Genomic DNA, 59,590 nt, shown 5'->3' on the forward strand with positions numbered 1-59,590 from the left:
GCCCAGAATTGGACACAATATTCCTGCTGGGACCTAACCAATTCTTTATTAAATTCTGGCATATCTTCCTTTCTTTTGTACTCTCTGCCTCTATACAGTTATGGACATCTTAATCCTTTTCACAGCTTTTCAATATGACCTGACACCATCAAAGACTTGTGCATGTATACACCCCTCCAGTCTCTCTGCCACCCCCACTTTTAAAATTGTACCATTTTCTTCCTATGTCCCTTGCTCATTTATCAAAATGTATTAGTTTGTGCTTTTACGTTAAATTTAATTAGCCACGTGTCTGCCCAATTTACTAGTTCTAGTGTGTTACTACACAACTCTGCTTCATTCAGAGCTTTGTGTCATCCTCAAACTTTAGTAAGTTTATTTATTGGTGTCACAAGTAGGTTTACTGCAATGAAGAAAACCCCTAGTCGCCACACTCTGGCGCTTGGTCGGGTTCCCTGAGGGAGAATTTAGCATAGCCGATGCACCTAACCAGCACGTCTTTCGGATTGGTTCGGACGGAACACCCGGAGGAAACCATGGGGAGAATGTGAAGACTCCGCATAGACAGTGACCCAAGCCGGGAATCGAACCCAGGTCCCTGGCGCTGAGGCAGCAGTGCTGACCACTGTGCCGTCCATATTTTATGTTGCAAATCACTAATATGCATCAAAAGAGCAACGGTCCCAACACTGACCCCTGCAGGATACCACTGAAAAACAACTATTCACCATGTGCTGCATTCTGTTCCTTCGCCAATCCTGTAACCATACAGCTCCTGCCCCTTCAATCCCAGGGACTACAATTCTGTTTAGAAGGCTATTGTGTGGTATTTTATCAAAACCCTTTCGAAAGTCCATATGCACATCAACCAATCTAATCTGCTCTATCCATTATTCCATCACAAGGCTTACCTTTAGCAAATTCACACTGCTTTCCAGCCATTTTTTTCAAGTACTGGATTGTCCCAGATTGTTGTATCCAAAATTTTGAACGGTGATGTAACATTTAAAATCCCTCGTCCTCTGGCAACAGTCGCCTATCTAAGCAGGATTGGAGTCAAAGCCTCTGCCCCCAGTAACTTAGGATGCAGCCGAGCCAGAACAGGTGACTTTACTACTTTGGGTGCTCTGAACGTTGAAATGTCCCCACTTTTAGCTTTTTTTATCCTATCCAAAATCTCTGTTACTGTGACATTGGCAGTAACTTCTTTTAACAATGACATGTGGAGTACTTATTTAACACCTCCGCAATGTCCTGCTCCCATAGGAAGGTCCCTAATCAGGCCCCAGGAGAAGAGTTCCCTATTCAGGCCCACTCTCTACCCGTATGTAGGATTTGGATTTCATTTTATTGTTACTCAACAATCTTTCTCATACATTCTCTTTGGCCCTCATTTCTTTTCTGCAGGATTTCCCTTTTGTTCTCAGATTGGTTTCGTACTGAATTATGAGCCTAATATTTACCATACACTTTTTCTGTTTCATTTTAATATCTATGGCTTGTCATCAAGATAGCTACAGCTTTGCATGTCCATCTTCTCTCTGGTGAGAATATGGTCTAGGTCTAGTCTCCTCAAACACCTCCCGTTGCTCATTTACTATTTTCATACAAACATGCAGACTCCACACACACTGACCCAAGCCTGGATTCAAACCCAGGTCCTTGGAGCTGTGAGGTAGCAGTGCCACAATTTTGCCTTGCTTAATCCAATCTATGGTCCAGATATCTTTTGAACTCATTGAGGTTATTGCCTTCCTGTTGAGTATTTTCACATTTGGTTTATTCTTGTCCCTTTCTATAACTAATGATTTGTTTCCCAAATGTTCCTCCACTGAAACATGCTCATCTTGATCCCCCCCGAACTAGATCCCCCCCGAACTAGATCCCACACAGCTTCCTTTCTTACCAGGCTGGAAACATTCTAATCAAGAAAGTTCTTCTATTTCAGGAATCCTTCCTCCTCTTTGCCATTACACTGTTTCCCCCCCCTTCAATTGGGATAATTGAAGTTCCCCTTTATCAGTTCTTACATCTTACTGCAGTCTGCCTGCTAATTTGCTCCTCCATCTCACTACTTGTTTATGACATTAGCGTCATAAGTAGGCTTACATTAACGCTGCAGTGAAGCTACTGTGAAAATCCCCTAGTTGCCACACTCCGGCACCTGTTCGGGTACACTGAGGGAGAATTTAGCACGGCCAATGCACTTAACCAGCACGTCTTTCAGACTGTGGGAGGAGCACCCAGAGGAAACCCACGCAGACATAGGGAGAACGTGCAGACTCCACACAGTGACCCAAGCCGGGAATCAAACCCAGGTCCCTGGCGCTGTGAGGCAGCAGTGCTAACCACAGTGCCACCAATGATCAAACACAGAAAGACCCAATCCGATTTGTTCTTCTCTTTCTTCTGCTTCATTCAGGTTAAATTTAATGGGGTTGCAAAGGAGGTTTCACGGTATACACCTATATGGTCCCTGGAGCAAAGATCAAAAAATTCTCCCAACATAGATGACGTGAAGAGTACACCGTACGTAAGAGAGGTTTAAAATCAAAAAATAGATTATGTATGCCCTCCAGTGTGGCTATCAGGCAAAACTGCCTTTGGAGCTTCTTTCCACAAGGGCTGAAGACAGGACTTACTATCAAATAGCCCCTGGGTTTTACCACTGTTCCTTGTTAGGGTTTAAAGGATATATTCTTTTCCATTGATGTAGGATATCTTTATTCCATTGTACAAATAGAGTAAAGGAAGTCAATAACTTACAAATTTACAGAAGTTATTTATCTCTATACACTTCTATTGTCATGTCTGGTGCACAGTTCCATCAACATTCAGAACTGCAATAGGCCAAGTCTGCAGTGAGTGGAAATGAAAGTTAACATGGCAAAGTTCAGTTATGGTATCAATCGTCAGTTTTGTGCTGTTTCCCCACTTCTGATATTTGTTCTTGCTGGGACATGACCCTTAATTCTGTACTTCTCCCAAGGATGTGGTGTTTCTGCTGTGGGCATAAAGTTTAACCAGCGATAATAATAACCACGAAAGCCGTCAATCTTTTCTAGATAGGTATTCTTTGACTTGTACTGGAAGAAAAAGAGAAAACGTTTACATTACTTTGGAAAAGCTTGCAAAATTACACTGTAGAGATAGTATCGCCACAACCAAGTTGGATAAAATCTACATCACAGCTGTAGTTGGATACAGTGGATAATTTAGCTCCTGAAATAATACTGATGCCATCCTGGCTTGGCTCATTACTGTCCCTTGCACTTGATTATAAATTTACTATAGCTAGAATTAAGCATGATAGATAATGATCAAATATAGAAAATGTAAGGTGTCGAAAAGGTAAATTTACATTTTCACATAACGAGCCTGTTATAATCTTGAACATATTCCTCAATATTCCTTTCTTTTCACTATCCGGTATTTGACCGTTCTGAATATTTCCATATCTCAGAGTTTTTTTCCTTCAACGCTACAGATATTCAATGAGATCCTGTCTGCCTGTTCCAATCAGACCGTAAAAACCTATTAGAAAATGGAGTTCTCTATTTTCTGGTTGATATTCCTCTCAGAATCAGTGAGACCATTTGTTCATTATTCTTTGTAGGAAGATGTTTATATGTTGCTAAATACACCAAGGCAAAGGGCTGAAGACAGGACTTACTATTAAATAGCCCCTGGGTTTTGCCACTGTTCCTTGTTAGGGTTTAAAGGATATATTCTTTTCCATTGATGTAGGATATCTTTATTCCATTGTACAAATAGAGTAAAGGAAGTTAATAATTTACAGCTCAAAAGCACTTAATTATGTACGATGCACAGTGAGACAGAGGCTGCTACATAAGACTGCCACTTATACCTTCCAGGTTTGTCCCCAACCCACACTTGTTGCCTGAGGAACTAAAATTAAAACAGCATCGCTGCTATTGAAAATAGCAAACCTCCAAATATTTCAGCATATGCCCCATTACGTCGCTCTGTCTCCTGATAATTTGAACTCTTGTGTTGGCTATGGGACACAGAGCCACAGACAGCCAGTTTCTAGAGTTGGTCATGTCACCAGGGGAATGAAGTAAAGTTTATTAAACCTGGCTGCTGTGCCATCCTTCAGTGACTGCAGAGTGTGTTGTGCCCGGGAAAATAGCTGTGGTGGGCTGATAAACCACTTTGGTTTAGCAATGCGGCGTGCGCCAAAAAAACCCCCCTCTCTTTTACAAAAAAAAATCAATTCTCATCACGTACCCTGTCAAATTTTGGAGGATATTTTGCAGCAAATTCCAATTGTCGAAGGACAACCTCGTTAGGCTGCACTTGATTTTTTGCCATGTTTTGTAGGATGTTTGTGAGATATACGTAGTCCAGCCGCTTTGCTGCATTGTTGATCAGGGTGCTGTACACATTGACATTGGGAAGTACTCCGGACATCTGAAATAATGGGAGAAATTCAGTCATCTCTGCAATATGGTTACTTTTGGAAAGCCGGGATGAAATATTAATCGGGAAAAAGGTAATTGGAGATGATAAGGTTAACAGTTAGTAGTGGCTTAGTGACTCCTTGCAGGGAACTTTTCTTCTAAGACTCCTTGTACCATTTTGCTTCCGTATGGGAAGGGTAACAACTATCAGAAAACTCAGCAGGTCTGGCAACATCTGTAAGGAGAGAAAGCAGAGTTAATGTTTCGAGTCCTTTTGGCTCTTGGTCAGAACTGAAGGGAGGGAGAAGGTGTTAGATATTAAAGTGTAGCTGTGAGAGATTGCAACAAAAATGTAGCAACTTTAACAACAAAAGCCAGATGGCCTGTTTTGGGAGGGGGGTTGCATTGAGGCAATACATGTATGGGATATTTTTAAAGAGAGGGTTTAAGATGGAGGAGAAAGGTCGCAATCTAAAGCTGCTGAACTCAACGTCGAGCCCCGAGGGCTACAATATGCCCAACAGGAAGATGAGGTGCTGCTCCTCCAGCTTGCGCTGGGCTTCACTGGAGCATCGCAGCCGGGCAAGGACGGACATGCGGGCAATGAGAGCAAGGTGCTGAGTTAAAATGGCAAGTGACAGGAAGGTTGGGATCATGCTGGTGGATCGAGCGAAAGTATTCCGCAAAGCGGTCACCCAGTCTGCATTTAGTCTCCCCGGTGTAGAGGAGACCGATGTCTCCAGTTCCCTGATAATCTATATCACAAAAAAGTCCCGCCATCCTCTTTGCTAAACAATGTTAGAAGGAGGGGTTGATAGGAGCAAAATTAATAGGAACTATATATAAATATATCAAACCCAGAATTTCTTTCTCCTTATAATCCCATCTGCTTTTCCAATCTTTATTTCAATCTCTTTCTGTACATGATTTTAATCTCGTTTATATTTTCTGGTTTGAAATGAGGGTCTCAGTGAGGATTCTTTATTCTCATTGGTTGTACGGCCCTGTTGTTGCTTTGTCTACACAGACAGATAGTGCAAGATTCCCTGTGGAGGGCACCTTAGAGGATCTGACACCCAATAAGAGCAAGCATCTGGTCAAATGCCCGTAAAAACTTTGTGGGAAGCTGTCAGCCTAGTGTTGTTCCTTCATTGGGCCAAGAGTTGGTAATACCCCAACTTGAGCTTCATAGAGATATTGAGTATGTAAGCAGAGCTTTATAAAGCGCTGGTTAGGGCACAGCTAGAGTGTTACATCCAGTTCTGCTCATTAGGATGGATGTGAGGGTCCTTGAGAGAGTGCAGAGGAGATGGAGGATTTTTACTGGGGGGGGGGGATTTTGGCTGCAAGGTTAGGTTAGAGAGGTGGGGGTTCTTCTCCTTGGGGTAGAGGGGTTTGGACAGAGGGGGCACAGATTTATGGTTCTGGGCAAAAGATGCAGGGCTGTGTGAGGAAGAACATTTTTACACAAGGAGTGGCAATGACCTGCAACTCTGCCTATGAGAGTGGTAGAAATGGAAAAGGGATCAGTGATTTCAGAAGAAAATTGAATAGGGTCACATGAGTAGGGCAGGAAAATGGGCCTGACTGGATTGCTCTACAGAGAGGCAGCAAGGACTCAGTGGGCCAAATGGCCTCCTTCTGTGCCATAATGACTCTTGTATCTATCAATTCCACTTTTTATTGAGATGATCAAAGTTGTTTAGTTGCAGCAACCTTCTCCATTTTCAAGAAAATGGCATCTCTTTTATATCCCAAATAGGGGCAGTAGATGATAATTTGAATAGAAACAAAATGTGCAGGGGTATAGGGAAAAGGCGGGGGAATGGCACTAAGTCATGACGCTCGTTTGGAGAGCTGGTGCAGACAGGATGGGCCAAATGGCCTCCTTCGGCACTGTAACAATTCTGTGACGTAGCTGGGGTCTACCATTGTTGCGCTAAAACCAGCCACCAGGTGGTGCTCAGGAGCAGCTAGGAGGACTCGGTTTCCAATATCTGGACTCTTCGGGAGAGTTTCCTCTTCCCACCTCTCGCCATCTCCTCGAGATTCATCCTCGAGTCAGACTCACCCAGCTAAGGCCACTGAGAACACGCTCTTTTTTCTGCTCAACTGGCTGCCTAACATTAAAGAATCTAACCCAAACAAGGCCTGGAAGCCACCAAGAATCTTCCCATTGACTGCAAGTGCCTGCGGATACTTTCCCTTTATTTCATGCAACATGTAACCAAGTATCAGAGATTACCTTCATGTCACGGAGAAGTTTCAGCCCGTCACTTTCTTTCCTGCAGGCTATCGCTAGGTTGCAGAAGGTGTGCATGGTTGGTGATAAACCTCGTTCAACGAGTACTGGCAGCAGGGCCTAAGGGGCATAAATGCACCATCATCAGAGGACAGGAAGAAGACAGCAACAGATATAGCCGTGTAGTCAACTTGTAGAACTCTCATCACCGAGTCTAAAGGTTGTGGGTTCACATCCCACTGCAGGAACTTAAGCACAAACATATCTAGGCTGACACTCCCAATGCAGCATCATGGAGTGCACAATATTGGAGGAGGCACCCTTCGATCAGATGTTCTGCTCTCTCAGATTAAAGATCACCTGGCACTTGTCTGAAATCTCACAACACCAGGTTAAAGTCCAACAGGTTTATTTGGTAGCAAATGCCATAAGCTTTCGGAGCACTGCTCCTTCGTCAGATGGAGTGGAAATAGACGAAGGAGCAGTGCTCCGAAAGCTTATGGTATTTGCTACCAAATAAACCTGTTGGACTTTAACCTGGTGTTGTGAGACTTCTTACTGTGTTCACCCCAGTCCAACACCAGCATCTCCACAACTTGTCTGAAATGCAGAGGAGCTAATGGGGCCAATATTTATCCCTTTATCAACCTACCTGGTCAGTGTTGCTGTTTGTGGGAGCTTGCTGTGTGTAAACTGGCTGCTCCATTCAAACAGAGCCTACACTTCCAAAAATAGGTACTTCACTGGCTGTAAAGTGCTTTGGGATGTCCCACGGTTGACAAAGCGTCATCTGGACTCGAAACGTCAGCTCTTTTCTCTCCTTACAGATGCTGCCAGACCCGCTGACATTTTCCAGCATTTTCTCTTTTGGATTTGGAAGGCAGCGGCATAATCAGACAAAGTCAGCATGGATTTACAAAAGGGAAATCATGCTATATAAATGCAATGCCTTTCTTTATTTTATAGCTCTGCTATAGACTTAATGGAGGCTGAGAGAAGCTCATGGTCACAAATGTAATTGAGTTAAATAAAGCTTCGATCTGGTATTTGAATTCGAACCCAGCCTGGCCTGATGGATGACTCTGTTTCCTGCAACAGTCTTGGGGGAAATCAATTTGACTGGTAGATATTAACCCACACCACAAAACCAGTTTGGTATTAACTGGTCATTCAAATTACTGCAAGGGATAGCTGTGGGTATGATTTTTATACCCCTTGTAATTCACAACAATCAGAAGGCGGTACAATATCCTAACACCACCGTGGATGTACCTACACCACACAGACTGCAGTTTTTCAAGAGGGTGGCTCACCACCACCTTCTCAAGGGCAATTAGGGATGGGCAATAAATGCTGGCCCAGCCAGCGATGCCCACATCCCGTGAAAGAATACTTAAAAAAACACTGCAGCAAATATTCTGAAAATAAACAGCTTACACAAGAACATGACGTGAATAACTTCCAAGAAAATTACCCCAGAGAATCTGACGAACCTCTCGCCAAGGGCAGAAACTGCCACACATCTACCCATGAAATAAACATAAAGGCAACATTTCTAAAACTCCCTCTGCTCTTGATCAAAGCCTCAGTGCCTTGGGCGGTGTGGATTGCTACAGCTTGGTTCGGATGGATGTGGACTCACTCCACATGTTTAGCTTCCGATTTTATCCGTCCTGCGGTGCAGTGGCTTGACATTTCTCCACACGGAGAGAAGGGACAAGACAAACCAGATCATTTGCTTAGCAAAATCAAAATCTAACAAAGGGGAAGTGCGAGGTCGTACACTTTGGAAAAAAGAATAGAGGCATGGACTATTTTCTAAACGGTGACAAAATTCATAATGCTAAAGTGCAAAGGGACTTGGGAGTCCTAGTCCAGGATTCTCTAAAGGTAAACTTGCAGGTTGAGTCTGTAATTAAGAAAGCAAATGTAATGTTGTCATTTATCTCAAGAGGCTTGGAATACAAAAGCAGGGATGTACTTCTGAGGCTTTATAAAGCACTGGTTAGGCCCCATTTGGAGTACTGTGAGCAATTTTGGGCCCCACACCTCAGGAAGGACATACTGGCACTGGAGCGGGTCCAGCGGAGATTCACACGGATGATCCCAGGAATGGTAGGCCTGACATACGATGAACGTCTGAGGATCGTGGGATTATATTCATTGGAGTTTAGGAGGTTGAGGGGAGATCTGATAGAAACTTACAAGATAATGAACGGCTTAGATAGGATGGACGTAGGGAAGTTGTTTCCATTAACAGGGGAGACTAGGACGCGGGGGCACAGCCTTAGAATAAAAGGGAGTCACTTTAGAACAGAGATGAGGAGAAATTTCTTCAGCCAGAGAGTGGTAGGTCTGTGGAATTCATTGCCACAGAGGGCTGTGGAGGCCGAGACGTTGAGCGTCTTCAAGACAGAAATTGATAAATTCTTGATTTCTCGAGGAATTAAGGGCTATGGGGAGAGAGCGGGTAAATGGAGTTGAAATCAACCATGATTGAATGGTGGAGTGGACTCGATGGGCCGAATGGCCTTACTTCCGCTCCTATGTCTTATGGTCTTATGGAAGGTGGTAATCGAGTCTAGATGAGCTTTTGTCAAAGCTGGACCTCCTGTGGGCAGCTTTGACAAAGAGTCATCTGGACTCGAAACGTCAGCACTTTTCTCTCCTTACAGATGCTGCCAGACCCGCTGACATTTTCCAGCATTTTCTCTTTTGGATTTGGAAGGCAGCGGCATAATCAGACAAAGTCAGCATGGATTTACAAAAGGGAAATCATGCTTGATGAATCTATTGGAATTTGAGGATGTAACTAGTAGAGTTGACCGAGGAGAACCAATGGATGTGGTTTATTTAGACTTTCAGAAGGCTTTCGACAAGGTCTCACCTAGCAGATTACTTTGTGAAGTTAAAACACATGGGTTTGCGGGTAATGTCTTGGAATGGATAGAAAGCTAGTTCGCAGACAGTAGGCAAAGAGTTGGCATAAATGGATCTTTTTCTGATTAGCAGTCAGTGACTAGTGGGGTTCCGCAGGAATCTGTGCTAGGACCACAACTGTTCACATTATATATTAATGATTTGGAAGAGGGAACTAAATGTATTATCTCCAAATTTGCAAATGATATAAAGTTGGGTGGGTGGGTGAGCTTCGAGGAAGATGCAGAGATGCTTCAGCATGATTTGGACAGGCTGAGTGTGTGGGCAGCTGTCTGGCAGATGCAGTATAATGTGGATAAATGTGAGGTTATCCATTTTAGTAGCAATAATAGGGAGACAGATTATTACTTGGATGGGTGTGAATTGAGAGAGGTGAATACTCACCAAGGCCTTGGTGTCCTCGTGCATCAATCGCTGAAAGTAAAAGCGCAGGTACAGCAGGCAGTAAAGAAGGCAAATGGTATGTTGGCCTTCATAGCAAGAGGATTTGAGTATAGGGATAGGGATGTTTTGCTGCAATTGTATAGGGTGTTGGTAAGGCCACACTTGGAGTATTGTGTATAGTTTTGATGTTCTTATCTGAGGAAGGATGTCCTTGCTGTAGAGGGAGTACAGTGAGGGTTTACCAGGCTGATTCCTGAGATGGCAGGTCTGTCATATGAGGAGAGACTAAGTTGGTTAGGATTATATTCACTGGAGTTTAGAAGAGTGAGAGGGGATCTCATCGAAACTTATAAAATTCTAACAGGGTTAGACAGGGCAGATGTAGAAAGAATGTTCCCAATAGTGTGGGAGTCCAGAACTAGAGGTCATAGTTTGAGGATAAGGGGTAAACCTTTTAGAACTGAGGTGAGGAGAAATCTCTTCACCCAGAGAGTGGTGAATGTGTGGAATTCACTACCACAGAAAATAGTTGAGGCCAAAATGTCACGAGATTTCAAAATGAAATTAGATATAGCCCTAGGGATTAAAGGGATCAAGGTATATGGGAGAGAAAGGGGGGGGGAATCAGGATATTGAATTCGATGATCGGCTATGATCAAAATCAATGGCAGAGCAGACTTGAAGGGTTGAATGGCCAACTCCTGCTTCTAGTTTCTATGTCTTTTGGACTGAGCACCCGGAGGAAACCCACGCAGACATGGGGAGAACATGCAGACTCTGCACAGACAGTGACCCAAGCCGGGAATTGAACCTGGGTCCCTGGCGCTGTGAGGCAGCAGTGCTAACCACTGTGCCACCGTGCTGCCCACATTTTGCAGATTCCATGAAGGTTTCTGTGCCCAGTGAAGGAAGTAAATGATGACACGTCACTTGGTGCCATATGCTTTCCCACTCTCGCACTTAGTGGAGAAAACCTAGGCCACTGGATTTTTCCAGCCAGATTTTGTTGCAACGCTAACGGTGCATCTTGTAAGTTTGATAAAATATTGCTCATTTTTTAAAGACGGAGAATGTAAAATAGACCATCTGATAACTGTGTCATTCTGTTCTAGAGATGAAGCTGGTTTATCCACTGATCCACTTACCTTAGCACCCTCCAGGTCACCTTGCCTGCTCTTTTTCCGAATGAAGGTGTTAAAAAATGAAATGTCTGGCTTCACGCCGTGCTCATCCATGAGGGCCAGCAAGGAGGACTCGGATTGGCTGTTTGGTTCCACTACTTCAGCCAATAGTGTGAACGTTTTAATATCTGGTGCCACGCCATCTTCTTTCATTTTATTTAAAAAGCCACTCAGGTTTCCAATTAATGCGAGTCTGTCAGGTGGCATGGCTACCGTTCCCAAAGAAACGAGGTTCTTCTTGTTGACTTGGACATCGAGTAGGTTAGGTAGATGAGCATCTTGCAGAAGATCACTGGAGTCTGGATCAACTGGAAGTATTTGGTATCCGGGAACTAGTTCCAAAGAGTGTGCTCCATGTGTCTCCAGCTCCTTCTCTTGCCCATCACTGGATAGTAGGATTGGTGCTTCAATGAGGTTTGATGAAGTTGCACTGTTCTGCTCGGCTGCTGGTTCAGAGACTCTGCAGCTGGTTGGTTGCTCAGAAGTCAATCCAAACAGCTGCTCTTCCAATAAACCAACAACCAACGTGCTGCTTTTTGCCAGCCTTTGGCCTTTGACCCTGTGAACTCTTTGTCGCTGCCTCAGCTGCCACATTTCAGCCTCCTCGCCCAACAGTAAGCACGATGCCACGGCCGGGTCCCCAATGCCACAGTCCCTCGTGGCTCGCAGCAGCAGGTTGTAGCTCTTGGCATCGGGCGTAATGCCGAACTTTAACATCTCTCGCCAAATCTGCGAGAAAGAGAGAGAGAGAGAAAAGTCAACTCAACATTCAAATGGATTCTCCAGTGAAATGTCTGCGATAATCACAACAGGATCATTGACCGAATCGACAGGGAGCAGAGTGCAGACACAGTTACAAACTGCTGGCTTTTAAACCTATTTGTTGAGTCCCATGGCTGACTTACTAAACAAAATTTGATCCTCAGTTTTTCAAAAAAAGCGTTGGTTCACCTCATCTCGAGTGTCTGCAGATTGTAGATTTGAGCCCCTCTACAATTGGAGCGTATATTCCAGGTTGACACTTCAGTGCAGTACTGCAGGAGTGCAGAGCTATAGCTGGTGTGTTCCAGAGCAACAACAATGCTCTTTCTGCCTTCCCCGGCTGGCTCGAGATGATCCCTTGGCATTATTCGAGGAGCTCAGGTTCTCTCGATGTCAGTGTTAGCAGAAAGCCCTCAACCAATTCCACCAAAACAATGATCAACTCGGTGAAGCTTTTTTGACTGTAAGTTGCTGCTGTATCTCCTTCTAGGTTAATGACCTCACCTCTGAAAGCATTTAATTGATTATAAACCTCTTTGGAGGTGAAAAGATGCAGTGTAATTGTAAATGATTTATTTTGACGAATCCCTCTTTGCCTTCTGACAAACCTGGTCTCTTTCAGTGAACATGTACTGCAAGGATGCTTCTTCATACTTTGCTTCCTCTTCCTTTTTGGGAAGTCGGTAGTCTGCTCGCTGCCATTGCCTGCTTCCTTGGATCTTACTGTGATACATAGAATCATAGAATCCCCACTGTGCAGAAGGAGGCCATTTGGCCCATCAAGCCTGCACCGACAACAACCCCACCCAGGCTCTGTTCCATAACCCCACGTATTTAACCTGCTAATGCCCCTGATACTAAGGGGAAATTTAGCATGGCCAATCCACCTAACGCACATCTTTGGACTGTGGGAGGAAACCGGAGCACCCGAAGGAAACCCACGCGGACACGGGGAGAACGTGCAAACTCCACACAGACAGTGTCCCAAGCCGGGAATCAAACCCGGCTCCCTGGCGTTGTGAGGCAGCAGTTCTAACCGCTGTGCCACCCATACCTCAGCTGCATATAGTTTGCTGTTGGGGTGTATCTGTAGTGACCACACCTTTTTCAACAATCACTCACTCTGTGCTTCTTTACTAACTGAGGTTTTGTATCTTTTTGTCTGTTAACGTCATGATGCAGAAACAGAATTGAGGAGCAATAAGAGTAATTCTCACTGCAATGTGTGACAGTGTTCACCTGAAAATGCTGAAAGCTGTGCAGCTGCTCGAGCTGTGACATTTAGCACAATTACTGTTCCTCCAGAGAAAATAGACTTTCATTGTGTGAAAACCATTGCGATAATATGAAAATGACCTTTAAAGAGCAGGTCAATAGAGAAAGCTCAGCACAGGTGTATGACAACCCACTGGTACATGCTGACTCACCAGCAACACTGCACTGCTCAGCAACAGGAAAGGGGCACCAATATATCAGCTGTCCCTTGGGGAAAGAGACAAAAACCCAATTCAGCCTCAGCCCTTCTCCGGAGAGATGGAAATACATCAATATACTCAACCCTCCTGCTTATACTCATTGTACCCTCTCTACTTTCTCAGGTGGCTAGGGAAATTTGGCATGTCAGCTACGACTCTCACCAATTTCTACAGATGCACCATAGAAAGCATCCTTTCCGGATGTATGACAGCTTGGTATGGCTCCTGCTCTGTCCAAGGCTGCAAGAAACTACAAAGGGTTGTGAATGTAGCCCAGTCCATCACGCAAACCAGCCTCCCATCCATTGATTCTGTCTCCACTTCCCGCTGCCTCGGAAAAGCAGCCAGCATAATTAAGGACCCCGTGCACCCCGGACATTCTCTCTTCCACCTTCTTCCGTCGGGAAAAAGATACAAAAGTCTGAGGTCACGTACCAACCAACTCAAGAACAACTTCTTCCCTGCTGTCATCAGACTTTTGAAAGGACCTACTGTATATTAAGTTGATCTTTCTCTACACCCGAGCTATGACTGTAACACTACATTCTGCACTCTCTCCTTTCCTTCTCCCTTATGTACTCCATGAACAGTGTTTTGTCTGTATAGCGCTCAAGAAATAATAATTTTCATTGTATCCCAATACATGTGACTATAATGAATCAAATCAAATACAACATGACAGTGCAGGGTGACGTGCCAGTGGGAGGCAGGCAGTGCCTGGATTCCCCACCAGGAGTCCCCAGTGAGCAATGAGAGGGAGTAGCTAGATACTTTCCCAATGAGGAAAGGGAGAAGTCAGAGAGCAGAAATGACCACAAGTTGTCTCAGCTTATCCTGTCAGTGTATAGACCAGGAGCGGGAGGAGAAAACGCTACAATTACCTGTAGAGAATATCTAAAACCATTCTCGGTGTCCTTGATGCAACCAATCATTAAAGTGCTGAATGTTTCCACATTCATTCTGTGACCACGATGAACTATTTCCTGAAATACAAACACAAGAGACACCTCTGATAAGAAAGGCAGAAACACTATGCAATCTGTGCAATAACCCACCTGTGCACAAGCACACACAACCTTGGAGAATGTTGGAAAATCTCTATTATCAGCCGGCAGCACGGTGGGCACAGTGGTTAGCACTGCTGCCTCACAGCGCCAGGGACCTGGGTTCGATTCCCGGCTTGGGTCACTGTCTGTGTGGAGTCTGCACGAGCTCCCCATGTCTGCGTGGGTTTCCTCATGGTGCTCCGGTTTCCTCCCACAGTCCAAAGATTTGCAGATTAGCCTTACTAAATTGTCCCTTAGTGTCCCAAGATGTATAGGTTAGGGGGGGGATTGGTGGAATAAATACCTGGGTTACAAGGATATAGGGTCTGGTTGGGATGCTCCGTTGGAGAGTTGGTGTAGGCTCGATGGGCTGAATGGCCTCCTGCCTGTAAGAATTCCATGATCTCTTAACCTTCCCTATTTCGGTATGAAAAGTTGAAATTTTGCACGTCTTTCTTTATAATTATAACTTTTCAGTCTTGATGTCATTTGATTGAACCTTCTGCACAAAGTATTCCAGTTGTAACCATGCCAATATCTTCTGTAAATTCAACATTGCTTCCCTACTGCTGTATTGAAACAACTTGCATTTAGATAGCTCCTTTAATGTAGAAAAACACCCTGGTTTAAATCAGAAACACTGGGAATCAAACGAGAAGATATTAGGAAGGCCGCTTAAGAGCTTGACAAAGAAATGGATTTTAAAGAGGATGCAAAATGCAGGGAGGCCAGGGGAGGGGAGGGGTTTATGACAGTATTTCCAGGGTGTAAGGGCCAATGTGGCTGAAGGCAGGGTTTAGTTTTTATTCAGTCACAGGATGTGGGTATCGCTGGCTAGGCCAGCATTTATCGTCCCTAATTTATCATCCCAACTCTGAACATCGCACTTTAGGAAAGATGTAGGAAAGGTTCAACAGGATGAGGGACGAGGGAATTCCGTTCCAGGGAAAGACTGGAGAAGCTTATTATCCTCGGAGAGGAGATTTGATAGAGGCGTCCAAAACCATGATGGGTGTGGATAGAGTAGATGGGGAGAAACTGTTTGCAATGGCAGAGGAAATGAGAGTCAGAGTTCACCATTTAACACACCGGCAAAAGAACCAATGGTCATGAGGGAAGTCTTTTGATGCAGCGAGTGGTTAGAAGCTGGAATGCGCTGCTGGAACGGGCGGTAAAAACAGATTCAAGTGCAGCTTTCAATAAGGAATTAGATAAATACGTGAAAGGAAATGATTAGCAGGGCTACAGGAAGGGTACTGGGGAGTAAGACTAGCTAAATTGTCCTTGTACAGAGCTAGCATGGAGTCAGTCTGAGTGGCCCCTTCTGCACTGTAACCATTCGATAAGGATATGGTGAGCACTATGAGTTTAATGTATTACCCATCCATTTGTTACTAATGCTCTTAGGAACCCATGCAATCACTATACTCCCAACATTCATTATCTATTGTCTGAAACATTTTGAGACTGTGATAAGGTACTATATAAATGCAATTGCCCTATTAATTATCCTATTGGTGAAATCATAATTTTAACCCTGTTCCCTCTCCAATGTGATGACTTAGCCATGAGCTCGCTCAGTGAGAGGTTCCATAGACAGTTAATGGCATTACCATCGCAGAATCCCCCACCATCAACATCCTGATACTCTGGCTACAAGAATAGGTCTGAAGTCAGGAATCCTGTGGTGAGTAACTCACCTCCTGATTCCCAAAGCTTGTCCACCACCTACAAGGCACAAGTCAGGAGTGTGATGGAATACTCTCCACTTGCCTGGATGAATGTGCTCCAACAAAACTCAAAGCTTGACACTATCCAGGAAAAAGCAGCCCGCTTGATTGTGGCACCTCATCCATAAACATTCACTCCCTCTACCACCCTTGCACATTGGCAGCAATGTGTACCATTGACGAAATGCACTGCAGGAACTCACCGAGGCTCCTTAGACAGCACCTTCCAAACACATGACCACTACCATCTCGAAGGACAAGGGCAGCAGATACAAGGGAACACCACCACCTGCAAGTTTCTCTCCAGGGAACACACCACCCCGAGTTGGAAATATATTGCTGTTCCTTCACTGTCGCTGGGTCAAAATCCTGGAACACCCTCCCTAACAGCACCTGTACTTACACCACATGGACTGCAACGGTTCAAGAAAGCAGCTCATCACCACCTTTTCAAGGGAAATCAATAAATACTGGCCCAGCCAGCAACACCCACATGCCATGAATGAATGTTTTTTAAAATCAGTACTGAAGAGTACCAATGATACATTGACTCAAGTGCCAGTTCCTTACCCGAAGCACATCGAAACAAGCCTTTAGATCAGAGCAGACAGCATATGCCTTTAACATTGCATGGTATGTGATCAGGTTAAGACAGATATTATTGCTGCTTAATTCTTCCCGGAGCTTTGTGGCAAATTGCAGACCAGACTCCTTCCAGGGGGACTCTGCACAAGCGTTGAACAGGGCGGTGTAGGTGGCTTCAGAAGGAGTCGCAGCTCCCTTCTTCATCTGCAAAAACATGATTCATTCCAATTACAATTCTATCAACAACAACCGGCACTTGTGTAGCATCAGGAACTGTAGTAAAACGCCGGGGGTGTTTCACATGAGTGTAATCACTTAAGACTAGGAATCCAGAGAGCCAGGGTAATGCCCTGGAGACCCAGGTTCAAATCCCACCACGGCAGATAGTAAAATCTGAATTCAATAAAAATCTGGAATTAAAAGTCGAATGATGACCGTGAAACCATTGTCGATTGTTGGGAAAAACCCATCTGGTTCACTAATGTCCTTTAGGGAAAGAAATCTGCCGTCCTTACCTGGTCTGGCCTACGTGCGACTCCAGAGCCACAACAATGTGGTTGACCCTTAAATGTCCTCAGGGTTGGGTAATAAATACTGGCCCAGCCCACGTCCCATGAATAAAATAAAGAGGCAAAAATTGACAACGCACCAAAAAGGAGATATTAGGACAAGTAATGAAAAGATGCAAATTGCATCTAAAAAGGGGGAGAGCAGAAGGAAAGGTTTAAGGAAGGAATTTCAGAGCTTATGACCAGAGGGCTGAAGGTACAGCTGCCAATGGTGAGCGCAATGAGCAGAGTGGTACTGATCACATATACATCTCCTAGGCATTATCGCCTATGGTTACATGCTCACACGGGGAGCCGATATTTGACAGTGTCTAATGTGGCTGTGGTACACCGATGTTACAAGTATGATAAAATGCAAATACTTCGCTTAATCCTAAATCGGAGACTGGGAACTCCAGTTCCCAGAGGGCCTCGGGCCTTCTATGTGTGTGTGTGTGTGTGTGTGGGCCAGGAAGTGGTCACATATGCACAGTTCTGTGCTTTTTTAATGTTTCTGGGGGCATGTGCTGACTGGGAAATGACGCACACGAGTCGTTAGCATCCTTACCTTCTTCAGGCTGGGAATGGGCCCTGCGCATCTGCACAGAGGAAAAGAAGTGATAAAGTGCAGAAAAGCAGGTCAGGCGACCTGAACGGGAGCACCAATCCCAGGGAGCAAGGCATGGGGAGGGGGGACAGCAAGAGATCCCAGAAGTCAAGTAGAAAGGAGCAGAACAATAGGCTTCAAGTTAACGACAGAGCTACAGGGAGCAGACTTGAAGCAAGGTGGGCCTGAGAGAGGCCCAGAAGATTCAAGAGGGCAGCCCAATGTTGGTAACTCTGTGTTGTGGGCTGTAGGGGCAAAGGTATCTCTTTGGAACAGTCATGTTTTGCTTGGCACGGGCCAAAATCTGAAACTGTGCTTGGATGGTGAAACCGAGTGTACTTGGAGTTGCGGCAAAAGGAATCTCAAAAGGAGAGACTGAAACCCACGAGGTGGATTCTTGTTGAAGCCATCTGAGTGGAAGTGACATTTGGAGAGAATTCCAAGTTAAGTTCTTCAAATGCTGAGATTGGAAACTCTCATGAGAAAGAAAAAGTTTCAGCAAGACTGGTTGACTCAAAATGTTTGTCACATAAGTTTCTAAAATAAGAGGCATTGTTAACTGCCTCACAGCCTTGCAGCGCCAGGGATCCGGGTTCAATTTCGGCTTGGGTGACTGTGTGGAGTTTATACATTCTCCCCGTGTCTGCGTGGGTTTTTTCTGGCTGCTCTGATTTCCTCCCACAGTCCAAAGATGTGCCGGTTGGGTGGATTGGCCATGCTAAATTGCCCCTTAGTGTCCCAAGATATCTAGGTTAGGGGGATTAGCAGGGTAAATATGTGGGGTTACAGGGATAGGGCCTGGTTGAAGTGCTCATGTCGGAGAGTCGGTGCAGACTCAATGAGAAGAATGGCCTCCTTCTGCACTGTAGGGATTCTATATACTGTAAATTATTTTATCTTTCTGAATTTTATGTGTCTGTAAAGATATTGCTGGAGTAAAAGGAATATTGTGAGTTTGAATCATTTTCTTGCATTTGTATTGAGATCTTTCCAACCTCTTTGTCCGGTGTAATATAGTCCATTTCTTTTAGAATCATAGAATCCCTACAGTGCAGATGGAGGCCATTCAGCCCATCGAGCCTGCACCGACAACAATCCCCAGGACCTATCCCTGTAACCCCACGTATTTATCCTGCCAATCCCCCAACACTAATGGCCACCTAACCCGCACATCTTTGGACTGTGGGAGGAAACCAGAGCACCCGGAGGAAACCCATGCAGACACAGGAAGAATGAACAAACTAAGCACAGACAGTGACCCGAGGCCGGATTTGAACTCGGGTCCCTGGCACTGTGAGGCAGCAGTGCTAACCACTGTGCTACCCTTGTTTAAAAAAACGTCTTATTCTTTGCAATTGAAGTTCATCAGCAGACTCCTAGGAGTTTGTTCAGTAACTTACCTCCACAGTTTCTAAAATAAGTTAGAATCTATTCAAGCCAGGTCTCACTTTGGGATGGGACTTGTCCAGTATTCTCAGCTGGGATCGTAACAGAGAGATTCTTTAGGACTTGCTCCCACACCCTAGAACACAGTAGCATCAGCATGTAGCCTGGAGTGTCAGTCCACACTTACACTATAAATCCACCTTTCCAGATGTATCTCAATCCATTGCTGAGACAGGAGTGTTGAGAACAGTTCTTTCCAAACCACTAGGCCCACAAATTTCAACAAGAGCATATCAGCAAATGAGAACAATACAAAGTGCGAATAGGATGGAGAGACCTGGGCTTCAAGAGCCGTATGGCCTGGTCTCAGGGTCTGGCTCATTGCCCAACGCAATATAACACAGTCTCCAGTACTCACATCATTGTAGAGTTGAAAGGCTTTCTTCAAGTAACCCACTCGTCCACAACCCCCTATCAGCACTGTGTAATTATACTCCTCCGGGAGCAGCCGTTCTTCCTTGACCATTCGAGTCTCAAACATGTCCAGAGCCTCAGCTAACTAGAGAGGAGAAAGACATCAGTGTGATAATTACCAAAGTAATTGGAACAATTATTAAAAGTACTCGCTGAGAAAGGGATTCATTCAATTAATCCATTAGTCCAGCACATGGCAACAGCAGCAATAAAAGGCCATTGGCTGAGCTAATATGGTTAACGTGTAAATATTAGTTTTGGTTTCCCCATCCAAACTACTTGAGTTATGAAAAAATATTACAGAAGTTGTGCATTTTCTTGTTGGGAAAATACACTGGGCTGATCAAATAGCAGCATTCTGTTACAAAGGGGATTAAAGCAACTTGCTGCAGATGCTGGAATCTGAAACAAAATCAGAAAATGCTGCAAAATCTCACAGAAATCCTACAGTACAGAAGGAGGCCATTCGGCCCATCGAGTCTACACCAACAACAATCCCACCCAGGCCTTATCCCTGTAACCCCACATATTTACCCCGCTAATCCCTCTAACCTAAGCATCCCAGGACACTAAGGGGCAATTCAGCATGGCCAATGCACCTAATTCACACATCTTTGGACTGTGGGAGGAAACCGGAGCACCTGGAGGAAACCCACGCAGACACTGGGAGAACATGCTGCCTCCGCACAGTCACTCAAGCCGGGAATCAAACCTAGGTCCCTGGCACTGTGAGGCAACAGTGCTAACCACTGTGCCACCCTCTCTCTCTCTCTCTCCAGAGAGTCTATCAGGCCTGCTGAGATTTTCCAGCATTTTCTGTTACAAAGGGGATTGATTGAGTTGAACTGGATTCCTTGGTTATATGAGTAAAACAAAATAAAAAGGATATTAAAACTATTCCACACAAAGGATAACAGACTTTTGGAACACGTTATTTGGGGAGCTGTGTACAGTTTTGGTCTCCATTTTGGAGAAAGGATGCAAGTGCGTTGGAAGCACTGGATTCACTCCTGGAATGAAGGACTTATCTTAGGAAAGGTTGAACAGACTGCACCTATGACCACTGGACTTTAGAAGAATGAGAGGTAATCTTATTGAATTAAACAAGATCCTGAGGGGAGTTAATAGGATAGATACCGGGAGGATGTTTCCACTTGTGGGAGAGAGTAGGACTAGGGCACACAGTTCAAGAATAAGAGGTTTTAAGACAGAGATGAGAAGTGTTTTCTCTCAAAAGGGATAAATAGATTTTTGATAGACAAAGGTGTGGGGGGAAAACAGGAAAGCGGAGTGGAGGCCAGAATCAGATCAGCCATGATCATACTGATTGGCGGAGCAGCTTTGAAGGGGTGAATGGCCTATCCTCTCCTCTGTTCCCATGGAGACTGAGGAAACATGCAGTGTCAAAAAGAAACAACAGCTATTAAGAAGGGTAAAAGGATGTGGTTGGTGGGTTAAGCTGCAACAATTCATCCCTGTTCCCAGATCTTATACTCGGGTACAAAAACCGACAAGTGCAAAGTAGCTTTAAGCCCTACATATCTGGCTTTATTTAAAATTCCAATTTTAAACCAAGGTATGCTTGGCCAGCTTTACAGAGGCTGACAGTTACAAGTCACTCTGGGGATTCAGTACTGAATGGCTGTTCGGCACGGTGTTATGGACTGTAAGACCTCACACTCTAAAAACATTGACCTCGACTGAAGGGCCACCGTGCTTCCGCCACTTTGCGGTGTGTGATAACCATCACGTCCGTTATATATTTAAGTGGTTGCATGATTGCTTTAAGAGCCGCTCGCATGTTTTGATGGTGATGACATTGGGGGTTTCACAGGCTCCTGTTTAGTTTCGTGTTTTATTCTGCACAGGCAACAGCTCCTGTATCAAACCTTGTTATTTTGCATTTACGTGAGCAAACCACATCTTTTTCTTTCTGTGTAAAACTCACAACCCCCAACATAGTTAGAACATTACAATGTCATACAACCGACCAGAATCCATTCTATTTATAGCACTGGCATTTATCCAACTGCAATTAAAAATTTAACAAACGTTCCTGTTATTTATGGAATTGTGCATTAAAAGAAATCTATTGAAGGTGATCTCACCCTGTGGAATTAGCTCCTCTGACAACACCTCACATGCACATTGTAGGAAGCTACTGTTTTATTTAACATTTTCTATGGTATATTTTTATGAACATTTTCACGTGGGATAAACCCTGCTGAAAGCTTCCCACGTTACAGTGTGACATGTGCTGCACTGCTTGTGCACATTCCCAGCTCTCAACTAACCTTGGCAAAGACCACCCTTACCTCACGCACAATGCATGATCAGAGGGTAGAACTAATTAGTGTCGGCCACCTTATGTGATGTGTTTAATTAACCAATGAATGTAAACGGGCGTTCTTTGGAGTAATGAATAAAGAACAATAGGGAGACTGGAGAGATTGGCACAGAGACTGGCGACATCTGGTGGAAGCAAGGTTGGGTCGAGACAGAGAGAGGGGGGGGTGAGCGATACTAAAAAGCTGGTGTATATTTTGAATTAACTCCTAATAAGCTCTTCCGATTTACCGACGAAGTGAATTCTTGAACCAAACAACATTAATATGGAAGAATATTAAAAGACTTTAATAGGGGCCAGGTTTCTCTTGAATTCACAAATATTTATCTCTGTGGCCTCTGCTGGAATGATCCTGAGCAGCTGTGCTGTGGGAAGGCAGGATTGTGGCTCCTGAAGCAGGGTGAACGGAGGCAGCTTGTATATTCATGGCAAGACTCGAGACAGTTTCTGGGGGAAAGAGGGGTGAATGATAGGGAGTGGGATAGGGATAGGGTCCCAGTTATCATTAGCACATGTTCTGTATGTAATAGTGCCTGAGGTTTGCTTGGTGCAAACTGATCACTTTATCCTCTTGTAATGCCTCAGCTCTGGTCGCCACCCTTTAGAAAGGATGTGAGGCCCCTTGAGTTTGAAGTTTCTTTATTAGTATCACAAGTAGGCTTACATTAACACTGCAATGAAATTACTGTGAAAATCCCCTAGTCGCCACACTCTGGCGCCTGTTCGGGTACACGGAGTGAGAATTTAGCATGGCCAATGCACCTAACCAGCATGTCTTTTGTACTGTGGGAGGAAACCCACGCAGACATGGGGAGAACGTGCAAACTCCGCACAGACAGTGACCCAAGCCGGGAGTCGAATCCGGGTCCCTGACGCTGTGAGGCAGCAGTGCCACTAGGAAAAGGGTGCGGCGGGGAGATTTACCCCAATGGGTCCAGGGATGATGGAATTTAGCTACAAGATTAGGTTAGAGAAGCTGAGGTTATTCTCCAAGGACCAAAGTAAAGGGTGGTTTGGTAGGAGTGTACAAGATTACGACAGGATTAGAAAAGGTAGATAAATAAAGCTGTACCCATTAGCTGGTCATACAACTGAGAACGATATTTAACCAAACTCCAGACCTTATTTTCCTTGATGAGTTTTTTGCACTGTAGGAAGTACCAGTACGTAGTGTTCCTTCTGCCTCGTTTCCATCTCGCTTTGGGACTTTTAATACCCTCCTCGCTCTGATTCTCGGTGTCACTGTATCTGGAATCCTCCAGCTCTGAGGAGCTCTTACGGAAGTGTCGCCTGGAAGAGTAGATTGTGGCTCGTTCCCCAAATCCTTCAGTTTCTTCCTCGGGCAAGGCAGGCGATGATTTCTGCCCCGGTGCAGCTTGGCACTGCCTGTCCTCTGTGTCAACGCTCTGCCCACTGCTGAGCACCCGCGGTAAATTCGTCCACCCGCAGTTCTGAACCAACAGGTCCCTTGGGTATGTCACATCCCTAGGAGACGGGGCTCTCAGAGGGCTGCTCCTCACAAGAGTACTCAGGTGTCTGGATGGGGACAGGTATGGGTACAGCGAAGAACAAAGTCGTAAGGAAAGGTACATCTGGTAACGCTGAAGGTGTAAAAAACCCGGCCAAGTCATCTTCTGCAAATTCCTTCCTGTTTCAGTCTACGTTCTGCGGAATGGATCTCTCTGCTGGAATAACAAGTTAAAAACAAACACAGCATTATAGGTAAACTTTTATACAAGGAGACTGAATTCACTGTGCCAAGATTACATTCAGTCTTAGATGCTGAGGTCAGGGGTTAGTGTAAAATTGGCTACAACACAAATCAAACATTTTGATAACACAGATCATAATAACAAGTTGAATCTGGACATAAATTAAATAAAAACAGAAAATGCTGGAAATAGTTGATAGGTCAGGCAGCATCTGTGGAAAGAAACAGAATTAAGGTTTCGGATGGTGGTGACCCTCCAACAGGACACTTGGTACATGACGGGTGCTGGTAGCCATGGGATTAAATTAAAGTTATATTTTAGATGGCTTTATATAGGGTGGCACAGTGGTTAGCGCTGCTGCCTCACAGCGCCAGGGACCCGAGTTCAATTTCAGCCTCGGGTGACTGTCTGTGTGGAGTCTGCACTTTCTCCCCGTGTCTGTGTGGGTTTTCTCCGGGTGCTCCGGTTTCATAGAACATAGAACAGTACAGCACAGTACACGCCCTTCAGCCCTTGATGTTGTGCCGAACCTTTTCCGAAACCAAGATCAAGCTATCCCACTCCCTATCATTCTAGTGTGCTCCATGTGCCTATCCAATAACCGCTTGAAAGTTCCTAAAGTGTCCGACTCCACTGTCACAGCAGGCAGTCCATTCCACACCCCAACCACTCCCTGAGTAAAGAATCTACCTCGTACATCCCTCCTATATCTTCCACCACGAACCTTATAGTTATGCCCCCTAGTAACAGCTACATCCACCCGAGGAAATAGTCTCTGAACGTCCACTCTATCTATCCCCCTCATCATCTTATAAACCTCTATTAAGTCGCCTTGCAACCTCCTCCGCTCTAAAGAGAAAAACCCTAGTTCCCTCAACCTTTCCTCATAAGACCTACCCTCCAAACCAGGCAGCATCCTGGTAAATCTCCTTTGCACTCTTTCCAGTGCTTCCACATCCTTCTTATAGTGAGGTGACCAGAACTGCACACAATATTCCAAATGTGGTCTCACCAAGGTCCTGGACAGTTGCAGCATAACCCCATGGCTCTTAAACTCAAACCCCCTGTTAATAAACGCTAACACACTATAGGCCTTCTTCACGGCTCTATCCACTTGAGTGGCAACCTTCAGAGATCTGTGGATATGAACCCCAAGATCTCTCTGTTCCTCCACATTCCTCAGAACGCTACCTTTGACCCTGTAATCCGCATTCAAATTTGTCCTACCAAAATGAATCCAACACTCCAAAGGGGTTAGGTGGATTGGCCAGGCTAAATTATCCCTTAGTATCCAAACATGTGTAGATTAGGGGAATTAGCGAGGTGAATATGTGAGGTTAGGGGGATCGGGCCTGGGTAAGATGCTCTGTTGGTGCAGACTCGATGGGCCAAATGGCTTCCGTCTGCAATGTTAGGATTCTATGATTCTATATGTACAACCCTTGCCATGAGACACCCCTATGCCTTAATCCATCTCATGAAACATATTTCAATCAGTGGGAGCACGGAGTGTGGATGAGGGATAGAAGTAGACAGGTAGGCAACAGAATGTTTAGCAGTGGGCAGAAGGTCCGTCCTGTTTATAATTAGATTGTTTGTGGTTAATACACGTTTGGAATTATGGAGGTGTGTGTGGGTTGCAGCCTTGGCTTCATACTTAAGCAGTCTTGCTCCAGAACCCTCATCGCTGGAGACTATCTACTTTGGTTGCTATTCCCTGAAGTAGCAAGTTCCCTGGGTAAAGAAGTTTCTCCTGAATTCCCTTTTGGATTTCTTGGAGACTATCATATAGCGAAGGCCTCTAATTATGTTCTTCCTCATAAGAGGGAACGTTCTCTCTGTATCCACTCCATCAAAACCATTTGTAACTTTGGAGGATCCCTACTAGGTCATCCTCAGGCTTGTTTTTTCAGGAGAAAAGACACGTGGCCTGTCAATCCTTTTCGGATGGATACTCACACATTTCTGGTATCATCCTTGTAATTCTTCTCTGCACCTTCTCCAGTGCCCCTTGCTTTACATTTCCTCGTGCAGTGTTCTAATAAAAGGTTGCATCTGTACTGGAGATAAAAACAAACAGCAAATGGCGACAATGTAATACATGACAGTAGGGATAGATCGTTCAGCACCTTGGGCACATTCCAACAGTTAATTTAAACCAGACTGATCTGTATCCTGACTCCATTTACCTGCCGTGGCTCCAGTAACCCTCAATAACCTTTCCTGAAAAAAATCTCATTGTGAACATTTCAAATGCCCGAGGTCAAGACATCAATTCAATTTCAGAATCCACCTGACATTCACAAAGTGGCTGATTTCCAACAACTTGTAACGATCTATTGCATTTAAAAGAAAGAAAACCATCTGGGGGGAAGCTTCACCACACTGTGATTGAGCCAAATTTCAAAGCCACTTGAGGGGATATTGGGGCAGGTGACCAAAGGCTTGGTCAAAGAGGTAGGTTTTAAGCAGTGTCTTAAAGGAGGAAAATAGAGCACCAGAAGGGTTCGGGGGGGATATTCCAGAGCTTGGCAGCTGAAGGCACAGCCTCAATGGTGGAGCAATTGCATTCCGGGAACTTCAAGTGGGCAGAATTAGAGTGGCACAGAGTGTTGCAGAGCTGAAGGATATTAGAGAGGGGCAAGACCATGAAACAAAGATTGGAATTACCTAAACAGGACCCAGTGTACATTAGCGAGCATAGGCGTGATGGCTGAGTAAGACTGTGTGACTTTGAGGTCATAGAATCATAGACTCCTACAATGCTGAAGGCCATTCGGCCCATCGAGTCTGCACCGACCACAATCCCACCCAGGCCCTATCCCTATACATTTACCCTAGCTAGCCTCCCTGACACTAAGGGGCAATTTAGCACAGCCAATCCACTTAACCCGCATCTTTGGACTGAGAGGGGAAACCGGAGCCCCCGGAGGAAACCCACGCAGACACGGAGAGAATGTGCAACCCCCACACAGACAGTGACCCAAGCCGGGAATCGAACCTGGGTCCCTGGCGCTGTGAGGCAGCAGTGCTAACCATTGTGCCACCGTGCCGCCCATCAACAGCAAAACTTTGGATGATCTGAAATTCGCAGAGGATAGAAATGGGGAGGCCAACAATCAAAAACCTGGGTGACCATCACGCAGGTAGAGGATTAAGGGATTCTCTGGCATGGGGCTGTTAGACTTGGGGGGAGCAGGGGAGGGTGGGGTGTTGATGCTGGATGAGGGTGGGAACAGCACTTGTCAGAGATTTAAATGACCAGATGACAGGAAAAACATTATCCTGCAAGCTTTCGATCCAGGACACAGGACGGCTGACTATTACAGGATAATCCTGTAAAATAGGAGATAGTTTGTCAACCTGACTGGAATCGTCAAGTCTACAGGTAACAAAGGCGAGGGTTTCAGGTGCAGGTGAGCTGAGGCTTAGGCACAATCGGGTGATGTTATGCGGGTTAAAATTGATGGGGTGGCTACGTGGTCAGGAGCTCATCTCAGAATCAAATATGACACCAAGATCACCATACTGATTCCATAACTTACAATATCAGCCAGTGTCACAGAATGACTGAACTATTACAGCTCAGAAAGAAGCCATTTGGTTCACTGTGTCTGCACCAGCTCTCCAAATGAGCAACTCACTGTGAGCCATTCCCTCACCTTCTTCCTGTAACCCTGCCCATTCTTCCTTTCCAGATAACAGTCTAATTCCCCTTTGAATGCTTCAATTAAACCTGCTTCCACCACACTCTGGCAGTGCATTCTAGACCCTAATCATTTGCTGCTTGTTAAAAGTTTCTCCTCATATCACTTTTGCTTCTCTTATTAATTAATTTAAACCTGGGCCCTCTTGTTCTCGATCCTTTTATGAAGTGGAGATGCCGGAGTTGGACTGATTCTTTTATGACTGGGAACAGTTTCTCCCTATCTATTCTGTGCATGTCCCCTTCACCCCATTTCCATTCATTTTACTTTATTTCATTTATTAAATTTTCATTTCTTCTATCATTTCATTTTTCATCATCATCATTTCCTCCCCCCACCCCACCCCCACCCCACCTCACTAGGGCCATCTGTTAGATGTCTCAGGTTGTCCTTTGACGCACTGCTTATCTTTGTTCAGCCATAAACACGTTCTGATCTCTTAATGTGCACCCTTCTTAGCCATGATCATCACCATTTACATTCACTTTGACTTTTTAATCGATGACATCTTTGTAAATCTCCCTTCCCCTCACTCTCGCAGTATAAATCTCATCCTATTTTCTATTGTCCTCAGCTCTGATCAAGAGTCATCCAGACTCGAAACATTGGCTCTATTCTCTCTCCACAGATGCCTGTCAGACCTGCTGAGATTTTCTAACACTTTCTGTTTTTGTTCCAGATTCCAGCATCCGCAATAATTTGCTTTTATCTTTACCTAATTTCTCCAATTTATCTTCATCACTGAAGTTCCTCACCCCTGCTGGAGAGCACTAGTGCTGAGATACCCGCCAGATATTATCCCAACAGCAAAGGGCCCAAACAAAACTTAAACATGACTCTGTTTATACTTCCCGCTGCCTCGGAAAAGCAGCCGGCATAATCAAGGACCCCACACACTCCGGACATTCTCTCTTCCACCTTCTTCAGTCGGGAAAAAGATTCAGAAGTCTGAGGTCACGTACCAACCGACTCAAGAACAGCTTCTTCCCTGCTGCTGTCAGACTTTTGAATGGACCTACCTCACATTAAGTTGATCTTTCTCTACACCCTAGCTATGACCATAACACTACATTCTGTACTCTCTCCTTTCCTTCTTTATGAATGGTATGCTTTGTCTGTATAGCAAGTAAGAAACAACACTTTTCACTGTATACTAATACATGTGACAATAATAAAATCAAACCAAACAAAGGATGAAAACATTCCAGACTATATTAAAATTTAAACATGGATTAAAACACTCCAGACTACATTAAAATTTAAACATGGATTAAAACATTCCAGACTATATTAAAATTTAACCATGGATTAAAACACTCCAGACTACATTAAAATTTAAACATGGATTAAAACAAAGTAGACTATATATAATACTTTAGCAGGTTTCCATTTGAACAATCCTCTGAAATTGCAACTGTCCTTGTCCCCATGTGCTTCCGGTCTGACGGAAACCCCGCCCACATAGAGCGCGATTGGTCAGTTTATTAGAGACCGCGTCGTGATTGGAGGACCCGCTAGCAGACCTCAGAATATGATTGGCCAATACTATTGTCAATCAAACGGAGCCTGGCCACCCAGCCCAGAGCAATGGATTGTCGAGCAATGGATTCCCCCCCCATCAATCCCAATTTCCAGAGAGTCTGAAATTCAAAAATGTTTTTTTTTTCATTGGAATGTGTTAAAATTACAACATTTAAAAGACATTTGGACAGATACATGGATGGGAAAGAGAGTGGGCCAAACACAGGCAAATGGGACTAGTTCAGTTTAGGAAACCTGGTCAGCATGGATGAGTTGGGCCGAAGGGCCTGTTTCTGTGCTGTATATCTCTATGACTCTAAAAAGCAACATTTCAGCATGAAGTCTAGGAGGACAAGCCCCCAGTTTCCCCATGCTGTGGAATCCCCTCAAATCCCTCTGCTCCCCTGTCCTCCTTGGAAAACCTCTTTAAAACACTCCCTTTTCATTGAGAAAGTTTGTGATCACTCCTCCTAACATCTCCTTCCCGACCACAGTGTCATTTGTGTGTCTTTGTTACAGGCACTGTAATGCGCAGGAAAATGCCCCATTGTGGAAGAACTTGCAGCTCCAGTTATCTGAAGACTAACGGACATCAAGCCTGACGGACATCATCTTTGATTTCAAGGGTCCGTTGTCAATTTGTTATGGAATGGTTTATCAATAGGCTGCGTTTAATGCCATGCATGCACAGTTGTACAGTATTACTCCATGACGTCATTGCGAATGATCGAGTAGACAGCGACCAGAAGCAGAGTTGCTTATCAATCAGTTATTAAAGACAGTAATTAAAAAAGCCTCACCTTCTCTGAATCAGTAGGGCGGAGGGGAGGAATGGAACTCAGGGGCTTGGGATGGGGAGGTCTCTGATCCAGCTGGTTTCGTCCGCAATCCCGGATTACAACCTCCATATCCCACATTTGCAGCTGCGGGGCTCCTTCCCAGCGACAGGTTAAGGGGAAGAGGCTCTGGAGTAGGAGATTCAGAAACTCGGAGAGGCCGCGCCCTGACTTCGTACCGGGCTCAGAAACTCAGGTGAATGGCTTCAGGATCCAGCTGGCACTGTCTCCTGCAAAGGATGTAATATAGTTAGTTTCCTGTGCATGGGCGGACAAGTGCACATGTGCTGATGTGGGCATCAGCACCCATCTTGCATTGGCAGGAGACACTGTAATCACTAGTATGCCAACTGCAACAACAACTTATATTTAAATAGCACCTTTAACACAATGAAATGTCACAAGGCACTTCACAAAAGCATTATAAAACAAACCAGGCTGTATGATGTGATATTAGATGAGATAATCAAGCAATTGGTCAAAGAGGTAGGTTTTAAAGAATGTCTCAAGAGAGGAAAGTGAGGTAGCGAGGTGTGGGATGGGAGTTCCAGAGCTTGGGCCCAGACAACTGAACACAACTCTGCTACCATCAGACTTTTGAATGGACCTACCATATATTAAGCTGATCTTTCTGTGCACCTTAGCTGTGACTACAACACTACATTCTGCACTCTCTCCTTTCCTTTCCTTCCCCCTATGTACTCCATGAACGGCATGCTTTGTATAACGCGCAAGAAACAAGACTTTTCACTGTATATAATACATGTGACGATAATAAATCAAAAATTCAGACAATTCATTTAAATACTAGACTATTATTTTTGATGCTACAACTGCAGGGTGGCTTCATTTCAGCTTTATTTTGACTGAAACAGATGCCATCTCCTTGCACAACCTCGTTGTAGTTGTTTCCTGAACTTTATTCCTGCACCATAAAGACACAATACACAGGCAAGTTGAAGTTAGAACAAAATTAGAAAATGAGGCGAATTTACGCCCGGTCCAGCAACAAGCAACATCTGAGGAATGGGGGGGAGGGGGAGGCGTATTTGCCTGTGTTTGACTCCCCCCCTCCAACTACCCCCCTCCCCCAACTACCCCCCTCCCCCAACTACCCCCCTCCCCCATCCCGGTCCAGTAATATCGGAGGATGGGGGGGGGGGGGGGGGAGCTGTTTGCCTGTGTTTGACCTCCCACCCCAACTACCACCCCCACCCCCACCCCCACCCCCAACTAGCCCCCATTCCTGGTCCAACATCTGAGGAAATATTTCTTCACCCAAAGAGTGGTGAGCCTGTGGAATTCATAACCACAGGAAGTAGTTGACGCCAAAACATTGAATGTATTCAAGAGGCGGCTGGATATAGCACTTGGAGCGAATGGATCAAAGGTTATGGGAAGAAAGCAGGATTAGGCTATTAAGTTGGACAAGCAGCCATGATCGTGATGAATGGCGGAACAGGCTCGAAGGTCCAAATGGCCTCCTCCTGCTCCGATCTTCTATGTTTCTATCTGTGTGGAAGATAGACCAGTTAACATTTCAGGTATGAATGTTAGTCAGACAGGAAGAAGCACCATTTTTAAAAAGAAGAGAAGAGGGATAATGAATATGCAAAGACACAAACAACGAAAAATAAATCTATGAAGTGATTGAATATAAAAAGCAAGAGATAGTTAAATCACAGAAGTACTGCATGAGGCAAAATGAGGGAAATCAAATAAAAGATAGATACGAGAGAGCAAAAGTAATTAAAAGGGTATATGGAAAGGGAAGAATGAAAGCCTTATAAAGCAAACCATCCACCTGTAGACTGCTAGAAAAAAAGTCATAGAAACATACAGTGCAGAGGAGGCCCTTCGGTCCATTGAGTCTGCAAAACACCTGACCTCCCACCTAATCCCATTTACCAGTAGAATCATAGAAATTTCAAAAGTCAATCAATGCTTAAATTAGGATGGGGATTGTCACTACTCTACCTACCCCACTCTTAGCATCAAATAACTTCTTACTCCAGATCTCAAGTTGCCAGCAGCCCCTTCCTAAAATGGGAGTTATAACTAGAGCCTGAAGTGCATACTATTGTCAAATATTCCCTGCACCACTAGATTGATTTATATTTCAAAAGTACTTCATTGACTGTAAAAAGCATCAGAACTTCTTAAGATAGTGAAAGGCGCTATAGAAATGCAAGTTCTCCCTCAAAGGGCTGAGCAGCAAGTTGCTCCTGGTGTTATTCCTGATTCCTCCGGCAGACAGGTGGCGCTGTGCCTGGCAGAGCGAGCCCTCTTACTGCCGGTGGCGGCTCTTTGTTGTGGAGCGGGAGGTCAAGGTTCCTGGGCCTAGTGTTCACGCTGTGCATCCTCGGCCTGGGTTAGGGGCGCTCAGGCGGCGGCAGCAGCAGTTGTGAAGATGCAGGAGCTCATTTCCAATGTGGAGCACATCAGGTTCGAGCTGGAGATGGCGGTGGAGCAGCAGCTCGGGGCTCAGCCGCTGCCCTTCCCCGGCATGGACAGTGAGTGAGGGGGAGAGGGACACAACACAACAAACACCCCCCCCCCCCCCCCATCCAACTACGCTCCCCACCTCACCCCCTCCTACCCCTCTACCCCTCCTCCTACCCCTCTACCCCCAACTACTCCCCCTTCTACCCCTCTACCCCCAACTACTCCCCCACCCCCTCCTACCCCTCTACCCCCAACTACTCCCCCACCCCCTCCTACCCCTCTACCCCCAACTACTCCCCCACCCCCTCCTACCCCTCTACCCCCAACACTCCTCCTCCTACCCCTCTGCCCCAACTACTCCCCCTACCCCTCCCACCCACAACTACTCCCACTCCTAACTATCCCCCCACCCCCCTAACTACCCACCTCCTCTATCCTCTCCCATAAAATATTAAAAGATTTTAATTATCAAAACTTTGAAGGTAATTAAAATATCGCCTTGTGGAATATCAATATATGGTGAAGGTGAAGTCGCACGGGATCAGAGGTGAGCTGGCAATGTGGATACAGAACGAGCTTGGTCAACGAAGACAGAGGGTAGCAGTGGAAGGGTGCGTTTCTGAATGGAGGGCTGTAACAAGTGGCCCTTACAAGTGGCGTTCCTCAGGGATCAGCGCTGGGACCTTTGCGTTTTGTAATATATATATATAAATGATTTGGAAGAAAATGTAACTGGATTGATTAGTAAGTTTGCGGACGACACAAAGGTTGGTGGATTTGCGGATAGCGATGAGGACCATCAGAGGATACAGCAGGACATAGATCAGTTGGAGACTTGGGTGGAGAGATGGCAGATGGAGTTTAATCCGGACAAATGTGAGTTAATGCATTTTGGAAGGTCTAATACAGAGGGGAAATATACAGTAAATGGCAGAACCCTTAAGAGTATTGATAGGCAGAGGGATCTGGGTGTACAGGTACGCAGGTCACTGAAAGTGGCAATGCAGGTGGAGAAGGTAGTCGAGAAGGCATACGGCATGTTTGCCTTCATCGGCCGGGGCATTGAGTTTAAAAATTGGTAAGTCATGTTGCAGCTTTATAGAATCTTAGTTAGGCTGCACTTGGAATATAGTGTTCAATTCTGGTCGCCACACTAGCAGAAGGATGTGGAGACTTTGGAGAGGGTACAGAAAAGATTTACCAGGATGTTGCTTGGTATGGAAGGCATTAGCTATGAGGAGAGGTTGGAGAAACTTGGTTGTTCTCACTGGAACGACGGAAGTCGAGGGGCAACCTCATAGAAATCTACAAGATTATGAGAGGCATGGACAGAGTGGATAGTCAGAAGCTTTTTCCCAGGGTGGAAGAGTCAATTACTCGGGGGCACAGATTTAAGGTGCGAGGGGCAATGTTTAAAGGAGATATACGAGTCAGATTTTTTACAGAGAGAGTAGTAGGTGCCTGGAACTCGTTGCCGGGGGAGGTATTGGAAGCAGATATGGTAGTGACTTTTAAGGGGCGTCTGGACAAATACATGAATAGGATGGGAATGGAGGGATATGGTCTCAGGAAACATAGGGAGTTTTAGTTAAGTCGGGCAGCATGGTCGGTGCAGGTGTGGAGGGCCGAAGGGCCTGTACCTGTGCTGTAATTTTCTTTGTTCTTTGTTTTTTATTGTTTGAGGGCACTTTGGTAAAGTGCCTGGAGATATTTTCCTTTATTGAAGATGTTTTACAAATTGAACCAGAAGTTGACAATGCGGCAAGTCTGGAAAGCAAGTTTGGAATTGGAACTGAATGTATTCTAAACAATAGCAGCATGTTTTTCCATAATGTTGCTGAACTGACTTGACTTGCATTGAGGGGAGTTCTTGTGGTTTGTGCAAGGACCTGTAGACCATACCTTTGTAGACCAGAGGCTAGATGTTCAGTCGGTGTGCTACATGTAGTGCTGAAGTGTGGGGTGTCACTTTTGTGTTGCTGTCACAATAGTAACCATCATCATTAAGATGACATTGTTGCAGTGTTGGCATCTTGCGTGGAAATCATTTTGGTATATGTGTTAAGAAGTTGAGCTTTTTCCTTCCAATATTCTGTGGTTGTATATAGTGCTGGCAAGTGTTGAGTTAAATTATTGAATTGATTTTTTAAAAAACCATGAACATTATAGAACATAAATAAGAGCAGGAGCAGATTGTTCAATCCAAGAGCTCTGCTTCAACATTTCTTTTGATCATGGATGATCTTCCTGCACTAGCGCCAAATCACTTCAATTTGTTTGTATCCATAAACCTTCTGATTTCTGTCTTGAACAGAATTAACAGCTGAGCATTCGCATTCCTCTGGGATAATGACTTCCAAAGATCCATGGCCCTTTGAGCAAAAAATCTCTGCCCTTTGCCTTATCCTGAGACTGATTTCTCTATCTAGACTCCCCTCCCAGCATCTACCCTGTCAAACCTTTATGTTTCAGTGAGAAACTTCTAAATTCCAACGTGCATTGGCTTATGCCTCTAAATCTCTCCCTTGAGGGCAATTCAGTCCTCTTAGGGATGAGCCTAGTGAACCTTTCTGCACTCGCCTTAGGGCAAATATGTCCTTCCTTTGGCAAGGAGACCAAAACTGTACTCCAGTTGTTGCCTTAGCAAGATTTTACACAATTGGAGTAGCATTTGCTGGTGAGAATAAATGTGCACAAACGTTATTGCGGCATGTTACAGCTGAAATGCATTGTACCACACAGTGGGATTTCCCCACAGGCTAAGTTACCAACCTGTGCTGTTCTGGGAAGGTGTTGAACTGAGGAGCTGAAAAGTAAAGGAGATAACACCACCACCTCGAGTTTTACCCATGCACACAAATAGTAATAGAGAGGTGGAGGAAGAAATTGCTAAGCAGATTATGGATATGTGTGGGGGTCACAGGGTAGTTGACATGGGGGACTTTAACTTTCCAAATATTGATTGGAACCTTTGTAGGTCGAATAGTTCGGATGGGGCAGTTTTTGTGCAGTGTGTGCAGGAGGGTTTCCTGACACAATATGTGGATAGGCCGACAAGAGGTGAGGCCACATTGGATTTGGTACTGGGAAATGAACCGGTCCAAGTGTTAGATTTGGTTGTGGGAGAGCACTTTGGAGATAGTGACCACAATTCGGTGTCTTTTGTTATTGCAATGGGGAGGGATAGGGCCGTACGGCAGGGCAAGGTTTACAATTGGGGGAGAGGTAATTATGATGCGATTAGGCAAGAATTAGGGGGCATAAGATGGGAACAGAAACTGTCAGGGAAAGGCACTAATGAAAAGTGGAACTTTTTCAAGGAACAAATACTGGGTGTCCTTGATAGGTATGTCCCTGTCAGGCAGGGAGGAAATGGCCGAGTGAGGGAACCATGGTTCACGAAAAAGGTGGAATGTCTTGTGAAAAGGAAGAGGGAAGCTTATGTAGGGATGAGGAAACGAGGTGGCTCGATTGAGGGTTACAAGTTAGCAAGGAATGAGCTGAAAAAGGGGCTTAGGAGAGCTAGGAGGGGATATGAGAAGTCCTTGGCGGGTCGGATCAAGGAAAACCCCAAGGCTTTTTACTTTTATGTGAGGAATAAAAGAATGACCAGGGTGAGGTTAGGGCCGGTCAAGGACAGTAGTGGGAACTTGTGTATGGAGTTAGTAGAGATAGGAGAGGTGATGAATGAATACTTTTCTTCAGTGTTCACCAAGGAGAGGGGCCATGTTTTTGAGGAAGAGAAGGTGTTACAGGCTAATAGGCTGGAGGAAATAGTTGTTCGGAGGATGTACTGGCAGTTTTGAATAAACTGAAGGTCGATAAGTCCCCTGGGCCTGATGAAATGTATCCTAGGATTCTTTGGGAGGCCAGGGATGAGATTGCAGAGCCTTTGGCTTTGATCTTTGGGTCCTCACTGTCCACGGGGATGGTGCCAGAGGACTGGAGAGTGGCGAATGTTCCAGTCTGTTTAAGAAAGGGAATAGAAATGACCCTGGTAATTATAGACCGGTTAGTCTTACTTCTGTGGTTGGTAAATTGATGGAAAAGGTCCTTGGGGATGGGATTTACGACCATTTAGAAAGATGCGGATTAATCCGGGATAGTCAGCACAGATTCGTGAAGGGCAAGTCGTGCCTCACAAATTTGATTGAATTTTTTGAGGAGGTAACTAAGTGTGTTGATGAAGGTAGGGCAGTTGATGTCATATACATGGATTTTAGTAAGGCGTTTGATAAGATCCCCCATGGTCGGCTTATGATGAAAGTAAGGAGGTGTGGGATAGAGGGAAAGTTGGCCGATTGGATAGGTAACTGGCTATCTGATATCTGATCGAAGACAGAGGGTGGTGGTGGATGGAAAATTTTCGGACTGGAGGCAGGTTGCTAGCGGAGTGCCACAGGGATCAGTGCTTGGTCCTCTGCTCTTTGTGATTTTTATTAATGACTTGGAGGAGGGGGCTGAAGGGTGGATCAGTAAATTTGCTGATGACACCAAGATTGGTGGAGTAGTGGATGAGGTGGAGGGCTGTTGTAGGCTGCAAAGAGACATAGATAGGATGCAAAGCTGGGCTGAAAAGTGGCAAATGGAGTTTAACCCTGATAAATGTGAGGTGATTCATTTTGGTAGGACTAATTTCAATGTGGATTACCGGGTCAAAGGTAGGGTTCTGAAGACTGTGGAGGAACAGAGAGATCTTGGGGTCCATATCCACAGATCTCTGAAGGTTGCCACTCAAGTGGATAGGGCGGTGAAGAAGGCCTATAGTGTGTTAGCTTTTATTAACAGGGGGTTGGAGTTTAAGAGCCGTGGGGTTATGCTGCAACTGTACAGGACCTTGGTGAGACCACATTTGGAATATTGTGTGCAGTTCTGGTCACCTCACTATAAGAAGGATGTGGAAGCGCTGGAAAGAGTGCAGAGGAGATTTACCAGGATGTTGCCTGGTTTGGAGGGTAGGTCTTATGAGTAAAGGTTGAGGGAGCTAGGGCTGTTCTCTCTGGAGCGGAGGAGGCTGAGGGGAGACTTAATAGAGGTTTATAAAATGATGAAGGGGATAGATAGAGTGAACGTTCAAAGACTATTTCCTCGGGTGGATGGAGCTATTACAAGGGGGCTTAACTATAGGGTTCATGGTGGGAGATATAGGAAGGATATCAGAGGTAGGTTCTTTACGCAGAGAGTGGTTGGGGTGTGGAATGGACTGCCTGCAGTGATAGTGGAGTCAGACACTTTAAGAACATTTAAGCGGTTATTGGATAGGCACATGGAGCACACCAGGATGATAGGGAGTGGGATAGCTTGATCTTGGTTTCACATAAAGCTCGGCACAACATCGTGGGCCGAAGGGCCTGTTCTGTGCTGTACTGTTGTATGTTCACACTCTGGGACCTGTCCTCTTGACTGAGTGTATATGAAAGCTTCAGTAAGTATCGTCCAGGCTGTTTGTAACGATCATGAATTGAGTCTGTCACTTGGGAATTTTTCATAGTGACAAACCGATTACTATTGACAACTCCCCTTTCCGTCCCCACTCCCTAACTACATGCAGTTCTTAAATCAAACTGCCAGCAGATGTGTACTTAACACTGGGAAGCTGTGTGAATCACTGCCTTTGGATAGTCCAGGTCAAGTTGGTATCCTTGCAGTCTCTGGCCAGCTGCTACTCGCATCTTTCTCTCAGGTGACCAGAGCAATAATTAACATCTTCTCTCCTGAAGAAACAGGAGTGTTGGATGAGCAGAAGAAACAGGAGTGTTGGATGAGCAGAATGAAGAGCACATTCAGACTGATCCATTTTGTCCAGCAGTCAATCTGTATAAACACAGTTGCAACTTTCTTTTAAACTGGTGCCACTTTGGACACTTGCATGACCAGCATGAAAGAGCGGTCAGCATCCTCCTCCTGTACGCTGTCGGCTCTCTTGTCCCACCTGCTGAAGCTCTTTTAAAGTCGATGTAGGTAGCGTGCTGATTAATTTTAAAAATAAATGCAGTATTTGGTGAACCGGTGCACCATTGTAAACTCACTTGTGAGCATTCTCATGTCTGGCCTCTGTTCACTAATGGGCATCCACCTCAATCATTGGGGGTAGTGGTGGCGGAACTGTTTGAGATTGCCCAATTCAGAACCCTTGCATTCATGCAGGAGGACAGAATAAATGGCTTTTGGGCAACAGAGGAACTGGCTTTCCTGGTTGGCAAGTCTTGGACCAGAGAATGTGGATGAGGAGTTGGAGCCTGATCCTATTGGAATGAAATTAGGAAATACTTCGACAGACAAAGGGTGGCAGAAATTTGAGAATCTTTCCAAAGTGTAGTTGATGCTCAAATAAAAGCAAAATACTGTGGATGTTGTAAATCTGAAATAAAAACAGCAAATGCTGGATAAACTCAGCAGTCCTGGCAGCATCTATGGAGAGAGAATCACAGTTAACATTTCGAGTCTACAGACTCAATATTAACTCTTTCTCTCTCACAGATGCTGCCAGACATGATGGGTTTATCCAGCATTTTCCGTTTTTATATTATTATTAAAGCAGTTGGGGCTTGGTCAATTTTAAATTGCGATTTTAAAGTTATAAAGGGATATGGGGCAAAGATGGGTATAAGGAACTAGGTCAGAGATCAGCCATGATCTCAATGAGTCACAGAACAAGCTCACAGGGACTAATGACCCATTCCTGTTCGTGTACAAGTAGCCTCAACTTACATAATTATAATTGAAACTTTTCAGAACTAGTGAACTTTTAAAACGTGTGCTTTTTATTTCTCCCTCAGAGTCGGGGGCAGCAGTCTGTGAATTCTTTTTGAGGGCATCGTGTGGAAAGGGTAAGTGATCTGGGCTGAGCTGTTTCCATCTTCAATTCTCTGCTGCTTTCCAATCTACTTCTGTCCATTAGTGATGTTGTAATCCGTTAGTTGGGACCAGAGCTCCTATCACTAAGCTTCGGTCAGATTCCCTATTGTGTTTTACTATACATGAGGTCTTCTCATTGTGGGGTGGTGGATGAGTGGCAGGCAGGGGGTCACTGCTTGCTTCCTGAAGGCTCCTTTTCGCCCCCTCCGCCCCCCACCACCTCTGCCCGTTTAGATGTGCTTTACCTTGTGATGTCAGGGGGAAGGCCTGAAGCAAGCTGTCTTCCCACAAAGAAAAGGAGAGTCACTTTGACAGTTCTCACACGCCAGTCCCCGACTGAGTAATGCATTGACAGAAATCGGGGAGCAGCTCATTAGTCAGACTTCTCGGCTACATAATGTTTCCTGGACAGGGAGAACTAGCAGGGTGAGGTGAGGGAGGGAAGATAATACAGTAACGCGGCCCATTAATGTGAGACAAAGTGTTTCTTCATCATATCTTTAATTCATGCTGCCAGTGAGGTGGAGAGTCTGGACTATTGACCTATGGCTGAGATTTCCTGTTTAAGACATTCTCAGTCTTGGTCCTGGTTTCAGGACAGGATGGTAACCTGGTTATTTCCACAAAGAGTGAAGAAAATTCATTGGGCAGTTCATTTCAGCCCCCTCTGTTCCAGTGTGTTTCCTGAACATTGTGCGCTAGCTTGTTCCTGTGTAGGAGTTAGCTGCAATGCTGAAGGGAGAGGGAATATTTTCTATCATCCGGAAAATGTATCCAATTCCATCCCACTGACAAACGGTGTTTATTCCTCATATCGAACAAGTCACAATTCCCGAGTCACTCTGTAAAATGTGTCAGTTACTGCTCTTCATTCTGTGTTAAGTAATCAGATTTCTACCATGCATCTAGAGTCTCTGCCTCTGTGAAAACCCCGGCTGTGGATTTTTTCCTCTTCATCCCCAAAACAGAATGGAGAAGTGTCCTGTGCTGAGCGACTGCTTTGCTGATTGAATCTAATTTTGCATTGCAGGTGGAATGTGCCCCTTTCGCCACATTAGTGGTGAGAAGACGGTGGTGTGCAAACACTGGCTGAGGGGGCTCTGCAAGAAAGGAGATCAGTGTGAATTCTTACATGAGTATGACATGACCAAGATGCCCGAGTGCTATTTCTATTCCAAGTTTGGTGAGCGTTCCCTCCTTGTGGTTTCCAAACACGCCCAGGTGTCTGATCACAGTCGAGGCTGGGAAGGGCAAGTTTTGTATCTCTGGTGATCTAGGGCAGCACAGTGGCCCAGTGATTAGCACTGCTGCCTCACAGCACCAGGGAGCCAGGTTCGATCCTGGCCTTGACTGATTGTCTGTGTGGAGTCTGCACGTTCTCCCAGTGTCTGCGTGGGTTTCCTCCGGATGCTCCGGTTTCCTCCCACAGTCCCAAGATGTGGTGGATTGGCCATGCTAAATTACCACTTCGTGTCCAAAGATGTATACGTTAGGGAGATAAGCGGGATAAGTGTGTGGGGTTAGGGGATAGAGCAGGGGTGGATGGGCCTGCGTTAGGTGCTCTGTTGGAGAGTCGGTGCAGACTTGATGGGCTGGATGGCCGCCTTCTGCACTGCAGGGATTCTGTGACATTCTGTGAGTGATGGCAAAGTGGTTAACTTACTGAAGTAGAACATGCCACACCTCACCTATGTGGTAAAGCCAAACGTTATGAAATCATAGAAATCATAGAAACCATACAGTGCAGGAAGAGGCCATTCGGCCCATCGAGTCTGCACCGACCACAATCCCACCCAGGCCCTACCCCCATATCCCTACATATTTTACCCGCTAATCCCTCTAACCTACACATCTCAGATCACTAAGGGGCAATTTTCATAGAAATCATAGAAACCCTACAGTGCAGAAGGAGGCCATTCGGCCCATCGAGTCTGCACCGACCACAATCCCACCCAGGCCCTACCACCACCATTTAGCATGGCCAATCAACATAACCCGCACATCTTTGGACTGTGGGAGGAAACCGGAGCACCCGGAGGAAACCCACGCAGACACGAGGAGAATGTGCAAACTCCGATTTTATCTTTTTTAAACTTGATGATTTAATAACATTCAAGAATAACTTTTTAACATTTTTGTTCTTCACGGGCAGTGCAGTCGGTTTTATTGGTAACTGGAGCATAGAAGATTGAGGGGAGATTTGATAGAGGTGTATAAGATTTTGATGGGTATAGATAGAGTGAATGCAAGCATGCTTTTTCCACTGAGGGTAGGGGAGAAAAAAACCAGAGGGCATGGGTTAAGGGTGAAAGGAGAAAAGTTTAAAGGGAATATTAGGGGGGGGGCTTCTTCACACAGAGAGTGGTGGGAGTGTGGAATGAGCTGCCGGATAAAGTGGTAAATGCGGGGTCACTTTTAACATTTAAGAAAAACTTGGACGGGTTCATGGATGAGAGGGGTGTGGAGGGATATGGTCCAAGTGCAGGTCAGTGGGACTGGGAAAAAATGGTTCGGCACAGACAAGAAGGGCCAAAAGGCCTGTTTCTGAGCTGTAATTTTCTCTGGTTCTATGGCTATGCTAAATTGACTCTTCGTGTCTAAAAATGTTTAGGTTAGGGGGATTAGCGGGATAAATACGTGGTGGGGAATAGGGTGGTGGGTGGGCCTGGATAAGATGCTCTGTCGGAGAGTCGGTGCAGACTTGATGGGCTGAATGGCCTCCGCATTGTAGGAATTCTATGAATACTTGTGTTTTCCTTGCTGCTTCCTCCTTGTGGCCTGTGTTTTAATTTGCTCCTTTTGCCTCCACAGGTGAATGTAGTAACAAGGAATGCCCATTTCTACACATTGATCCTGAGTCCAAAATCAAAGATTGTCCCTGGTACGATCGAGGGTTTTGTAAACATGGTAAGCACTGAGCGGTGGCGGGGCTCACTCATATACATCCTCTTGGTATTTATTGGCAGAGACCTGGCAGTGGGTTCCATTGCTCCACACTGTGCAGGAGCGAGCTGCTTGGGCGCCTGATCCAGGTTTCACCTCAACATTGGCATACTCTCCAGCAGGAAGTGCTCAATGGTGATTCAAAACAACCACCGAATATGATGTTTTTATTTCCCCCCTCCCTAATCCAGCGTGTGGAGGGGCAGGTGTGGAGGCATAGCTACCACCCTGCCTGACATCAGTGTTTCCAGCCCGAGATTAGTGTTCTCAGCTGGTGCTGAGTGACAATCTGCCTGGGATTTCTCTCTCTGTTGGGTGGGCACATTTCACTTTGCTTTTGTTACTCCTATCCGTTCCAAAGTAGAGACGTTTTGTAAGTATTCCTTATCAACATTGCATGAATAGCACAGATATTGTGTTAATAAATTTTTAAGCGGATGCAGTTGTGTACAGCTAGGATTGATCAATTCCTTGGTGATTAATCCGACTGAATCCTGTTGGACTCCTTGTGCCTTGGGTGTAAGAATGTTATTTGTTGAATTATAATTTTGGCAGATTACTAATCTTGAATCTTGTCTTGTTGCAGGTCCCCTGTGTAGACATCGGCATACTCGGCGAGTTATCTGTGTAAATTATTTGGTAGGGTTCTGCCCCGAGGGCCCCAGCTGTAAATTCATGCAGTAAGTACACACCTACAGAGGAACATTGTAATGGGAGCAGATCATTCAGCCCCTCGAACCTGTCCCGTCATTCTGTTGGATCAGTTCAAATTGACCACTGTTACCCCTGGATGCCCGCAAGTAACAAATCTTCAGACGAGATTGATCAATGATTTTCTGACTGCCTATTGACCGTGACATCAGTAAACATTGGTGTGAGCAGTATTGTGATTGGACATTGCTATGGGAACAATAATCAATCTTGACAGAAAATGCTCAGTATGTTAGGGGTGGGGTAATGGAGGGATGTGTGGAAAAGGGAGAGAGTCCTGTATGTCGGCTCTCACTCTGTCAGCAACACTCTCATCTGAGTCCGAAAATTGTAGGTTCAAGTCCCATCCCAGTGACTTGAGTATGAACCTTTGATACTCGCAGGGCAGGTTTGAGGAAGTGCTGCATTATTGTCGGTGCTGTCTCCTGGATGGGATATTAAACCAAGGTCCTGCTGGTCTTTTTAAGGTCCGATGGCCATATTTTGAAGAAGAGCAGGGAGAGTTGTACTCACTGTCCTATCTATTTCTTATCCTTCTGTTAACATAACTAAAAATAAGCTACCTGGTTATTATCACATTACAATTAATTGGAGCTTGCTGTGAGCAAACTGGTTGCCAAGTTTCCTACGTTGCAGCAGTAGGCTATGAAATGGCTATTAAGACATCCTGAAATGCTCTCTGAATGCCTGTTTCTCTCTCTCTCTCTCTGAGTAAAGTTGGGGTACGAGAGAGATGGAATTGCTTTTCCATGAGGGGTTTGCAGTAGTCTCACACTCCCCAATGGAGGGAAGGAGCCTGAATCATCTTCCAATGGGAATGATAGATCACAAACTGCACGACGATCTGTAACATCCTGCGCTGTGAAATAAACTGGCCACTAGTAACCAATCTTCCCTTTAATGTTTGTGCAAGCAGGAGCCTCATAGTAAAACAAACGAGCTTTGCACCACAAGAAAAAATAGAGGCAATATTGATGACAAGGACATATTCAGTGTGGGAGGACTAGAATGATGATTGTTGCAGTGAAAAAGAACACTGATTCTTGCCTCGCTTAGGTAGGTCCAGTGATGCTCTGCCTCATTCAGCTTAGGAAAGGTTTGGATCCATTCCTGGTGTGTCCATGGCTCTTCTCATGCCCTGTTCATTGTGGAGATCTATGCACTCTGTGCCACCCGCTTGGTGCTCGATACGTTTACCCCACTGGAGCGGTGGGCCTTTGAGCCCCTTATTACAGTGCGGGAGGGGTGGTGATGGGCTGGGAGTGCTGTTTTCCGTCACAGCTACTTAATGCCAAATCCATTCCAAGTGCAGAATTAATGCAGAGTGTGGAAATGCAGCAGTCAGGAACCTTTGATGTCAGGAAGACATTCAGCCCTGTGTTAAAGCTGTTCTGTAATGTTAGGAGCTGTTACCATGTGTATTTATGGCTTGTATAACTTTCTCAGTATCACTGCAGGTGCATTGAATGTTGTGACCATACACTTTTTATAGTAGATGTACTCAAGGTGGGTGGGTCAGTTTGTGTAATTTTATTGAGCAATAGTTTCCCAGGTTGTTAAATGATAAAAGGGGTTGAAATAGGTGGACATGGAGAGATTACGTCCTCTGGTAGGAGGGGTACAGAACAACATAACATCATCTTCAAGTCAAAGCTGGCCATTTTTTTTTCAATCATTGGACATGGGCATCGCTGGCTGGCCAGCAGTTATTGCCCATCCCTAGTTGCCTTTTGAGAAGGTGCTGGTGAGCTTCCTTCTTGAATCGCTGCAGTCCATGTGCAGTGGGTTGACCCATGATGCCGTTAGGGAGGGAATTCCAGGATTCTGACCCAGCGACTGCGAAGGGACAGCAACATATTTCTAAGTCAGGATGGTGAGTGGTTTGGAAGGGAACTTGTTGGTGGTGGTGTTCCCATGTATCTGCTACTCTTGTCCTTCTAGATGGAAGTGACCGTGGGTTTGGAAGGTGCTGTCTAAGGATCATTGGTGAATTTCTGCAGTGTATCTTGTAGATAGTACACACTGTTGCTACTGAGCATTGGTGATGGAGGGCGTGGATGTTTGTGCATGTACCAACCAAGCGGCTGCTTTGTCCTGGATGGTGTCAAGCTTCTTGAGTGCTGTTGGAGCTGCACCCATCCAGGTAAGTGGGGAGTATTCCATCACACTCCTGACTTGTGCCTTGTAGATGGTGGACAGGCTTTGGCGAGTCAGGAGGTGAGTTACTCACCAGAGTATTCCTAGCCTCTGACCTGCTCTTGTAGCCATTGTGTTTATGTGGCCAGTCCAGTTGAGTCCATTTGAGTCAAGTCAGGGAGCACATATCTATACAAAAGGCAACAGAAAAATCATGTCCCCAATTGGGGGGGAGGGATGGAATTGAAATTTTGATTTTAGTTATGTAAGGATATTGAACAATCTTGGACCTGAGATGGGGAAATGAAGTTCAAATACAGATCAGCTATGATGCAAAGTGGTTAACAGCACTGGCTCAAGGGGTTGAATGGCCTCTTGATGTTTCTAAATCGCTGCAGGCATTATGTGTTGCAATCCAGTAATGACTAGCAATGTGTCCTATAGATCGAAGGGTGGCTGAATGAGTTGCTTGCGCAGGGCTCTCGTGGTTTATGGTGTCCTGTGAGGTGGGTGTATTGCAGGCCTGTAGCAACGAGTCATTTATCATCCTCTGCACGTTGAAGTTTGGAAATCGAGGAACCTTTACAACCCTTACATTGTGTCAGGGAACCAGTTGGATTTTACACTTAAATTTAACTAAAGTGTTTTACAACCTATTCCTCTCGCGCTGGCTTCTCTCTTTGTTTGCCGTCCACAAAAGTGAAGATTTGTTTCAAAACACTTTTTATTTCCTCCATCAGCCCTCGGTTTGAGCTGCCAATGGGGACTGGTGTTGACCAACCACCGTTACAACCACAGCAACTGATACTCCAAAAGGTGAGCTACCCACCAACACTTTTCCAAAATTATCTATTTGGTATGTTACTCTCTCTGAATCTTTTCCTTTCCCTTTCATTGAATGCTGCTGTTATTGCTAATAACCAGGCGTGTTCTCTGTCCACAGCCTCTGTCTAAAGAGTGGTTTGGGCTCATTTTGTTTTGCTTTTCCTTCCTGTTATAGAGGATGTCCATCAGCTCCACAAAGAAGATTTCTGTTCCCAGCTTCTGCCCAGAATGCGTACTTGGGGTCAGCTGGGTTAGCACAGCATCTCAGTGGGGCAATATTTCAGACATTGCATGGTGTAGCACTAAACCATACGGATCAAGATGCCAGACTTGATCGCTGGACTTTGCTGAGTTAAGTCCTTTCAGTCAGGACAATGGTATTACAATTGGCCCTAAGCCAGGAAGTCAAACATCAGCCAATGTTCCCACTGTTGATTGCTGCAAAGCTCACTATGTTGGACATGGACAGGATCAAGCTGGACATGGATACCACTGGTCAAGTGCCTGCTATGGGCGGCATAGTGGTTAACACTGCTGCCTCACAGCACCAGGGACTTGGGTTCGATTCCTGGCTTGGGTCACTGTCTGTGCGGAGTCTGCACATTCTCCCCATGTCTGCATGGGTTTCCTCCGGGTGCTCCGGTTTCCTCCCACGATCCGAAAGACGTGCTGGTTAGGTGCATTGGCCATGCTAAATTCTCCCTCAATGTACCTGAACGGGCACCGGAGTGTGGCGACTAGGGGATTTTCACAGTAACTTCATTGTGTTGTTAATGTAAGCCTACTTGTGACTAATAAATAAACTTTAAAACTGGCCTACTCAGTTGGAGATCACACATTAATGGACAGTTGTGAGGCCATGTCGAGTTACCAGCACTTAGAGATCACACTGCAGGCAGCAACTATTGGACTTCTGGTGTGTGACGGGACGAGCAATGCACGTACCACTGAACTGTCTACACTCCAAAAAATATTATAAATAAGATCTCGTTTTTAGCCTGGGCTTAGTGACGGAATTCTCATTGGTTTAAGCTCTGCTGTTGAGTTACACTTGTCATCTTGACTGTGACATCAATGTGGCACTTAAATTAAGTTTGGAAATTGATCTGAGGCAGTAGCTTTCTTTGAATTCAGCCTTGTATTTTGTAATTTTTCTGGATATGCACCCAGTTCCATGTAATCTTGAGGGCAATTAGGGATGGGCAATAAATGCCAGCGATGCCCACATTCTGGGAATGAATACACTAAAAGAAACAAGAAGACATAGCGGTCTAACAATCCTGTGCTAATACCTTTCTTTCTCTCTCCGCAGCAAAACTTTGCCCCGTATCTTCAGCGACCATCCTCTCTGATACAGATTCCTAGCACCAACGTTGCTGTCGGGCAGCAGAAGCCAAATATACAATCTGGCGGACCAATGCAGCCATCCCAGTTTCAGTCGTTGTCAAACCGAGGCCCTAGACCATTGGAACAAGTCACATGTTATAAGGTAAATGGAGGCTAATTGACAGATTATTGTCATTGAGAATAATTTAATGAAGGAAAATGATCCAGTTACTTCACGGGTGGCCATGTTATGCCTTTTTTAATAAGCTAGCATTTGTTGGCTGTCCCTCTTTGCCCCTGAAGGTGATGGTGAGCCACCATGTGAACCGCTGCAGTCCATATGGTGTGGGGTGCACCCACAGTGCTGCTAGGTAGTATGTTCCAGGTTTTTGATGCAGCAGCAGTGAAGGAATGGCGAGTTCCAAGTCAGGGTGCTGTGTGTCTTGGAGGACAACTTGCATGGTGGTGACGTTCCCGTGCATCTGCTGCCCTCGTCTTTCTAGGTGGTAGAGGTTGCCAGTTTGGAAGGTGCTGTTGAAGGAGCCTTGGTGAGTTGCTGCAGTGCATCTTGTAAGTAGTACACGCTGCTGCTGCTACTGTGCACTGATGGTGGAGGGAGTGAATAATTAGGGTGATGGATGGGGTGCTTTAAAACCGGCTAATTTATCCCAGTCTACTTGAGGGCAATTAATTTAGAAAAGGCATTGGTGATAGTTAACTTTAGAATAGAGATAACCACACACTTTTCGGCTAATCTGTCATTTCCCCAGCAGTTCACTTGTAATATATTAAAGAAAGATGCATTAGATTGGAACAGCAGACCATAAAGCCAACCCCACACTGGCTCCGCTCCCCAGATCCGCTTGATTCCCTGAGAGACTAAAACTCTGTATCTCGGCCTTAAATATTTTCAATGTTGGAGCATCCACAACCTCAGGGATAGAAAATTCCAAAGATTCACAACCTTTTGAGTGAGGAAATTTCTCCTCCTCTTGGTCCTAAATCATTGGTCCTCTATCCTGAAACAGTGCCTCCATGTTGTAGATTCCCTGGCCTGGGGAAACAGTGTATTTACCCTGTCACACCCCTTCATAATCTTCAATGTTTCAATGAAATCACTTCTATTCTTAATGTCAGGGACTATAGACCCAATTTACTCAGCCTCTCATCGTAGGATAACCTCCTCATCCCAGTGACCAGTCTGGTGAACCTTCGCTGTACTACCTCCAATGCAAGTATACTCTTCCTTAAATATGGAAACCAGAATCCGCACAGTATTCCCGGTGCGATCTCATCATGATTACATAAGAACATAAGAAATAGGAGCAGGAGTAGGCCATCTAGCCCCTCGAGCCTGCCCCGCCATTCAACAAGATCATGGCTGATCTGAAGTAGATCAGTTCCACTTACCTGCCTGATCCCTATAACCCCTAATTTCCTTACCGATCAGGAATCCATCTATCCATGATTTAAACATATTCAACGAGGTAGCCTCCACCACTTCAGTGGGCAGAGAATTCCAGAGATTCATCACCCTCTGAGAGAAGAAGTTCCTCCTCAACTCTGTCCTAAACTGACCCCCCTTTATTTTGAGACTGTGCCCTCTAGTTCTAGCTTCCTTTCTAAGTGGAAAGAATCTCTCTACCCCTACCCTATCCAGCCCCTTCATTATCTTATAGGTCTCGATAAGATCCCCCCTCAGCCTTCTAAATTCCAACGAGTACAAACCCAATCTGCTCAGTCTCTCCTCATAATCAACACTCCTCATCTCTGGTATCAACCTGGTGAACCTTCTCTGCACTCCCTCCAAGGCCAATATATCCTTCCGCAAATAAGGGGACCAATACTGCACACAGTATTCCAGCTGCGGCCTCACCAATGCCCTGTACAGATGCAGCAAGACATCTCTGCTTTTATATTCTATCCCCCTTGTGATATAGGCCAACATCCCATTTGCCTTCTTGATCACCTGTTGCACCTGCAGACTGGGTTTTTGCGTCTCATGCACAAGGACCCCCAGGTCCCTTTGCACAGTAGCATGTTGTAATTTTTTTCCATTTAGATAATCCAATTTGCTATTATTTCCTCCAAAGTGAATAACCTCGCATTTGTCAACGTTATACTCCATCTGCCAGATCCTCGCCCACTCACTCAGCCTGTCCAAATCTCTCTGCAGACCTTCTACGCCCTCCACACGATTCACTTTTCCACTTTGTGTCATCTACAAACTTTGTTACCCTACACTCAGTCCCCTCCTCCAGATGGCCAATATAAATGGTAAATAGTTGAGGCCCCAGTACCAATCCCTGCGGCACGCCACTAGTTACCATCTGCCAACCAGAAAAGCACCCATTTATTCCGCCTCTCTGCTTCCTGTCGGATAGCCAATCCCCAATCCACGCTAACACCCTACCCCCAACTCCATGTGACCCAATCTTCTTCAGCAACCTTTTGTGAGGCACCTTATCAAACGCCTTTTGGAAATCCGAAAACACCGCATCCACCGGTTCCCCTCTGTCAACCGCACTAGTCACATCTTCATAAAACTCCAACAAGTTCGTCAAGCACGACTTTCCCCATATGAATCCATGCTGCGTCTGCTTAATCGAACCATTCTTATCCAGATGGCCTGCTATTTCTTCTTTAATGATGGATTCCAGCATTTTCCCAACTACAGACGTTAAGCTAACCGGCCTGTAGTTACCCGCCTTTTGTCTATTTCCTTTTTTAAACAGCGGCGTAACATTAGCCGTTTTCCAATCCGCCGGCACTACCCCAGAATCCAACGAATTTTGATAAATAACCACTAACGCATCCGCTATTACCTCTGACATTTCTTTCAGTACCCTGGGATGCATTCCATCCGGGCCCGGGGACTTGTCCACCTTCAGTCCCGTTAGTCTACCAAGCACTGCCTCCCTGGTAACATTAATTGTATTGAGTACCTCTCCTCCTACCAACCCTCTATCGTTAATATTCGGTAAACTATTTGTGTCTTCCACCGTGAAGACCGACACAAAAAACTTATTTAAAGTTTCAGCCATTTCCTCATTTCCCACTATTAAATCCCCCCTCTCATTCTCCAAGGGTCCAACATTCACTCTTGCCACTCTATTGCTTTTTATATATTTGTAAAAGCTTTTACTATCTTTTTTTATATTTAGAGCTAGCCTAGCTTCATAACCTATCTTTCCTTTCTTTATCGCTTTCTTAGTCGTTCTTTGTTGTTTCTTAAAGTTTTCCCAATCTTCCGATTCTCCACTATTTTTGGCCACTCTGTACGCATCGGTCTTTAATTTAATACTCTCCTTAATTTCCTTCGTTATCCACGGCTGGCTATCCCTTTTCTTTATCAATGGAATATATTGTTGCTGAGTACTGAAAAGGATCTCCTTAAAAATCCTCCACTGTTCCTCAGCAAGACTTTCTCGTTCTGCTATTCCAATTGCCTCACAATGAAGACCAGCATGCCATTTGCTTTCCTAATGCTTGTTGTGCCTGCACACTAACTTCTTGGATCCTTTGAAGGAGGACATCCAGGTCTGTCTGAACATCAACACTTACAAGTTTCACACTTAAAAATAGAAAAGCAGATTTTTTTCTAATGATGACCAAAGTGAGTAACCTCATATTTCCCATATTATACTCCATCTGCCATCTTGTTGCACACTCACTCAACCTGTTTATATGTCTCCGTGTGTTGTCCTCAAAGCTTTGATTCCCACTTAGCTTTGTATTGTCAGCAAACTTGGATACATTATGCTCTGTCCCTTCATCTACGGCATTAATATAATTATAAATAATTGAGACCAGAGCACTCATAGAAATCATAGAAATCATAGAAACCCTACAGTGCAGAAGGAGGCCATTCGGCCCATCGAGTCTGCACCGACCACAATCCCACCCCACATATTTTACCCACTAATCCCTCTAACCTACGCATCCCAGGACACTAAGGGGCAATTTTTAACCTGGCCAATCAACCTAACCCGCACATCTTTGGACTGTGGGAGGAAACCGGAGCACCCGGAGGAAACCCACGCAGACACGAGGAGAATGTGCAAACTCCACACAGACAGTGACCCGAGCCGGGAATCGAACCTGGGACCCTGGAGCTGTGAAGCAGCAGTGCTAACCACTGTGCTACCGGGCTGTAATTGGTGCTACTCCACCAATTACAGCCTGACAACTTAAAAATGTCCATTTATCCCACTGCTCTCTACTTCCTGACTGTTAACTAATCCACTATCCGTGCTAATAAATTACCCCCAGTTACATGAACTCTCATCTTGTGTTTAATCTTTTGTGTGGCATCTTATTGAATACATCTTGAAAATCCAACACTGCATCTACTGGTTCCCCTTTATTTACCCTACAAGTTACATAAGAATCATAGAATCCCTACAGTGTGGAAGGAGGCCATTCGGCCAATCAAGCCTGCACCGACAACAATCCCACCCAGGCCCCATGTATTTACCCTGCTAGTCCCCCTGACACTAAGGGGCAATTTAGCATGGCCAATCAACCTAACCTACACATCCTTAAAAAAACATTTATAAAATTGTCAAACAAGATTTCCATTTCATAAAACCACATTGGTTTCTTCTAATTATATTATGCATTTTTAAGTGCACTGATAAGATTTCCTTAAAAATAGTTTCCGGCACTTTCCTGTCCTCTGATTGACCTGTACCAGGGAACGTTACCGTATTGTTTTTCTCACTAGCGCCAGGGACCCAGGTTTGATTCTTGGCTTGGGTCACTGTATGTGCGGAGTCTGCACATTCTCCCCATGTCTGTGTGGGTTTCCTCTGGGTGCTCTGGTTTACTCCCACAATATGAAAGATGTGCTGGTTAGGTGGATTGGCCATGCTAAATTCTCCCTCGGTGTACCCAAACAGGTGTGGTGACGAGGGGATTTTCACAGTAACTTCATTGCAGTGTTAATGTAAGCCTACTTGTGACACTAATAAATAAACTTTAAAACACTCCACAGAGTGTACCAGTATGCTTTTGAGGTGGTCAAAGAGAGGTTAAAGTTGTCCATTGGCTGGGACATGGTGACCTCAAATGATTTGGATAGCGGTGATGGGTTTTGCCCCACCAGATATAACCTGTGTAGTCTAGCATAGTCACATATATTGTTCAAATGGGTTGACTTCATTCAAAGAATATTGCAGGACGGTATTCTGGTATATTTCACACACACAATATGGAGTTGATTGCACATGGATCCTTCTATAAAATGAATTGGACTATCTTAGTAGTGTTGCTTCATCACCATCCAAGACCAGGAAGAAGTCTGAATATACTCATTATGTATCTCTTATCACCCTACAAATCTCATGGAGCATTAATGGTATAATGATGGCCCAACTGTGCCTCTCCTCTTCCATATCTTAACTGACTCTGTGGCCTTGAAATAAATTGGGTTTTTTTTATTTCTAGTGTGGTGAAAAAGGACATTACGCGAACCGATGTACCAAAGGACACTTGGCATTTCTTAGCGGTCAATAGCTGACTTACTGCTGAACGATACTTCGATGAAGAATGCAAGTTCATCTGATGCCCCAGATGGAGTCTCCGTTATTCTTGGATAGGGTTGGAAGTTGGAAAACCTAATTTATCTCCGACCTCCTTTAAGCACATTGTGACAGTTGCTACTGTAGTCTGTGCCACTGTTTTAAGGTTTGGTGTCAGGATGCACTTAACTCTGAAGAGTGAAAAGCTATTTATTAGCTTCCATTGTACCTGTTTCCAACCATACTGTTTAATGTCCCACAAGCTTGTATTTTCCACTGAAACCTGGTACAGAATTGGCAGTGGATCAATAAAGAAACTGAGGGAGGGAGAAATGCAGAATCTCAGTTGCTAGAAGATACTAAATAGTGATATTTCTATCACGCAGTTTCTGCACGTACTTAATTTTTTTTGTTTTTGTAAAGTTTTTTCCGATTGTGAGAGTGGTTTCGAGACGAGTATTGAGCAGCAGCTGCTCAGATCTGCTTTTAGAGGCTTTTTGCAAGCGTACCTCTCGACTGTGACGGCATCACCTTGGTGCTTTGAGCAGATGTGTTCCCTGTTGAACGCAGGATTGGCTGCTCTTATTGTCTCCCCTCAGCCTGCTCCTTTTCCCCAGTGGAGCTGCTTGATGTTGGGATGTTCTGATTAAAGTGAGAAGTATGCTTGTATGTGAAAGTGTTGGGGGAGGGGGCATGAAGACATCCTTAATCTATTTGGCATTGGATGGATCTACACTACATGAATAGTGTCTGAACATAATGTACCACCCAAGCTCCTACATTGATAGGAAAACCAACAGGAAATCCTGGTCAGATAACGACTTAGGTGCAATTATCTGTTGGTTTTGCAAGATAATTGATTAGGGTTACTTTAGGTCATGTAGAATTACTTGCTAGGGTGTCTTATTAATTTGCCTGTGCATTATCACATTTTATAGGAAAGAAAGATTTTAGTTTTGTGACAAAACAAAAATGCAATGAGAGTTGCACAAATTCTACTCTTGAAGCCTAAGTTACCTTATGATTGCCGGGTTCATTTTTATCCACTTTAATAAATATTTTTTAACAAAGACCTGTTTCCTCCTCCTCATTTAATCTCATTTACTGGCGTATTTTGCCTTCGAGAACTTTGCTGAGAAATTTGAAGTGAATTGGTGGTTCAAAAGGTTTTGTTGTGTTAAACTTCCTTTCTTGAAGTTTAGGGGAGAGTTGGTGCAGACTCGATAGACCGAATTGCCTCCCTGTACACTGTCGGGAATCTATGATCTTATGGTTTGTCAAATGTCTTCAATACATCTAGTTACAAGTTCCACAGGTTCCCCTTTATCCACTTTGCTTGTTACTTCCTCAAAGAACTCTAATAAATTAGTCAAACATGGTTTCCCTTTCACAAAACCATGTTGATTCTGCTTGATTGCATTGAGAGTTTCTAAGTGCCCCACTATAACCTTCTCAATAATAGACCCCCAGCATTTTCCCTATGATCAAAGTAAAGCTAACTGCTGTTACTAACCACAATGATGTTAAATGCGAGGGCATCCCAGATCCCAGAAGGGGGCTATCAAGTGCTTGACAAAGGCAATGTAAGGTACAGCCTGGGAGGCTGTGAATTCTAAGTGTCATAACAGCAAGAAAATGAGGTGAACTGCGCCGGTCTCGCAGGCGCACTCCGCACCTTTCGACACTCAGTTATTTCTTTGGAGAGTTGGGTGTTTCGTGCTGGCACTGAAGAGGCGGAGCCTAAACATGCCAATGAGGAGGCTGCAGCGAGCTCGGTCCGCTGTTTCGCCAGGATGCCCCACTCTGTGCACTGGGAGACTCCCTCCCACCCTCTACGGACATTGGGAACACCCCCCCACCAGCGGTATGTCTCCCACCCCATCCCCGACATGGGTCACCTGCACTGGAGCATCAGGTGCCCCCCCCCCCTCCCCCTTCCCCATCATAATCCCCTCCACAATTCACCCCTGCATACACCCCCTCACATAGCCCCACCCTCCTGTCACACTGGTGGTGCCCAACTAGCATCGTCGGGGTGCCTGGTGGCCACTGTCAGGTGTCTGGTGGGCACTGCCTGGCCATGCCCCTGACCACCCTGGGGGCTTCAATGGCTTCCATGCCACCCTCCCCCCCCCCCCCCCCCCCATCCTCAGGCTTGACCATCGTGCCAGGTTTGTGCTAGTGGAGACCAGTGGATGCCATTATGGCATCGTGTCCAAAGGCTGGGTGATTCCACGCGCTGGGTTTTGAATGAGCTTTGCATGTTTAGATGCTATTTAAATATGTTAATCAGCTTTAAAGAGCGCAAAGCGGTTTGTATCATTGGAGAGGGGTTGGGAACATAGCAAACTGTTTGGGGCTGGGCACCAATCGGATTTTTAGCATCTTGCAGCTACGTGGGAGGCGTGGGGAATGTATTCTGGAGCTTGGGCCGAGACAACTAAAGATTGACCTGGCACCACCTTCAATTTGAACTTCTGATTAGGCATGTTCCAGCCCCCAGGACCCAACATAGAGTTCAACAACTTTACACTGACCTTTCTGCTCCATCTTAAACCCTTTTTATTGTTCCATATATTTATTGTCTCAAAGCAGAAACCCTTGCCCCAGACACCCAGTCATCAGTCTCTTGTTCTTAAGATTGCTACATCTTGTTGCAATCTCTCCCCGCTACAGTACAATGTCCAACACATTTTTCCTCTATTTCCAATGAAGAGTCAAAAAAACTCGGAACAACTTTGTTTTTCTTCCCTATTGATGCTGCTCGACCTGCTGAGTTTTTCCAGCGTTCTGTTTTTGAAGACTGACCTTCCCTTTCGCTCCCCCCTCCCCTCCACCTCTCCCTTGTCTTTGTGCTTGCTGAAGATCTATTACACGTCTAACATTTTTTAAAAAGGTGATCAACCTGAAATGTTAACTTTGTTTCCCTCTTCACAAATGCTAAAAGTGAATTCTTGGGGAGAGTGTGAATTAAAACCGAGTGCATAACATACATAGTTATAAGCCATATTGTTAGGTAAATGGTGCTTAAGTCTTTTACATGCAATAAAGTTTGTTTTTATTTAAGAACATGAAATTATGCGGTGTAGTTCTTTTGGTTAAAACGAGGCATTTGGATTTCTCTTTGAACGTGAAGTCCCTAAATGGATCCTCACAAGACCTCGACTAATTCTTGTGCGAAGAAGTTCTTTATGTTTGGGCAATACATTCTTTGCAATTGTTATTCTAGGTCCAATTTGGAAGTAATTGTCTTTCAGCAAGTCAATTCGCAGCTACCCAAATCATGATACCTGTCCAGTTCACCATTTACCTTGACCTCTATTTTCCCATTGTTATTTCTTCCAACCTGCAAATGTCCTTTAACAGGAATTAAATCTTTCATCCTTATCCAGTCTGGTTTGCATGTGGCTTCATGACATTCGGGTTGACTCACAACTGAGTAGCTTGCTAGGGCAGTTAATTCAGTATAGGCAATGATTCTGACCTTGCCAGCGACACCCACATGCCATTAATGACGAAGGTGTAAGAGGCCAAGCAGAGGGAGGTCAGAATAACAGTGGGGTGGAAAATTAAAATGACAGGCATCCAGAGACTGGAGGTCACAGTTGTGAACTGACGGAGGCATCAACCAATCTGCACTTGGCTTCCTCAATTTAGAGCAAACTGCATTGTTAGTAGCAGATACAGTACAATTGAAATTAGCACATTGCTGTTTCACATAGGGCAAATGTATAAAGTGAATTTGTTGGGCAAATGTACAACAAATTCACTCTATACGTTTGTATTAGGGCGGAGCAGTGGGACAGTGGTTAGCACTGTTGCCTCACAGCACCAGGGACCTGGGTTCAATTCCGGCCTTGGGTGACTGTGGAGTTTGCACATTCTCCCCATGTCTGTGTGGGTTTCCTCCGGGTGCTCCAGTTTCCTCCCGCAGTCCAAAGATTTGCAGGTTAGGTGGATTGGCCATACTAAATTGCCCCTTAGTGTCCCATGATGTTTGATAAGGTGCCCCATAAAAGGCTACTGAAGAAGATTAGGGCACACGGAGTTGGGGGTAGTGTGTTAAAGTGGATTGGGGACTGGCTATCCGACAGGAAGCAAAGAGTCGGAATAAATGGGTGTTTTTCCGGTTGGAGGAAGGTAACTAGTGGCGTGCCGCAGGGATCGGTACTCGGGCCGCAACTATTTACCATTTATATAGATGATCTGGAGGAGGGGACGGAGTGTAGGGTAACGAAGTTTGCAGACGACACAAAGATAAGTGGAAAAGTGAATCGTGTGGAGGATGGAGAAGATCTGCAGAGAGATTTGGACAGGCTGAGTGAGTGGGCGAGGATATGGCAAATGGAGTATAACGTTGAGAAATGCGAGGTTATACACTTTGGAGGAAATAATAACAAATGGGATTACTATCTCAATGGAAACAAATTAAAACATGCTACCGTGCAAAGGGACCTGGGGGTCCTTGTGCATGAGACGCAAAAGCCCAGTCTGCAGGTACAACAGGTGATCAAGAAGGCAAATGGGATGTTGGCCTATATTGCGAAGGGGATAGAATATAAAAGCAGGGATGTCTTGATGCACCTGTACAGGGCATTGGTGAGGCCGCAGCTGGAATACTGTGTGCAGTATTGGTCCCCTTATATGAGGAAGGATATATTGGCATTGGAGGGAGTGCAGAGAAGGTTCACCAGGTTGATACCGGAGATGAGGGGTTTGGATTATGAGGAGAGGCTGAGGAGATTGGGTTTGTACTCGTTGGAGTTTAGAAGGATGAGGGGGGATCTTATGGAGACTTATAAGATAATGCGGGGGCTGGATAGGGTGGAGGCGGAGAGATTCTTTCCACTTAGTAAGGAAGTTAAAACTAGAGGACACAGCCTCAAAATAAAGGGGGGTCGGTTTAAGACAGAGTTGAGGAGGAACTTCTTCTCCCAGAGGGTGGTGAATCTCTGGAATTCTCTGCCCACTGAGGTGGTGGAGGCTACCTCGCTGAATATGTTTAAAGCGCGGATGGATGGATTCCTGATCGGTAAGGGAATTAAGGGTTATGGGGATCAGGCGGGTAAGTGGTACTGATCCACGTCAGATCAGCCATGATCTTATTGAATGGCGGGGCAGGCTCGAAGGGCTAGATGGCCTACTCCTGCTCCTATTTCTTATGTTCTTATGTTCTTATGATGTGAAGGTTAGATGGATTAGCTATGGGAAATGTGTGGGGTCACAGGGTGGGGAAGAAAACCATGGTAAGATGCTGTCAGAGAGTGGCTGAAGACTTAACGGACTGAATAGCCTCCTTCTGCACTGTAGGAATTCTATGGACAATGAATTAATTTGTTTTTGCCAGAATTAAACATGAAAATATCTATTAAGTTGATTGGAATGTCCTGTGTGGCTAGCAAGTATGCACTCATATGTACCATAAGATTTTAGTAATATCAATCATTCGTGGAGCATAGGTGTCGCTGGCTGGCCAGCATTTATTGCCCATCCCTGGTTGCCCAAGGGCAGTTGAGAGTCAGCCACATTGCTGTAGCTCTGGAGTCACATGCAGGCCAGACCAGGTAAGGACGGCAGATTTCCTCCCCTAAAGGACATTAGTGAACCAGATGGGCTTTTCCGACAATGGTTTCATGGTCATCAGTAGATTCTTAATTCCAGGTATTTTTTTATTGAATTCAAATTCAACCACCTCCCATGGCGGGATTCGAACTCAGGTTCCCAGAACATTAGCTGAGTTTCTGGATTAATAGCCTAGCGATGATACCACTTGGCAATCGCCTCCCCATTTGTTCCTTTACTATTTAGCAGGTCTTGTGGCTCAGTGCTAGCACCCCAACCTCTGGACCAGAAGCTCTGGGTTCAAGTCCAATGCCAGGACTTGTTGGCCACAGGGGGAGTGTTCAGAACACGGTTCAATGGGCTGATAATCAGCTCAGGAATCCTTCCAGCACCCTTCCCCATTAGGGTAAAACTGTGTGGGTGTAAAGATATGCTAAACAAAAACCATTTAAAATCCCAGCAATTAATTGCTAATTCTTTTTATCCTCATAGTATCCAGACATGTCTGATTAATAGCTGATTTTTGCTATATAGGCAAGAAGTGTGTTGCAATATTGTAAACCGAACATTGCTGTAAAGGTTCAAAGCTTTGTGGTTTGATCAGCTGCTTTGTGCTCTCTTGAGTCGGGGCACCTTAAGAAAATGCTATTGGAAATTCCCAAGTACGTTTTCTTTTGGTGAAGCTATGTAATACTCTGATCCTAGAGTGTTTATCTTAGCACAGGTTCTGAATTAAAGAATGCACCATAGCATTTAAGTTGGTTCATACAATAGCACCTTATTCTCTGTTCAGTCAGTGAACACTTACCAGATGGAAGAATCCATTCTAACACTACAGCCATCTCAAAGGTCATTGTCCTGACAGGGCAATGCAACAAGCTGTTAAAACTACAGACCCAAGTGTTGCAATCATCTGGATATGAAATTGGGCAGGAGACATGACTCATAATTCTGTACTCCTAAACAATTAATTGAACATATTTTCTTGGTGAGGAAAATACTAGGGTCAAACAAAGCAAGGGTTGCCCAAGACAGTGATGCTGGTATAGTACAAGACAACACAGAGGAAAGGATAGGTAAACTGCTGGCTATGATTGCATTTTTGTGGTTGATTTTTATTGGCAACAGCTTGGGGACAGTAGGAACTTGGTGTTTGATCATTCCACATTATCTCAAGCACTCTGGGGTGGCACAGAGGTTAGCACTGCTGCCTCACAGTGCCAGGGACCTAGGTTCAATTCTGGACTTGGGTGACTGTCTGTGTGGGGTTTGCACATTCTCCCCGTGTCTGCGTGCGTTTCATCCGAGTGCTCTGGTTTCCTCCCACAGTCCAAAGATGTGTGGGTTAGGTTGAT

At 45.1% G+C, this 59,590-nt stretch overlaps 2 protein-coding genes across 3 annotated transcripts; one reads left to right on the forward strand and one right to left on the reverse strand.

Annotated features, from left to right (window-relative positions):
• Positions 1–2,704: 2,704 nt before the first annotated feature.
• Positions 2,705–28,993, reverse strand: ptcd1 (pentatricopeptide repeat domain 1). Of its 2 annotated transcripts, none has more exons than XM_078240106.1 (10): positions 28,925–28,993; positions 25,805–25,898; positions 23,253–23,816; positions 19,729–19,869; positions 16,755–16,973; positions 14,290–14,391; positions 11,136–11,900; positions 6,670–6,786; positions 4,252–4,434; positions 2,705–3,086 (listed from the first exon to the last, which is right to left on the reverse strand). In XM_078240106.1, the coding sequence occupies exons 3-10, from the start codon at positions 23,760–23,762 to the stop codon at positions 2,913–2,915; spliced, it is 2,211 nt and encodes a 736-aa protein (XP_078096232.1). In that variant the 5' UTR covers positions 23,763–23,816; positions 25,805–25,898; positions 28,925–28,993; the 3' UTR covers positions 2,705–2,912. The 2 variants fall into 2 exon arrangements, with proteins under 2 accessions (XP_078096232.1, XP_078096233.1); XM_078240107.1 differs by having other exon boundaries at positions 25,805–25,903.
• Positions 28,994–32,158: 3,165 nt separating this feature from the next.
• On the forward strand, positions 32,159–53,737 carry cpsf4 (cleavage and polyadenylation specific factor 4). Its single transcript, XM_078240108.1, has 8 exons — positions 32,159–32,420; positions 39,132–39,182; positions 40,241–40,393; positions 42,022–42,117; positions 42,740–42,833; positions 45,741–45,816; positions 47,138–47,314; positions 52,600–53,737. Exons 1-8 carry the CDS (start codon positions 32,318–32,320, stop codon positions 52,666–52,668), a joined length of 819 nt encoding a protein of 272 aa, XP_078096234.1. The 5' UTR covers positions 32,159–32,317; the 3' UTR covers positions 52,669–53,737.
• The last annotated feature ends 5,853 nt before the right edge of the window (positions 53,738–59,590 follow it).

The sequence above is a fragment of the Mustelus asterias genome, chromosome 23, assembly GCF_964213995.1.
Source record: "Mustelus asterias chromosome 23, sMusAst1.hap1.1, whole genome shotgun sequence".
Classification (NCBI taxonomy): domain Eukaryota; kingdom Metazoa; phylum Chordata; class Chondrichthyes; order Carcharhiniformes; family Triakidae; genus Mustelus; species Mustelus asterias.

Bases quoted from the DNA above. Each gene is read 5' to 3' on its own strand.
- ptcd1 (XM_078240106.1), bottom strand. From the start codon at position 23,762: ATGACTTGGCCGGGTTTTTTACACCTTCAGCGTTACCAGATGTACCTT. The intron at 19,870-23,252 runs GTCTGGAGTTTG...TCTCCTCTCTAG, and splicing joins AACTCATCAAGGAAAATAAG to TTAGCTGAGGCTCTGGACAT. The intron at 16,974-19,728 runs GTGAGTACTGGA...ATGTTTTTGCAG, and splicing joins CCTTTCAACTCTACAATGAT to ATGAAGAAGGGAGCTGCGAC.
- cpsf4 (XM_078240108.1), top strand. From the start codon at position 32,318: ATGCAGGAGCTCATTTCCAATGTGGAGCACATCAGGTTCGAGCTGGAG. The intron at 40,394-42,021 runs GTGAGCGTTCCC...TTGCCTCCACAG, and splicing joins CTATTTCTATTCCAAGTTTG to GTGAATGTAGTAACAAGGAA. The intron at 47,315-52,599 runs GTAAATGGAGGC...TTTTATTTCTAG, and splicing joins AACAAGTCACATGTTATAAG to TGTGGTGAAAAAGGACATTA.